A 72,089-nucleotide genomic window follows, 5' to 3' on the forward strand; every position below is an offset into this window, starting at 1 on the left:
AAACCCTTAAAACAATAGATAATTATATAAGTTTGTAAAGATTTATTGCACCACCCTAATTTATGTACCTATTTTGAAAGCTCACAAATACTTAGAATTCATGTTTATAATCTTACAAAGGGCCAAAACATGGTATTCCTAAGGGTCATATGAATGACTAATAGTCAAAGAAATCTTGAGAATTGTAAAAAGGGCACCATGCTCTATTCATCTCTACATATCCACAATTGGCAAAGGAAGAAATCACAACAAATACAATAAAATTTATGCTCCTTTCTGTGAGAGGCTTTTATGGACAATACTTTATTTGCAAGTTAATTTTTTTTTTTTTTTTTTGCAATCTTGAACAAATCACATTTGACATCATTGCAAGACAAAACAATCATCATCTCACAACCAAATAAAAAATTAAACTCCTGAAAGCCCTACCCAAATCACTAGAAAGGCACTAGACCTTCATTCACCTATACATCAAAGGGAATAAGTATAGTATATACAAAGAATAAAGTAAAATTAATGCCCCTTTCTGTAACGACTTTTGCGGATTGAGATTTCTTTGCAAGTTAAAGCTAAAAACAAAATCTACATTCTCAGATAAATTGAATGTAGCAACATGGAAAGATGAAAAACCTGTCATCTCCTGACTAATCAAAACACAACTCTGACAACCCATAGTGAAAATGTGAATCCTAACAAACAAAAAATTTGCTACAATGAAGTAAAATACCTTGCAATAAATGCATCATAAAATTATAGAGAGAAACCCAATTAATCCAAACAAGAAATAAATAAAATTTTGAGTTTCAAAAAAGAAATAGACATTTATGAACACTATAACTCCCTACATTTAAGCCTCTTCTCAAGTCCATAGACGAATGATCAACATTCTAAAGCTCCATTATGTTAGCTAAACTCCCAAATTTGTGACTTGTACTTCTAAATTATGCTCACTCCAAACAAAGTACTTAACATTAAATAAAATTTACACTTTTATTGTTTTTGAAGTATAAAGTGACCAAAACAAAGGGATTGACCCTTACAAACAAAATGCTAGCAACCAACACATTACTATAAAAAACAAGTAGGAGGCATCACTACAACAAAGAACTACACTAACAACCAAGAAACTACTAGCTAGCAGAGAATTAACCAAACTAAATTTACAACTATAGTACTAACCATACTATGATTGTTCAAAGCATAAACTGTTGGCATAAGCAAACCAACCCATCCCAGAAATAACACACTAACATTTACATCTACCATAGTAACATCTATTCTAGTGTTGAAGACTATAGTACTAATCATACTATTAAAGTTTATAATATAAAACTATTGGCATAAACAAGCCAATCCAAGTTTGAGTAACAACTGTAAACCAACAAACCAGATAGCAACAGAAAACAAAAAAACAACTAGGGTCATAAAACCCTTAAAGGCTACCATATTATTTTCCATCTTTTTTCTTTCCTTTCCCGGCTAGAAGCACCCTAGCCCAATCCTCAGCTAGAAACTTATAGAGGAGCTTGTTATCCTCCATGTCCAACCCCGTTTCATCCTTCTCATGCACCAGCAATTGGAGGGTGGTAGCAACAACATGGGTAACCTTCAGTGCAAATTTAGAGGAGTAGAACCCCTCCTCTAAGAATTTGACCCTTTTTTCCAGCTGTGCCTTCTTCTCATTATGTTCCTCCTCTTTCTCTTTGTTTTCTTTTTTATCATTTTTATACACTTCTTTAGTCTTTGTCAATGGCTAGTTCTCATCCTGCAAAACTTGAAGGTTAGTAAAAACATTGGTTTTTTCCTTTATCGGAGAAGAGATGGTGATAGGGGAAGTGTCCACTTTGCTATCGTCCTCATAGAAGGTAATAGGCTGTAGGGTAAAGCTTGCTGACACATGCGTGGTCTTAGTACACGCTTTCATTGTTAATATTTAAGAGTATTTGGTCAATTCATTTGAATTTTCTTCTATAGTTTTTTTCCCCAAAAGCCAATAAAAATAAATAACTAATTTTTTAAAGATATTAGAAAATATGTAAAAGATTATAAGTTATAAAAAAAACATACATGCGTGAAAAATTATCAAATACACCTAAACAGATAAATAAAATCTACCTACACTACAATGGAACTAATAAATAACAACATACACCTAAATAGATAAATAAAATATACCTACACTACAATGGAACTAATAAGATCCAATGAGTGCTAAGTGTTCCATTTATTCTCATGAGAGATAGATTCATGTGTGAATCACACCACTCATGATATATAGGTCAATGAGTTTGACTTGAAAACTACACATTAAAAGTTAAATCCTCAAAGCAACATCACAATAAGAATATAAATTCTAAAATGTTTAGATCTAAATATTATTGAATTTCATGTCTTTCATCCTTCTTATACAAAAAATTCAACAACTTTTCAACATAATAACTTTTATTTTTTATTTAAATTCTTTGCTTATTTCGAAACTAATTATCAGGTTTATGATTCATTGATTGTTTATGCCGAAGAGAGCTAATTCCCCGTTGGGGGCTGCTCTTTGTGGGCACATAATCCATGGTCACACGAAAACGTAACTGAATCGACACAAATACCACTTTTTTCATGGCACTCAGGGTCTCAAGCAGGAGTAAGCAAATTGCAGTCCTTAAATGGCAGAAAATTTCCGCTCCATGTCTCTGTCGAAGATGGCTGAACAACGGTCCAGACACCGTGGAAGAGCTTCTCGAGCGCCATGTTGAAAAACCCCAAAAAAAGAAAGATGACGACGAAGAATTGGCCCGCCAGCGCCTCACGAGCACCAGGCGAGAAGCCCTGGCTCTTTACAGAGAAATACTTCGGGCAACGCGCTTTTTTGTGTGGCCGAACGAAAAGGGCGTTCTGTGGAGGGATATCTTGAGGGAAAATGCGAGGCAGGAGTTTGAGCAGGCGCGATACGAGAAGGATCCCGAGGTTATTACGAGACTGCTCGTTGGAGGTCGGGATGCGGTTACCAAGGCTATCGATAAAGCCGTTGAGAAATATAGAGGGATTGTAGAGAAGCAGAAATCGGGCGATGATACCAGGTCTGTTCAATTCCAATGTGAAGAGAAAAATTTAGTATTTCTATTTGTTACAGCGGTTTATATTATCAATGATTTGATATTTTTTATATTTGACTTAGAGTACAAAACAGAGTTACATTACGAGGAACAATACCCCGTCAGAGTTACATTACGAGGAAGAATACCCCGTCAGTTCAAAATAGTAAACCCTTTACATAAATTACAGTGCATCTTAAAAAGGAGTTTTCCACACCCCTTTAACATTAGAGTTGGTTTCATCATAATTGTTAGTAAACAGATTTGTCTTCCAAAATATAAATAATGACTTAAAACGTCTGAATGAAAGCACAAATGCTACCAACAGGGATTAGTTATCAGTAGATTGATAACCCTCCTCTAAATTGTGAGGTACATTTCTCTTCTAGAAAGATATTCGCTGAATCAAATAACTGGGTATATCTTTAATCAGAAGACATTAAGGCGTATTAACACCCACACATCAACATGAAATGAGTGCGATTACCAGATTTATGGATTGAATATATAGAGAAAGATTAACAGACAGCTTTAAGACTGCTTATCAAACTCTTCACATGACAAAGGAAATGAAAGGAAATAAATATCTTACTTTACCATATGTGAGTGATGGGGACACAACCCAAGAACAGAATGGAAACAATAGAAAAGGGAAATTATATTAACTGAGAAAATAAGCTAGTACAACCAGTACAGGAAAATAAGCTTCAAAACATGCCCTAAGGGCTTACAATAGCATAAATCTGCAGATAATTTCTCCTTATGGTATCTCCTCTCAAACTCCACTCCGAACTGCCTTTTACAATGCCAGAAATCTCCTTAAATAGACCCCGGAGGGTTAAGGACTAGGAGTACATTCTAGAAAGTGCTAGTAGGCATCCACCGACGAAATAGAAGGTTACGGAAGCTGCGTTAGAAGTCGGTGCAAATCTAGAAGAATCCAGAAACGGTAACCGAACTTTCGGGAGGCATAACTTTTGAACCGTAGCTCCGATTGACGAACCGTTTACATTTTCGGAAAGCTCTCGAAGCGCTCTATAGCCCTATGGACCAGCTTCGCTCGTCCCCCATTTTTCGACCCTTTTCGAGGTCATTTAATGCCCCAAACCTGACTTTGAAGCATTCTTAGGAGGTCTCCAAAATCCGAAAAACTGCAATAACTTTCAAACCATGGGGCCTATTGACCTGATTCTTTTTCTGGAATGCTCTAAATCATGATTACATTCATCTGGCCAATTCACACCTTCTAGTTTACCGAAATGATGGCCCAAATACATGCTCCTATTTTTTCAGGATTTTCAAACGCACTGATAGTTGAACTATGAGAGTTGGAACCTTTATTTGAGCCAAATGGGTATCCAAAAATGTAAAGACATGAAACAGAAACTAAGTCTAAGTACATTTTTTTGGGTGACACAGGATTGCCCTTATACCTCTGGATGCTCCTGCATCAGACACCCAGGGTAGATTGAAAAGTGACCCTGTCACTTTATGGATGGTAGAGGAAATCCCAAATGGGAAACCTCAGCTGCTGAAATCCAAGTTGAGTCCTCGATCGGCCGTCCTTTCCATTTGACCAAATACTCTTCATACTGCCTGTTTCTGGTACTCCTACCCACACGATGATCTAGAATGTCTTCTATCTCCTCCTTCTTAGAAGCAGGAATTGGACATGGCTCTAACACCAGCTCCTCATCTGCACCATCATCATGATACTCTGTTAAATCTGCAATGTTGAAAATGGGAGAAATGTGAATACCATCTGGCAGCTCCACCTCATATGCATTTCCTGAGTCATGTTTCTTCAGAACTTTGCAGGGGCCAAATTTCTTCATTTTCAGCTTGTTGTAAGTACCAACTGGAAATCTTTCTTTTCGTAAGTGCACCATGACTAGATCCCCTACTTGGAATTCCTTATGTCTTCTCCTTTGATCAGCCCTAGCTTTATGCTCTTGATTCATCTTGATAATGTGTGCTTGAACCTCCTCATGTAGACGCTTGATGTGTTCAGCAAATTCCTCAGCTTCAGCACTTGTCCTCTCCCCTTGTTCTATCTTCCTCAATTCTGGTGCAGTTCTTGGGCTATTCCCATATACAATTTGAAATGGTGATTTTCTAGTACTCCTATTTACAGAGTTATTATAAGCAAACTCTGCCTGTGGTAGAATCAAATCCCATCTCTTGAGCTTATCTCCAACTAAACATCTCAGCAATTGCCCAGACTTCTATTTACCACTTCTGTTTGGCCATCAGTCTGTGGGTGATGCGTGGAACTGAATTTCAAGTCTGTTCTCAACTTCTTCCACAATGTCCTCCAGAAATACCCCACAAATTTAGTATCTCTGTCAGAAACTATACTCCTTGGAAGACCATGTAGTCTTACCACCTCTTTGAAAAACAAGTCTGCAATATGGACAACATCATGAGTTTTGTGGCATGGAATGAAATGTGCCATTTTGGAGAACCTATCAACCACCACGAATACTGAGTCATTACCCCTTTGTGTCCTTGGCAATCCAAGAACAAAATCCATACTTATGTCCTCCCATGGCCTTGATGGAACAGGCAATGGCTGATATAGGCCAGTATTTTGACTAAACCCCTTGGCAACTTGACAAACCTGGCAACTCTGTACAAACTTTTTCACATCCTGTGTAATTTGAGGCCAAAAATAATGTTTTCTAAGAATGGCAATGGTCTTATCCCGACCAAAATGTCCTGCCATCCCTCCACTGTGTTTCTCCTTAATCAGATTTTCCCTCATGGAACTCCTTGGAATGCACAATTGACTACCTTTGAACAAAATGCCATCCTGAATCAAATAGTCTAACCACTTGGTTCTATCTACAGCAACAGGTTCTTTACAAGCTTTCCATGCTTCAGCAAAATCAGGATCCTCGGGGTACAAATTCTTGAGTTCATCAAACCCAACTACTTCAACCTGCATTGTTGTAAGCAACAACTGTCTCCTACTTAGTGCATCTGCAACCCTGTTAGATTTTCCACTTCTATGCTTCAACACAAATGTATAACTCTGCAAGAATTCTACCCACTTCATATGCCTCTGATTCAATTTACCTTGGCTATTTAGGTACTGTAATGCCTGATGATCAGTATACAAAACAAATTCCTTTGGCAATAAATAATGCCTCCATTTCTTTAAGGCCTGAACTATTGCATAGAACTCTTGATCATAAACAGAATACTTCTTCTTTGCATCATTCAATTTTTCACTAAAATATGCAATAGGCTTACCTTCTTGGCTTAATACAGCCCCAATAGCGCTACCACTAGCATCACAATCCGCTTGGAATACTTTTCTAAAATTTGGAAGTGCCAATACAGGCTGTTCAGTCACCTTCTTCTTCAGCAATTCAAAACTTCTCGCAGCTGCTGCAGTCCATTTGAACTCTTTTCTATCCCCTCTTATTGTATTAGTTAGGGGTGCACATATGCCACTGAAATTCTTAATAAACTTCCTGTAAAAACTAACCAGACCATAAATGATCTTACCTCAGTAGCAGACCTTGGAGTAGGCCATTCCAAGATGGCTTTTACCTTCTCTGGATCCATTTTGAGACCTTCAGGTGATATAACAAATCCCAAATAGACTAACTCCCTTTTTGCAAAGACACACTTCTTTAGATTAATTAACAGTTTCTCTTCCCTTAGCCTTTCAAGGACACTACGAATATGCAGTAAATGTTCTTCCAAAGTCTTGCTGAAAATTAAAATATCATCCAAATAGACAATAACAAATTTTTCCAAGAACTTCTTAAGTACCTCATTCATGAGCCGCATGAAGGTGCTTGGGGCGTTCGTCAATCCAAAGGGCATGACTAACCACTCATAAAGACCCTCCTTGGTCTTGAAGGCTGTTTTCCACTCATCTCCTTCTGGAATCCGTATTTGATGATAGCCACTCTTCAGATCTATCTTTGTGAAGTATTGAGCTCCACTCAAGCAGTTCATAAGATCATCCATCCTTGGTAAAGGAAACCGGTACTTGATGGTTATCCTATTTATAGCTCAAGAATCTGTACACATCCTCCACTCTCCATCCTTCTTTGGTGCAAGTACTGCAGGTACTGCACATGGACTCAGGCTCTCTCGAATCAAGCCCTTCCTCAACAACTCCTGCACCTGTCTATTTAGCTCCTCTGTTTCAGTAGGAGTCATCCTGTGAGCAGCCTTGTTAGGCAAACTAGCTCCTGGAATCAGATCTATCTGATGACTGATTTGCCTTACTGGTGGCAATCCATCTGGAACATTATCAGAGATAATATCTCCAAATTCCCCTAGTAAATTTGAAACTTCAAATGGTATTTCACTACTACCTTCTTTATCTTTCCTAAGAATCAAAGCATAGCACATATGCTGATGTTTCATGCCATCTAAAAACTTCCTTCCATCAACAAGACAAATCCTAGCACTGCTACATACCTTTTCACCTTCCTTTTTCATGGGCTTCAATTTGTGGCGAACTCCATCCTTTGTCAGAGGGTATGTGTTTGCATGTCCATCATGTATTGCATGTCTATCAAACTGCCATGGTCTACCCAACAATAGATGGCAAACATCCATCGAAATAACATCACAGAGAACTTCATCATGGTAACTCCCAATTTTGAATTTTACTAAACATTGTTCACTTACCAGGACCTTATGATCATCTTTTATCCAAGAAATCCGATAGGGTTGGGGATGTTTCTCCCTCTTGAGCTTTAGCTTAGAGACCATCTCTTCTGATACCAGGTTATCAGTGCTACCACCATCAATGATCACGTCACAACATTTATCCTCACACTTGCATCTGGTACGAAACAAAATCCTTTGTTGTCCTGGTTCATTCTCACCACTTAGTAGGACTCTTTCATTTACCAAGGTCTCTCCTCTTTCTGCATCCTCTGAATGTGATGATTGTGCATCCTCATCCACATGAGCAACCCTAGCTTGGCCCTCAGCTCTCCTATCTGTCCTTCCTTGTCGTTGAGGGCATTCAAAGGCACGATGACCTTCTTCATTGCAATGGAAACAGGTACCACGGAAGCCTCCTCTTCCTTGTCCACGTCCTCTACCTCTTCCTCTTTGATTTCCAAAGTCTTGATCATGGGAGTGGTTGAAACCCTCATTCCTCTGGTTTCTGCTAGTACCCACATCTTCATTTTTCTTTTGGGTTTCATTGCGGCCTCTAGATGATCTACCGCTTCCCCTTCCTCCTTGACCGCGCCCTCTTTGTCTTCTTTCAAACCTTTTATTCAGCTTCTCTTCAACTCGTAGGGCAAACTGGTATGCCTCTTCAACGCTGGTCATTCTTACCAGACTTAATTCCTCCTGGATGCTAGGTCGCAACCCACTGATATAACGAGCAACCTTCTCCTTATTTGCTTCTGCATGCCCTGCTCTAATCAAGAGTCGGTAAAACTCCTCTGTATATTTTTGGACTGATCTTCCTGCTTGCTTTAACCCATGCATCTTCTTAAACAGATCAAGCTTGTAGTCCACAGGAATGAACTGCTTTTTCAATTTGTCCACCATGCGATCCCATCTTGTGATCTTCTCCTTTCCTCTTCTAAGTCTTTCCAGTTGAACCTCTTGCCACCAGATTTTGGCATGGCCTTTCAGTTTGGCCTTTGCAAACTTAACCCTATCTGGGTCCCTTATATCCTCATACTCAAAGTATTCTTCCAGTTCATTGATCCAATCGATCAACTCATCTGGTTTCAGATTTCCTGAAAATATACCCACTTCAATTGTAGGTCTTTTCCCAAACTTAGTAATGGCCCTAAAAAGCCTTTCCTCTACAGGATTCAAAACTTCCTCGTCAACTTCCTCTTCTGGTCCCATTACTTCCTCTTCATTGTCATCCTCACTATTGTCACCTGCGGCAACATTTGCTCCTCTACGAAGCTCCTCTTGCAATGCTTGTACCTGCCTCTGGAGGGCTCTAACCTCCTCAGGATCAATAACTCTGGCCCTTCCGCCACGCTCTCTTCGTGGAGGCATCTTCTAACTCGAACCCACAACCACACAGTCCTGGTGCAAACTGCCTCACAGTCGGCGCTCTGTCTACACACTCATGAAAACCCGCTCTGATACCACTTGATGGGGACACAACCCAAGAACAGAATGGAAACAACAGAAAAGGGAAATTATATTAATTGAGAAAATAAGCTAGTACAACCAGGACAGGAAAATAAACTTCAAAACATGCCCTAAGGGCTTACAATAGCATAAATCTGGAGATAATTTCTCCTTATGGTACCTCCTCTCAAATTCCACTCCGAATTGCCTTTTACAATGCCAGAAATCTCCTTAAATAGACCCCGGAGGGTTAAGGACTAGGAGTACATTCTAGAAAGTGCTAGTAGGCATCCACCGACGAAATAGAAGGTTCCGGAAGTTGCGTTAGAAGTCGGTGCAAATCTAGAAGAATCTAGAAACGGTAACCGAACTTCCAGGAGGCATAACTTTTGAACCGTAGCTCCGATTGACGAACCGTTTACATTTTCGGAAAGCTCTCGAAGCGCTCTATAGCCCTATGGACAAGCTTCGCTCGTCCTCCATTTTTGACCCTTTTCGAGGTCATTTAATGCCCCAAACCTGACTTTGAAGCATTCTTAGGAGGTCTCCAAAACCCGAAAAACTGCAATAACTTTCAAACCGTGGGGCCTATTGACCTGATTCTTTTTCTGGAATGCTCTAAATCATGATTACATTCATCTGGCCAATTCACACCTTTTAGTTTACCGAAATGATGGCCCAAATACATGCTCCTATTTTTTCGGGATTTTCAAACGCACTGATAGTTGAACTATGAGAGTTGGAACTTTTATTTGAGCCAAATGGGTATCCAAAAATGTAAAGACATGAAACAAAAACTAAGTCTAAGTACATTTTTTTGGGTGACACAGGATTGCCCTTATACCACTGGATGCTCCTGCATCAGTGAGTAAGTAAACCGACTAATTCACACACACATATATTTGACATGATAATGTGGCACAGTATTCAAAACAGGAAGAAATGGCCACATGACCGATTTCAACTGGAAAAATAAATATCTAGATCTTAAGCTTTGATATATATAAATTCCTCTTAATCTTAAACACAAAACAAAATAACCATACGATCATTTTGCCCGTGCCATTACAATCAAAATGCAGAATATATGAAAAATAAATCCTTTACTCTTCACTCTGTTACATTTAATACAGATCTACTCTGCTCTACCTTCCCTGTAGCCACACGACTGCCGGCAAGAAGAAGAATCCTGTATTTGTCTTCCTGTGGCATATTTGTTCAGTTTACTTCACGGCAATCCCTTTCAGTTTTTAATAACTGATTCTTGTATCTTTTTTATCTTTATTGTCTTTGAAACATTTCCCTTCTTTTCTTTTTTGGAATCTAATATACTTATAAACTATTGATATTAAAGTTTATAAGGATATATTGTAACATATTTGAATGATATTTAAACAAGTGACATTCAAATATGTTAATAAAAATAAAAGTATTCCTTTTACTGGGCGGACTGAAAAATACTTCTGCCAGTAAAATTGGGTCTCTTTGCAGGGGCTATATCTTTTTATTCCCCCTTGGATTGACCTCATTTTCGGATATGTTTTCCCAATCCTAGTTATCTGCACACTTACTGAAGTGTTTGGAAGAATAATGACCAAGTCAAAAGTTACGCATTATTTTGTGAGGGACTAGAAAGGGTAATATGAATATTGTACAATTTCCTATTAACATGCTGAATTTTTTCTGTGAGATATCCGGTGTGGAAGTAGGTCAGCATTTTTATTGGCAAATAGGGGGGTTCCAAGTTCATGTACAGGTACTTATAACTTCCTGGATTGTAATTGCTGTATTATTAAGTTCAGCTACTCTAGCTGTTTAAGACCCACAAATTGTTCCAAACGGAGCTCAAAATTTTGTGGAATATGTTCTTGAATTTGTTCAGGACTTGGCTAGAACTCAGATTGGTGAAGAAGAATATGGTCCTTGGGTTTCTTTTATAGGAACCATGTTTTTATTTATCTTTGTTTCTAATTGGGCAGGTACTCTTTTCCCCGACTATATGACTGTCATGATATCTGACTTGCCCAATACTGTTCATAGTGGCTTTCACATTTTCTTCTCTCAAAACACACTTATATTATATCTTTTATACTTGTATGATTTAGAATAAATTTATAGAGTGATTTCAAATGCTCAGAGCTAGAGCCACAAATTTCTTCATGAAGCCAATGATGACAATCTGATCATGAACTCATCTCTGCATTCTTGAGCAAGTTATATCCCCTTCCATTGATAAAGTATAGAGTAGACCCTTCATATTCAATTGGGAAGGAAGCACATTGATTCTTGAAACTGAGTGAGTGTTGAACCTGAACTGTACAACCTGTGAGCCCGAACTTGGAATCTTGGATTGCACTCTGCATCTGCACTTTCAAACAAGTGAACTTGACCTTCAAACTTGAACTTTGAACTGTGTGATTCTAAGTTCAAGTTCAACACATCCTTGGAACACTGTCACTTCAGAATTATAACTTTATAAAAGCATCACTAGCAATAAAATCAACAAGACATTGACACAATTTAGGAATTCCTTCCAATGGGGCTGATTTTCAAAAGTTTAAAAGTCGGGTGCTGAAAGTATGCTAACAATAATCACAATCATATGTGCGCCAATTGGATGATCAATCTCATTCTCCGCATGTACATCCTCAACAAGGGCGGGTAATAAGTTTTTCCTCCCCTTTTAGATCTGGGCTTGTCAATCTCTGGAGGCTTAGTGATGATCTTCTTGTCCTTATCATCTCTTAGTAGTCCCATCCTCTCTTCATAAAGCTTGTCTCTCCCTTAGGGAATAGTGTGCCTTCTCGATCTTTAATTTGAACACGATTGTAAAATCCTCTATGAGAAGAATCATAAATCTGTTTGTCTCTGGAAATCTCCATGGCAAAAACTATGTCAAGGAAGGTGAGTTCACTGTTGAATTGACTAAGACATCTCCTTTTGCCTTGAGCGACTTCGTCATTCTACTTCTTCCAAATGGTTCAAAGGATTTCATTAGTCAAGATAAGTTAAAAAACATTTACTTCAGCAAAGAAAGCTTTGACATAACCAGCAAGAATTTCATTTCAATCGAAGCCATACTTATAATTCCAACATAAACAGTTACCCAAAAATAAGACCGCAAAGTACAGTCATAGTGACATTCAAATGAGCCAGAAACATTACAAAAATTTCAATTTGTACTAGGTAATCCAAGCAGAATGAATTCCTGACTGACAAGATTTGTTTTTAGTAACAACTACCTAAAACTAACTATTTTGGCCTCCCAGATTTATACTAAATGTGCTTAAATCTAGCAGACTGGGTATTCTCAGACCAATTTTAAATGCCAACATTTATTAATCCAATCAGTTACAACCTCTTGTATTGGTTAGTAGGTAGTACAGTTTTTAACAGTTATTTGATCAAAAGCAGAACCATCTTTCCATTGAATTGTTTTTAATACACCAGACTTAGCAGTCAATCCAACAATAGGGTTTGAACATAAAGCTTTACACAGAACTTAAAAAACTCACTTTTGAGTCTCAAGAGAACCATACCGAATCTTTATCTGCTTCCATTTGATCATTTTACACCAACAAGAATGTCCTGAAAATTATTAATACCTTTACAGGCTCACACTTTAGTAGAATACGGTTAGATCCAAGGGTTTATTTTCCATACCAGATTTTACCATATAGACCATGAATAGCACAAGTTTTTAGAGAATGAGAGATAGCCTCATTGTTTTGAAATAAACGAATAACATTTTTCCATGCCTTTCACATGCTATTGATTACTGCCCATTCAAAGACTTTTGTGTCAAAGTTCCTATTTTGAAAATGCAAAGCATCCAAAATTTTCCTTTCTTAGGTTTAGAGAGGGACAAATTATTTCTAAAACCGACCCTCGAAGGGTCATTCCTATTACATGCTTTTAATAATCCATTTAACTGCCAAAGCTAAGTTGCTGATTTGGGTGCGAATGTGGGTGCAGTACGAGAATCGGGTGCACTAATGCTTAATATTTTAAGGGGTTTTGGATGCATTTGGGTACACACACACACACACACACAAAGAAATGCAAGAAATATACAAAATTAAATCATTTGATAGTACGAAACTTCATCATTGATCAAGACAAATATTAAATGCCAATTGATAGTTGAAATATCCCAAATGGATATTTGCTCTGCTGCTGCTATAATGTTTAGTTATATAAACTATTTTTTCTTGTAGATTTTTCTTTGCTCTTATAGAGCTAGACAAAAGTTGCAAAAGAATGTTGTTTCTTTTTGTATTTTTCAGAATATAGGAATTACAATGAATAAATAATAGTAATTGATAAAATAGGAGTCATAGAAATCATATGTAGCAATACATACTAATCTGGAAATGATTCTAAAACCATACCGATAGAATCTAATTTATTTCAGAATCATACCAATACAGATGTGCTTCAAACAAGGTTTATGCCAGTTGAAAATGGGATTCAGGTGCACTGCTATAAAGAACGCCGGGCTGAACTAGAGTGGCCGCCTTCCCTAAAAATCCACTGCCTCCAAAGTGTGACTGCAATGCTAGAAATCGATGCCCTACCTTGATCAAATTGTATGCATAAGAACTTTCAAATCTAATCTTGTTGAGGGCTACATTCTAACAAATCTGCTCTCAACACTAGGGTTTGTGTCCTAGGTGAGGAATGCTCTTCCATTGCAATGACGTCCAAAATAGGTAGACAAAATGATAAAAAATACTCACTTTTAGGTTATCCTCTCTTTATATCTCCTCTGCAAGGCAAATCGAACCCTAAAGTGGATTTCGTTTGAACTCTATAATATAACATTATTTCCCAAATAAAAGCATCCAAATAGAGATAAATCATTACTTTATTAATGAGAAATAACTCCAAGCATCAAATAAGTTCCAGCAAGTGATAATCAAATAGTAGAGACTGAGCTCTTTCCAACGAGCTATCACACATAGGCAAATTGATCCAAATGGAGCCAAAAAACTCATTATTACTCCAAAATGGCTAAACACTTAGCCTTATTTAAATTATTAAAATGCTAACTTAGGAGAATATTTAAATATAATAAAATATTTTCCAAGTAGCCAAGGAACAATCCAAACACCTCCAAAACATGAAACTGAGTTTGTCACCTGCCTGTGATTGATACTGGACAACCTGGGCCAACTAGCAGTCTCACCTTCAAATCTAGGGATACTCCTAAAAAATAGGGAACACACTCTAATCTTATGAAATTGAGATCAAGGGTAATCTCATAGAACCTCAACTCTAGAAAACATCACAACTTCCTAAAAGGTAGGAAACTCCTAAAATCAAGGATCTACCCCCTAAAATCAAGGAATTGCTCTCAACTGATCTACTACTGCCTAAAATACCAAATCTGGACACTGAAAACCCGGACTAAGTCCCTGATCACCACTGCCAGCCTACGAGACTCCATAATAGGCTAACTCTCATGTTACTGATATACAAAGCTAAAGAGGGGACATGACAGTCCTCCCCTGTCGGAGATGCTTGCCCACAAGCAATTGTAAAGCTAGATGTTGTAAAATAGTTTCGCCCTCCCAAATGGCATCCTCTATAGGGAGACCTCTCTAGCGAATCAAATACTCTCGAATTACCCTGCTTGTCAGCTGGCGTTCCCGCTCTTCCAAAATCTCCTTAGGAACCAATGTTAGCTTACCTTCCTCATCCAATGGAGGTAGAACTGGAGATGGTATAATATGTTGTCCCAATGCTTTTGCAGACATGACATGTGGAACACAATATGAATCCTACTGCTAGATGGTAACTCAATCTCATACGCAACCTCTCCAACATGCCCGATAATCCTGTATGGTCCATAAAAACGAGGCTTGAGCTTCTCAGCATCACCCCCTTTAAGGGTGCTCTGTCGATAAGGCTATAGTCGTAGGTAAACCATATCTCCCACCTCAAATATCCTTTCAATCCTATGTCGATCAGCATAGACCTTTTGCTGATTTTGTGCCTGTTGAAAATTCTTTTTGAGAGATCTCATGATGTCTTGGTTCTCGTGCACCCAATCGTGTGCCAAAGGAACCTTGCTATCACTAACCGCCAGATCAACAAAAGATAGAGCATCGTAACTGTAGAAGGCTTTAAATGGAGTCATAGCAATCGACATATGGTACGTAGTATTATAACAATACTTGCCCAAGTGCAACCAATGCGCCCATGTCCTTTGCTGCCTTGACACATAATTGCATAAATACACTTCAGCCCATTTATTAACAATCTCGGTCTGCCCATCTGTCTGTGGGTGGTAGGTGGTACTAGGTGTTAATTCCGTACCTATGAGTCTGAAAAGTTCTTGCCAAAAAGAACTCATGAACTTGCTATCCTTGTCATGCACTATGGTCTTGGGAAGACCATGTAGCCTAAACATCTCTCTAAAAAAATAACTCTGCTACTTGAGATGCTGTGGAGTCAACTGCAATATGAAAGAAGTGGGTGTATTTAGTTAACCTGTCAGCTACTACATATATGCAGTCTTTCCCTTGTACTCGAGGGAGACTTGTAATGAAATCCATGGAGATTCCTCTCCATTTTTGTTACGGTATGGGTAAGGGCTGCAATAAACCAGCAGGGTGAGTATGCTAAGACTTATTCTGCTGGCAAGTCATACTCTCCTGAACATGACATAGAATGTCATCCTTAAGACCCTTCCGAGAGAATCTCTCCCGAACTACCTGTTAAGTCTTACTATACCTTGGGTGCCCTGTTGAAGGAGTATCATGGTAGGCCTGCAGAATCTGTTCCTTCAATTGAGAACTAGGAACAAGGAAGACTTTGCCTTTGTAATAGATGACATCATCTACTACACTCTACCTATCATCTGAAACCAATCCATCCATGACCTCACATGCATGCTGATCTTTGGAGTACTCAACTAAAAGTTGAGCCTTCCAATATGTTGAAATCTCACTCAATGAACATAGGGTGGCGACTGAGGGTTTCCTGGAAAGTGCATCGCCATTAACGGTATTGTTTTTGCCCTTAATGAACTCAATGTCAAAGTCATAAGCCTGGATCTTGCTCACCCATTTTTGTTGTCTATCATTGAGTTCTGTTTGATCAAGGAAGTATTTCAGACCATTGTGATCCGTTCTTACCACGAATTTACTTCAATAATATATTGTCTGAACTTGGCTAATGCATGCATGATAGCCAATATTTCCTTGTTATATGTGGAATACAGCCTCTCATTATCATGCAACTTTCTACTCTCATAGGCAATGGGGTGCTTGTTCTGCATCAAAACCACTCCTATGCCCATGCCTGAAGCATCACACTCTAGCACAAATGACTGCGAGAAATTGGAAAATGCCAAAACTGGACAAGTACTCATAACCTCCTTGAGTCTATCAAAGACCCCCTGTGCTTGTTCTATCCATTTGAAAGCTTCTTTATTTTTGAGGTCCGTTAGTGGTGCTGCCAACTAAGAGAAACCCCTCACAAATCTCCTGTAATAAGCACACAAACCAAGGAATCCACACAACTCAGTAATGTTCTGAGGGCAGGGTCAGTCACGAATTGCTTGAATTTTCTCCTCATGCACCTTCACTCCATCAGCACTGATCACATTTCTCAAATATAAAACCTCTAAGTCCAAACTCACATTTGGATAACTTAGCAAATAGAGACTGACTCTCCATGATGCTAACTACCCGCTTCACATGTCTGAGATGGTCCTCCCAAGTACGACTATAAGTCAAGATATCAAAGAATACCAACACTGATTTCCTCAACTGCTTGTTGAAGATGTGGTTCATGCATGATTGGAAGGTGACCGGTGCATTGGTAAAGCCAAAAGGCATCACCAAGAACTCATAATGTCCGTAGTGGCAGCGGAAATCAGTCTTGTGTACATCCTTTGATCATACACGAATCTGATGATAACTTGAACAAAGATCAATCTTAGAGAAGTAGATAGCCCCATGAAGCTCATCTAACAACTCATCAATGCGTGGGATTGAATATCTGTTCTTGATTGTCTTTTTGTTCAATGCTCTGTAATCTATACACATTCGGAAGGTCCCATCCTTCTTGACAAGTACCACAGAAGAAGCAAAGGGGCTAGAGCTAGGGCATATAAAGCCCACATCCAACAACTCATGAGCGGTCTTCTCAATCTCATCCTTGTATGCCCTAGGATGACGATATGGGGTGGTGATCATTGGTTTAGCTCCATCCTCCATTTCTATCCCATGCTCAAACCCTCTACCCAGAGGTACACCAAGAGGTATGTCACCAAAAACTCTGTCATGTCGGTCCATTACTGACTGAATATCAACGTGAAATGTTTTGTCATCCTGAGGAGGAGGTATTTTGGACTTCACAGAACAATGTGTAGCCCAAATCATATCAGCATGTCTAATAATAGACTCCATCCTGCGAGAAGTCACCTCCTTAGGTCCATCGTCTGAAGCTGCTCTAAAGATCACCTTCTTCCCACTAGACAGAAACTCTAACTACATGAGGTGGTGATCAATAATATACCTTTCGATACCCTGTAGCCACTGCATACCTAAAATAACATCATAATCCTCCAAGGGTAGAATATAGAAGTCATCTGTCAAAGTAAAATCCCCCATTTGAATACTAAGCTGTGAGATCCTCCTAGTGTAGCCCAAAACTACACCATTTGCAACCTTTCTCCAAAACCCTCAAATATCTTAGATTGCAACCCACATTTCTCAATGAATTTCTGATCAATAAAGTTATGTGTAGCTCTTGTATCGACCAAGCTCATGATTCACTGGCCTATAATGTACCTTTTAGCCAAAAGGTGTGGAATCTGGGATAATCAGATAAGGTAGCCATAGTCACTTTGGCTATCGCCAATGGCTCCGACATGTCCAACTGCAACTGTGATTGCTCCTGATGAGTCTCCTCGGGACTGTCCTTAGTGTTAGTGTCAGGTATCACCTAATCACCATACTCGGATGTCACCTCAATCAAATGAACCTTGCCCTTCCCCATACAACAGTGCCCGGGCTCCCGAGGCTCTTTGCATGAGAAGCATAGTTTCTTCCTCCTTAAATCATTCCATGTCTCTGGGTCCATCCTAGGGGGTCTAGCTGACTAAACATCCCTTAGCTGTGAGGTGTTGGCCTTTTGTGGAGGCCGTGAATCTCTGAATTGCCTTTTATCCGATGGATAAGTAGGAATGGTGTCCAACGTCAATGTCACATCAATAACATCCTTAAGAGTGGCCGGCTGGAAAGCGTGAGCCAATCCCTTAAGCCTGTCCTGCAATCCCTCAATGAATAGCATCACACTACGCTTTTGGGGCATATCAGGTACCATAACTGCAATGTGCTGGAACTCATTAACATATGCCTCTGCATGTCTAGTCTGTCTAAGAGGGCCAACTCCCTATAGTAGAGTTTGATGTCCTTCCAGTAAAACCGGGTAATTAGCCGCTGAGTGAACTTACCATAGGAATGAATCAAGGTGTGATCCTGGGTAACCAAACCATGGTGCCACTAGTCATAGGCAACCCCATCTAAATGCAATACGGCAAACTGTATAGCCTCTCTCCCAAGCATGGGTCGTAAGGATATATAAATGTCTAGCTTGTGTACCCAGGCTTGTGCACTCAAATCACTAGTGCCATCATAAGTAGCCAATGGAATCTTCACAGTAGCTCTACTAAGATCATTGTTCTACTGTGGCCTATTGCCTCTGTCTCCTCCAAACCTGATAGTATCCCTGTGCTGTGAACAATACTGGGGAAGAGGGAAAACATCCCTAACCTCTAGGGGTAGAGCTCTCCACTCAACTGTGGCTACCATGATGGATTCCTGGAATCCCATCTTGGGTGGATCAACCTGTGCTGGCTGCACCAGGTAAAAATTATGGAAGCAAGGGTTTATCTGTAGTAGGTATATGAGGTCGTTCCTGTCTTTGGGAATGAAGGGAGCTCCCAACTGATGCATGGGATCTATGACTTCCAGCAACTGACACAAATTTGCTGCATTCCTGCTTGTCTCTTCACCTATCCAACTCCATCCGCTCCAAATTTCCTTGTAACCTCTCAAGCGTTTGGACTATTATAGGCTGAGTATTGATGAGAGTCCTCATTATTTCTCTTTCATCGTCATCAATGGTGTTCTGTCTGTTTCCTTTCTATTCATCTACCATAGTATTTCCCTGTTTAATTCCAAAACCTTTCTCAAGTTGAGCTTTCCTGCGCATGTAAAATCTATGTATCTCAGCTCTTGGATGCATAGATTTGTAATCAAATCCATAGACTGCAAGGTAATTTTTAGTGGCTAATATTCACTAATTGGCTAATTTCAAAAAATTTTGGCTAGTAATTTGGCTAATAATTTAAGATTTAAGGCAACATAAATCGCCACATTTTTATAAAATTTAGTTCTAAAATGTTTAAAATCGCTAAATAATTTATTTTATTAAAAAAATTAAATTCAAAGATTCGCCAAAATATCCAATACATGATTAGATTTGATTCATTAGAAATTAAAATTAATTCACAAATAATTATCATAATTATTAGTTATTTTAGGAATATATCACTATTATTTTTTTTTCACTATTGATTTAAAATATAACTTAATAATCCTCATATTATTCCATGAGGTAAAAAATGTTCAATTTTGATTTGTAAATTTCCATGGTGATTCATGAACTTCCTATTATTATTGAGATTCGCCAATATTTTCTACAAAAAAATTATGATTCCAAAATAATCACCATTAGCCAATAGAAATAATTTTGTTTTTAAAAAATAATGAAAGATTCGCCAATATTTTATATCTTTTTTTGGAGGGGGTTTCTTAAAGTTTATTCTGATAGGCTGGCAAGATCTAGCTCTGATACTATTGAAATATCCCAAATGGATATTTGCTCTGCTACTGCTATAATGTTTAATTATATAAATTATATTTTCTTGTAGATTTTTCTTTGATCTTATAGAGCTAGACAAAAGTTGTAGAAGAATGTTGTTTCTTTTTGTATTTTTCAGAATATAGGAATTACAATGAATAAATAATAGTAACTGATAAAATAGAAGTGATAGAAATCATATACAACAATACATACTAATCTGGAAATGATTCTAAAACCATACTAACATAATCTGATTTATTTTAGAGTCATACCAATACAAATGTGCTTCAAACAAGGTTGATGCTAGCTGAAAATGGGATCTAGGTGAGCTGCTGTAAAGAATGCCAGGTTGAGCCAAAGTGGCTGCCTTCCCTAAAAATCCACTTCTTGCAAAGTGTGATTGCAATACTAGAAATCAATCCCTTGCTTTGATCAAACTGTATGCATAAGAACCTTCGAATCTGATCTTGTTGAGGGCTATGTCCCAACAAATTTGCTCAGCACTACGGTTTGCGTCCTAGGTGAGGAATGCTCTCCCAGAGCAATGGCGTCCAAAATAGGTCAACAAAATGATAAAAAATACTCACTTTTAGGTTAGCATCTCCTTATATCCCCTCTGCAAGGCAAATCGAATCCTAAAAGAACCCTAAAGTGGATTTCGTTTGAATTTAATAATATAACATTATTTCCCAAATAAAGGCATCCAAATAGAGAGAAATCATTACTTTATTAATGGCAAATAGCTCCTAGCATCAAATAAGTTTGGGCAAGTGATAATCAAATAGTAGAGACTGAGCTCTTTCCAACAAGCTATCACACATAGGTTAGATCGATCCAAATGGAGCCAGAAAACTCCGTATTACTCCATAATGGCCAAACACTTAGCCTTATTTAAATTATTAAAATGCTAACTTAGGAGAATATTAAAATATATTAAAATATTTTCTAAGTAGCCAAGGAACAACCCAAACACCTCCAAAACATGAAATTGAGTTTGTCACCTGCTTGTGACTGATACCAGACAACCTGGGCCAACTGGCAGTCTCATCCTCAAATCTAGGGATACTCCTAAAAAAATAGGTAACACACCCAAATCTCATGAAGTTGAGATCAAGGGTAATCTCATAGAACCTCAACTCTGGAAAACGTCAGAGCCTCCTAAAAGGTAGGAATCTCCTAAAATCAAGGAACTGCCCCCTAAAATCAAGGAACTGCTCTCAACTGATCTATTAATACCTGAAATACCAAATCCGGACACTGAAATCCTTGACTGAGTCTCTGATCACCATTGCCAACTTACGAGACTCCATAATAGGCTAACTCTCATGTCATTGCTATACAGAGCTAAAGAGGGGACATGACAATAGCTCACAAATATTCACATAAACCATATCATAGATGAAATCAAAATGTAGTTGGTGATTGAATATTCATCAATCAAGATTCACTAGTCAGAATCATAAGGATTCTAAAAAAATCCTCTTCATTTGCAGCTGTTGTAAGTTCAAGATCTTATGAACTCAAAGACCTTTCCATTGTACTAGATGCACCATGTGTCGGGATGTAATCATCATCATAATTTGTAGTGAGTCTAGTAAGATCCTCAATAGTTACATCCAAGTTGGCACACTCAAGGGCTACATCTCAAAGCTTTGCCGCGCCATCCTTGTAGTGCTCAATTGACAAAAGTTGCAAGTTAGTATGAATGCAAACCAAGACTTCTGCTTTTTTTGAGCCCATCCGGTTATGCTTCATTGAGTGGACAATGGATTATGTACTCCAATTCCGTTCAACAGTAGAAGAATTTGCAACCTGGATAGTCTTCACAAAATTGAAAATAAATATTCCAAGCAAATTAAAGAATCTAAAGTACTAAATCGTACAATACAAGTGGTAAAGAAAGAAACAAAAAAAACTTACTTGTGAGAGGACCTTGATTGCACGAGGTTGTAGATACTTAAATGGTTGACCACAGAGGTACCACCACGTGATAGCTTCCATGTTGTATTGGTTTGTTATTATTATTGGAGTAAGATCTCTTCCCGAGGCAAACAAGCCAAATTTTGTCCTGACTTTTTTGTGCACTTCTTCATCTGGGAAAATTCTTTGAAAATCTTTCTTGCACCTATTAGCAACTTATTCATTTGCATATGGTGTTACTCTATCTAGCTTATTGAGTACTTCCATGCTATAGTATCTCGGAGATGGGGGATATGCAAAGAGATGCAAATGGGGTGGTCATCTTTTCTCACCGATGATGAATAATTGCTTCCATCTTATTGTATAAGGTTTCACATTCTTTACTTCCACGCTATAGTACCTCAGAGATGGGGGATATGCAAGGAGATGCAAATGGGGTGGTCATCTTTTCTCACCGATGATGAATAATTGCTTCCATCTTATTGTATAAGGTTTCACATTCTTTGGGGTCATTGTCATATGCATGTATTGCAAGTTTTACATTCTCTGCCATTGTGTCTATGCCATCATAGACATCACCCAAACAAGGTTTATCTGTATCAACAAGTCAAAGCATAGTCATGATAAGCTCGGTGAAATCCAGTACAAATTGCACATGAGCCCACCAATTATCATCTAAGATTGACGTCTTGACCAAAGAAACGAGGATTGTCGCGATTCGTCTAATTTAGGCAATTCAGCAATTCAAATTGAGCCTGCTGATTTTTTTAGAGTCGCCGAATCAACTCGATGACTTTTTGCCAGAAATTGCCATGAATCGCCGAGTTAGGCAATTTTTGCCTACATCACCAAGTTATGTGCCTCATGACTAGGCAAAAAAAAAGAATAATTTTTTTTGATAGTTGCATCTCAATTATGATTTATGATTATTTAACAGTTTTATTGTTCGATCAGTGGATATTGGTGTTTTGGAAACACATAAGATATATAGTTACAAATAACTTTGAGAATACCTTCTTTAACCAAACATACCATGAACTCCAACATTCTTATAAGATTAATTAGATCCTTAACCTCTTTCAATCATATGTGATAGTGAAAACCTTTCATTATATTAGATATATGCTATATCGTATTATCAAATCAATAAAAATCAGTCATTAATTTCCAATGAATTCTTGCTCTCGGACTCACCATTTCTCCTCAAATACGAAGTCACTTAACATGAGATCAAAACCAATGGAAAAATAATTCAATGCACTAACAAAATGCAAAGAATTGAAAATTTTCAACATTTAGAAGTAAAGATATCAACCCACTTTGATTCAAAGTTACAATGTTATTATTTACAATTTTACACTTTACTGTTACAGATACATGTTTCATGGAACATTTGATGTCATTGGTTTCATGAATTTTATATTCATTTATATGTAGCTATGTCAAATGATTATGTTTTCTATTTCCTTCAACCACAATTTACATTTTATGTTTGAGATGGATTTATCATATATGTCCTTTGTTTATGTATATTAGCTTCTATATGATGATGTTATAGTGTGTTTAAGTTATATTCAATAAAGGATTTATGAAATAAGTTTCAAATCGCTAAAATCTCTAAATTTCAAGGGTTTTTTTCACTTTGTCGATTCATAGCTGATTCATGAGTCAAGTAGGCCTACCGATTCCAAGCGAATTCTGTTTTGGTTCTTTGGTCTTGACCTTTTGGTTGTGCTCTTTGAATGTGAAACCTTCTATACATCCCATTGGTTGTAAATAACCTTTTGGCTCAATTCCTCTTGCATCTTGAGAAGTCGTCTCATAATAATAGCGCGAGATGCAAATTGGATCTTAACAACCTAAGCAACTTAATAAAATGTCAATAAATATTAAGCAAGTTTATTAAATTAAGCAAACAAATTAAATTTAGTAATTACAATTTACCTTCAACAACTCCAATTTGGAGAATGATTTGTATATTGATTGTGACATTTGGTGTATTGTCACAAATATCTGGATCTCCTTCCCCTCTTGGTATATTTGTTTCACCCTATCTATTTGAGTGCTAATTTTGTTGTATCACCAAGTTGATGGAGTTTATGGTGCATGGTGTCTAAAAATTTGGTCACATTGGCCCTCAACCAAAGCACTTGCACCCCTACAATTATTTGCATTGTCTGTGATCACTTAGACCACATTCTCACTACCCACCATCTCAATGGCCTAAAGGAGTTTTCTAGAAATGCACCATGTATCTTTCATTTCCCTTTCATTATCGACTGCCCTAAAAAACATTGTCTCGTTGGGGGACATTACAATAACATTAATTAGTGGAAATTACAATAACATTAATTAGTGGATATACACTTTGTTTGAAATCACTTGGACGACATTATAACTGCCCACAATCTCTATGGCTTGAATTGGAATTCTGGAAATGAATTGTGTATCTTTATTTCCCTTTCACAATCAACTGCCCTACAAAACATTGCCTCTTTGGGGGACACTACAATAACATGAATCGGTGGACGTTTTTTGGTATCTTTCCATCCATTTGAAACAATAGAAACAGCTGAAGTTTTCCAAGAATCTCTAATTGTTTGAAGAGATCTTTCTATAGAAGTCCTCTCATTTTGTGATATGATGGTACACACCTTTCCATACCCAGGATTTGTAGTTGGTGCATCATTGATGGTCACCACCATCTCCTTCCAATATGATGATCTTACCAAGTTGAAAGGAAGACCATTGGCATAGAGGCAAATCCAATGGCTTGATCAGTAAGCGCTCTTGCCTTCATTTTAGTGCCATGTCCAATGGACCTCTTTTGCAGATAGTAATTTATAATTATTTCTCTTCCATTTTCGATGTAGGCAAGAATGGATATTTGGAGGATACAACTGGTTTAGTGGGTAATTGGGATTTTTTCTTTCCTGATTGACCAGCATAAGAAGTTTGTTTTGATCTTCTAACAAACCAGTCAACCTCTTCTTGTTCTTTTACAAATCTTGCTATTTGTGCAGGAGTTATCCCCATCTTATCTTTGTGTTTGCACATCCCCATCCCTTTACTAGAAAGGCCCATAAAGAGAAGTTTTAGCTTTAAAAAATGAAAAATTCATTAAATTCTCAAAACAATTCTTTAAAAGATTCAAGAATGGGATCAAATGCTTACCACAGATGCTTAGATCTCCTTTGTGGAAGCTATCTGGCACCCCACGAAGGATCGTCGTTGAAAATAATCATTTTCAAAATGCCGAAGTGGAGACCAAGAGAGAAGAGAACAAACTAGCAAACTAAATGAGAGGCACAAACAATGAATGGCCTCTATTAGGGCCGTTTGAGGGTTTAGATGTGAAAATAATATTTAAAAGACACTTTATGCACATGTTTTGACTTTTAAGTGAATTGTTTTTACCCGGATAATGTTTTTTTTGTAAATTTTTCAGCATCCCAGTGTGTGGATGCTCTCAGGTGTGTGCTGATGCTGGCCGAAGCCCACAAAGAGTGTAGCATCTCCTTGAGGACGTGCATCGGCGAACAATGAACATCCATAGGAAGATGCTATGCTCCTTGTGGGCTTCAGCTGGCTTACGCACCAAGATGCTTCTGCTTCTGCACCTGGTACCTTGACCAATAAATCCGACAGTTAAGTGCCAAAGTGACCCTTGAATTTTGAGGTCTTTGATAACCAACCCACCCAAGTTCTTGGGTAAACAACGCCATTTCCAATTAACAACATGTCTCTTGCCCTTGTTGATATCATTTGACCAAAGAAAGTCTTGAAGCATCTTTTGCAATAAAGTAAAATGGCAATTAGCAAAAAACCAAGTGAAAGAGAAGAAGACAACATGAGAAGATAAGGTTTTTTGGACTCATTTGGATCCTCATAGCTGGGGACAGCACAAGTCTTCCATTTATGGTGCCTTTTTCCACTTTTAGAAACAACCATTCCCACATATCTTTTAGCTTAGTGGAGATAGCAATGGGGATGCCTGGATATCTGACAAGTGAGAACTGTATTAGGCCCCAACCATTGCCAATCCTGACAATCTGCTTAACTGGGGAGTCCTTTTTCTAGCTAAGGCATGATCCCGACAGCATCTCCACCTCCTTGACGACATTAATGGGGACACTGAGATGTCCTTGACATATTTGATAGACTCCTAGGAGTCTCCCGACTGTCTTGGGGATGTCTCTCATGACCGAATGGCCAAAAACATTCATAAAGAAAATTATTTGGAACCTTGTACCCAAGGCCAAACCCTAATATGTGACCCTCTTTAACCTCACAAATCCTGTTAAACACCCTCAAATCCTCATTGACCAGGGAGTCCAGCATTATGGTGGGACGAAGAGCTAGACTAGCCAACACAGATTGATGAGGATGCTACACCGCCAGGGCTGGTTGGTATTAGTTTGGAGGAACTTGACCATATGGGTCCAGCAGTTCTAGTGATGAGGAGTTTGGGGATGATTAGAGGCTTCACTTTATTCCAGTTTGTTATTTTGAACATTTGTAATCATCATTGTACTAATTTTAATCATCGTTATGAAATCTTGAATATAATATTTTAATATTAATTTCAAATTCAAATTTTTTATTGTTCAATGTTAAATTGTTAGTATTCACTTCAAAGCTTAGTAGTTTCTAAGGTTTACTAGCTTGCGAAAGTTTTGTATGTAATTATTATATATATGTATATTTTGGTAACTATTTATTCAGGTGCTATAAATATTTCTGCACTGCCTTTCTACTACCATCACACCATACTCATCTTGACATTCCCTTGTGGTTCTCATACTTAGGCCCCTGGTCTCTCAGTCCCCAAAACCCATCCTACCCCTGTTAGTAAACTCTGTGGAAGCATGTCTTTTTCAACTATGGAGTTATACTAGTCCCTGAAAGAGCTTCCTGTTTCTCTCCAGGATTCTCCCCTTTACCAAAAAGAAGCACCCTTATTAGTTATTATATATAAATCAAGATTTCCAAAAATTGGTCTTTTTTCTCTTCATATTCACTTTGACTTGTGCATTTTTGGCTCTTAACATTCAGGTTGACTCTTCAGTTTTCTCTTCTTTTAGTTTGAGCTTTTTATGACCGTGGTACTTTTTGATAGATGTTTGTACGAACTTGGAGTGTTTCTGTGTGCTTTGTGTCTGTATTCTTACATCTTCTTCAATCCTTTCCTTGGCAACATCCCTCAATTTTGACAAGAACCATGGTTTGTCCCTTGCCTGCTCTACATGAAATTCAACTGTGTCACCTTCGCAGGCTCTATTCTCAGCACTCAGTTACACTTGGGTTTAGCAGCTCGGCTAAACAAATTTGTGGGTGTGATGATAACTCCAGCCTCTTTTACTGAATGACAGATAGTGTGGTTTTATGGCACTTTTGACTTTTTAGAATTTCAGCTTTAAATGAGCTTTGTTTGCTACACTCATAATTGCAACAAAAAGCTTTCACAACAATTGAAATGACTTTCTACAGCTACTGAATAATCTTCTACAGCCTCTACAATATTGCTGTGTAAGATATTTTGCAACAACTTTGTAACTGAATTAGATTCAACAGTATCATGTAACTGGTGCAAAAGGAATTTTCACAGTAACTGTGCGGCAGCTATGTAACAGATTTCGCCCCCAATTGTTTCAACACAGTCTGCCATTACCTGATTTTTTCTTTCTTTGCTATGGCACCTTCAATGTAATATCCTCCCCTATTTTTCCCAAATAAAGAAACTTGCAAGCTACTTTATGATATCAATTAATTTTTCTTAATAACTCAACATAGCATTTTTGTCAAACACCTGGCACACATACTTTAATATATAGGAAAATTTGAAACTTCTTATTTGCTAATTAAATATTGATTTTTGCCATGTAAATGTGCTCATACAATTGTTTAACATGCTGCAACAAATATCAGTCTCGTATTCAACAACTACAATGCAAAAGTATTAAAATTTGACAAAAGAAACCTGGAATTAGTTGCTGTAGTAAGCAGCCTTCCAAACCCTCAAATCAGCAAGAATAAACAATAAACTTGTTGCAAATACTGTTAACGCATTGTAGCAAATTCACTATTCATCCGCACTGTAGCAAAACACTATTTATCCGTACTATAGCAAAACACTATATGAAACCCAGTATGTTTGGAAACACCGTTAATCCTCTTGACTGTGTCTTTCAACAGCGAAGAGAATGCTAGCAAAGAGGGATTCCATCCTCCAAGCCCGATAAACAAATATCCAGCAACATAACATTAATCTTCATCCAAGCATACTAAAAAGAAGCTCTTCCATTTTTTTTATAGTGTTCTCACAAGAGCTCAGTCTTTCGTTTTTTCAATGTGGGATAAAACATAACTTCCTTTATATAACTTATGTCTCCAATGTGTTATAAAATAAAGCGGACTCTTTTAATTTAAATATTTCCCACAAACTATAGTCTATGCATTAATAAAGTTAAATATTTAAATTTAACTTTATAAAATAGCTTTATTAATGCATAACAAATCTTATCAATAATAAACAATTCTTCTTGTCGATTTTAAACAATTACCATCGACATACCGTTGCCACTAGATGTCCGACCATGTTCAAGATGACTTACTATAAATAGTAAGTATGCCCAAAGTTGTCTCAAAACCCCTCAAAAAGACTTGCAACTGAAACTATCTAGGCCAAATGGCTTCTAAGTCTCTTTAATGTCCTGGTTAGCCTACGGAATGTGGGGAAATAGGCTAACGACAACATCATGCTATGAATGCTAAAAAAGGGACATTACAGTCCGCCCTTCCCAAAATTGCTTGTCCTCAAGCAATTTCAACTTTGGATGCTGTAATATCTGCGCATTTTCTCAAGTAGCATCCTCCACTGGTAGATTCCTCCACTTGACCAAGTACTCCTTGATGATCCGCCTACGAAGCACCCTCTCCCTGGAGTCAAGTATAGCCTCGGGAATCAAGATAAGCTTTCCCTCATCATCAAGAGGTGGCAATACTACTGAAGGCACCACATTGTGGCCCAATGCCTTCTTAAGGCGTGATGCATGGAATACATTAAGCACTTTACTGTCTGCAGGCAATTCCAACTCATAAGCTACTTCGCCCACTCTCGTGATTACTTTGAATGGTCCATAGTATCGTGGTTTCAATTTCTCTACTCCACTCTTCTTGAGAGAGGACTGTCTATACGGCTGTATCATGAGGTACACTATGTCTCCTACCTCGAAAGACCTCTCAACCTTGTGCTGATCAGCATATTGCTTCTGTTGATTTTGTGCTTTTTGCAAATTTTCCTTCAAGGATCGCATAATGTCCTGACACTCCTGCAAAATATCCTTGGCCTTAGGCACCCTACTGTCCCCAAATAACAAATCCAGAAAATTAGGAGCATCATACTCGTACAGTGCCATGAAAGGGGACATTTAAATAGACATATGGAAAGAGGTATTATAGCAGTACTCCCTTAGATGTAGCCACTTCACCGAAGCCTTCTGCTCTCCTGCAATGTAGTTTTGAAGGTACCCCTCAACCCATTTATTCACTCTCTGTCTGCCCATCAGTTTGGGGGTGGTAACTAGTACTTGGAGTTAGTTTTGTTCCACACAACCTGAACAACTCCCGCCAAAAGTGGCTCATAAACCTACTATCCCTGTCGTTGACTATGCTCAGTGGCATCCCATGTGATCTAAATACCTCTCGAAAGAATAGCTCTACTGTCTGTACTGCTGAATATGTGGACGAAATCGCAAAGAAATGTGCAAATTTCGTCAATCTGTCTACCACAACAAAAATACAATCTCAACCGTGTGCCTTTGGAAGGCCTGTGATAAAATCCATGGAAATGCTATCCCACTTCTTCTCTGGTATAGGTAGGGGTTGTAGTAAACCGCGTGGAAAGGAATGTTCCTATTTGCTCTGCTGACACACTGGGCACTCCCTAACGAACTGTAGCACTTCTGATTTAAGTCCCTTTCAAGTGAAGCGCTCTCTCACCTGTCGATATGTCTTAAAAAATCCTGGATGTCCTGCTAATGGTGAATCATGAAATGCTCTCAAGATCTTTTGCTTCATGGCAGACCCAGGTACCAAATAAATCCTTCCCTTGTAAATGATCAAATCATTTACAACAGTGTATCGACTATCCTGAATAGCTCCTTCAATAACACTAGATGCCCAACTATCCTTGGCATACTCTACCAAGATCAACTCTCTCCAATCATCAATGACTATCCCAATAGCAAGCAAATGAGGCCTTCTGGATAAAGCATCTGCGACAATATTTTTCTTCCCTTTGACATAGACTATGTCAAAATCATAGGCCCGTAACTTACTCACGCATTTCTGTTGCCTGTCATTAAGATCCTTCTGTCCAAGGAAATGTTTCAAGCTGTTATGATCTGTTTTTACTGTGAATCGGCTCCCTGCTAAGTATTGCCTGAACTTAGCTAGCGCGTGCATGATTGCTAGCATTTCTTTGTCATAGATGCTGTAAGTTCTCTCAACACCTCGTAATTTTCTGCTCTCATATGCGATGGGATGTTTGTCCTGCATGAGGACAGCTCCTACGCCCTTTCCCCAGGCATCACACTACAGCTCAAAAGGCCTGGTGAAATCTGGAATAGCTAAAACAAGACATGTACTCATCAGCTCCTTGAACTTGTCAAAACAATCCTAAGCCCTCTCTGACCACTTGAAACTGTCTCTCCGTGTCAAATTTGTAAGTGGTGCTACTATCTGTGAAAATCCCTTCACAAATCTGCGGTAGAACCCGCAAAGCCCAAGAAATCCCTTGAGTTGTGAAGTTTTCTTCGGCGGTGGCCAATCCAGAATGGCCCTGATCTTGTCTGGGTCAACCTGAACACTTCCTGCATTAATAATATGCCCTAGATAGAGCAACTCTGTCATCCTGAACTTGCATTTACTCATCTTGGCATATAATGATTCCCTCTCTAGAATGCTGAGCATTGCATCAATATGCTTCAAATATTCCTCCCAAGTACGGTTGTATATCAGTATATCATAAAAAAAAATCAACACAAACTTCCTCAACTGATCTTTGAACACTCTATTCATACAGGAGTGAAAAGTGGTGGGGGCATTAGTCAACCCAAAGGGCATGACTAAGAACTCAAAATGTCCGTAGTGGCATCTAAAAGCTGTCTTCTCCACATCCACCTCTCTAACCCGTATCTGGTGGTAGCCAGATCTCAAATCAATCTTAGAGAAGTAGCAGGCGCCATGCAATTCATCAATAAGCTCATCAATGCGTGGAATAGGGTATCGGTTCTTGATTGTCTTCTTGTTTAGCTCCCTATAATCAATGCACATCCTCATTGTACCATCCTTCTTCTTCACCAATACTACTGAAGAAGCGAAGGGACTCTTGCTTGGCCGTATGTGCCCCATGCCAATCAACTCCTTAATTGCCTTTTCTATTTCATCCTTATATCTCTTTAGATGGCGGTAAGGTGTGATGATAACTAGCTTGGCCCCTTCCTCTAACTCAATAACATGCTCGATTCCCCTATCCGGGGGTCACCCTGGAGGTATCTCACCAAACACCTTAGTGTGTTTGGTTATTATTTTTTGTACATTAGGTGGATACTCCTGTTTATGCTGCTCTGTCACCTCAGGCATTACTCTGAACTCTGCTGTCCACTGCACCTGGTCGTGTCTGAAGAAACTCTGCATCCACTTGAGTGACACCACTCGAAGTCTCTCATTTGACAGACCTCTGAGCACTATCTTCTTACCATTTGCCTCAAACCTCATTTCCATTTTCTGGAGGTTAAATGTAAACTCTTCCAGAGACTTCATCCAATTCATCCCAAGCACCATATCCTGATCACCAATGTTGACCACAAAGAAATCTCCCACCATGTCATAATCTCCTAAACGAAGTTGCAAGTTGGTGATTTTCTTGGTACAGTCGATTTTCAAGCCATCGGCAACCATCACCTTAAATCCCCTATGCTCCTTTGTATGTAGCCCTCTGCGTGACACAAACTTCTCATCAATGAAGTTATGTGTTGCCCTTGTATCAATGAGTGCCACAAATCTTTGTCCATCCAAAGTACCCCTAACTCTGAAAGTGATGGCCTCCTGTATACTGGACAACTGAGCTATCGTGCTATCTCTGCGTGCTTCCTCATGTGAAGAATTATCATCTTCATCTGATTCTGATGACTTCTCTGAATCTCCCTCCACTGACTCTTCTGCTGAAAAGTACTCCATTTGCTTAGCTTTTGCTTTCAATGGACACTTATGTGACAAATCCCAAGGCTCCTTGCAATGAAAACAAAGCTTCTTCTTCCTGAGATCATTAAGTGTCTCATTGTCCAACCTCTTACTTTCCTCCTTACTCTCTATGAAAAGGTTTACTGTCCTTATCTTTCCTCGAAGGGAAACTCTTTGCCTGGAATTTATTTTTAGAAGCTGAAGAGGAATCCATGTCACGAGCTTTCTTAATGGCTTCTTGCAAAGTGGGAGGGTTGAGAGCTTTAATCCACCCTCTCAACGGATCAGCTAACCCATCCATAAATAGAACCAGTATCCTCCGTTCAGATACATCTGTTACTAACACTGCAAGTTTTTGAAACTCTGAAATGTATGTTTCCAATGATCCCCACTGTTTAAGCGGAGCTAACTCCTTGAAATGGAGTTCTGGATCCTTCCTATCAAATCGTTCAATCAGTCTTTCCGTAAACTCCACATATGAGGTAATGTGTGCATGTCCCATAGTGACCATACTATGATGCCACCACTCGTGTGCTAACCCCTCCAGATGAATTGCTGCATACTTAATAGCTTCTTTCTCAGGCATAGGGTTCAATTGAAAGTATGTGTCAAGCTTTTGAACCCAAGCTCTTGCTGTAGACTTCCCCGAGCCATCATAATATGGTAACTGAAGTTTTCCTACTTTCTTCTGTAGCTCATAGCTCTGGTTCCTATCATGTCCACGTGGCATATGTTTCATCCGCACATCCATATACTCCCTAAAGGTAATTGTAGCAGTAAAATCTGGACCTCCAGCTTCCCAATCTCTCCTCAACTGGTCCTGTATATCAGTGACTTGGGGCTCTGGTACGGGCTACTCTGGAGGTCTAGGAGGAAATGTGGGAATCATGGGCCTTGAACTCACTGTCCTAGTTTGCTGGGGTGCATGACCGAAATTGTTCCCAACTTGTTCGCCTCCATTATGTGTCCCATCTTGATTATTACCATTCTGATTATTTCCTCCACCCACATTAGCATTCAACCCCATTTGACGAGCCATCATCTGCATCATAAGCTCCAATCTCTGACTCTGTTCCTGTGCTCTCTGCTTTGCTAATCGCTGTCCTTGTGCCAAGGTGTCTAATAACTGTAAAAATCTTTCCTCCCCCTAATCTGGACTGGCATTCCCGCCTTTGCCTAATCCTGTATTCCTGTCATCTCAGTCACCCATATTGCTGTCTTGATCAAAGAATACCTCCTTTGTGTCTGTATGATTGGATTCTATGTCCACCTGCATGGATGAACTAGAGTGTTCGTTCTGCAAGTCTGAAATCCTATTTTGTCTTGCTCTGGTATTGCGGAAATTATAAGGCCCCTGTCGCATGCTCAAACATAAATCTTCTGATTTTAGTATTTTGACATTTCGTCAAACACTTTCCCCTCTATCCGACTATTCCAAATTCCCTATAAGACCTCCACAAGATGGCAGGACTTATAGCTCTGATACCACTGTAATATCCTCCCTTATTTTTCCCAAATAACGAAACTTGCAAGATACTTTATGATATCAATTAATTTTTCTTAATAACTCAACATAGCATTTTTGTCAAACACTTGGCACACATACTACAATATATAGGAAAATCTGAAACTTCTTATTTGCTAATTAAATATTGATTTTTGCCATGTAAATGTGCTCATACAATTGTTTAACATGCTGCAACAAATATCAGTCTTGTATTCAACAACTACAATGCAAAAGTATTAAAATTTGACAGAAGAAACCTGGAATTAGTTGCTGTATTATTTTTGCAGATGTAGTTGGCAGCCTTCCAAACCCTCAAATCAGCAAGAATAAACAATAAACTTGTTGCAAATACTGTTCACGCACTGTAGCAAATTCACTATTCATCCGCACTGTAGCAAAGCACTATTCATCCGTACTGTAGCAAAACACTATATGAAACCTAGTATGTTTGGAAACACCATTAATCCTCCTGACTGTGTCTTTCAACAGCGAAGAGAATGCTAGCAAAGAGGGATTCCGTCCTCCAAGCCTGATAAACAAATATCCAGCAATATAACATTAATCTTCATCCAAGCATACTAAAAAGAAGCTCTTCCATTTCTTTTATAGTGTTCTCACAAGAGCTCAGTCCTTCGTTTTTTCAATGTGGGATAAAACATAACTCCCTTTATGTAACTTATGTCTCCAATGTGTTATAAAATAAAGGGGACTATTTTAATTTAAATATTTCTCACAAACTATAGTCTATGTATTAATAAAGTTAAATATTTAAATTTAACTTTATGAAATAACTTTATTAATGCATAACAAATCTTATTAATGATAAACAAGTCTTCTTGTCGATTTTAAACAATTACCATCGACATACCGCTGCCACTGGATGTCCGACCATGTTCAAGATGACTTACTATAAATAGTAAGTATGCCCAAAGTTGCCTCAAAACCGCTCAGAAAGACCTGCAACTGCAAGTATCTAGGCCAAATGGCCTCTAAGTCCCTTTAATGTCCTGGTTAGCCTACAGGACTGTGGGGAAATAGGCTAACGACAACATCATGCTATGAATGCTAAAAAAAGGACATTACATTCAAAGGCTTACTTTCAGCTCAAATATGCCCTTTTTATCAATACGCTATCTTTATAATGTCTTCTTGTACCTGAAGATCACAAATTCGTTTTTGAGTGATGTGGGATTGTGACTCAGCCAAAACTCAGTAATAACTTGACAACTTGGAAAGTACATATTTTCTTGGAAAAACTCAATTACAAAATGTTTCAGACGAGCTTAAAAAATCATGCCAAAGTGTTTTCTATAAAATTTGGTAAGTGAATACAAATGAATTACAAAATGGCATTAAAATGCGAAGCCAAATACAATAGCTAGTCGTTAACTGACAATTATTCATTTGTGATAAGTATCTTTGAAAATAATTACTATTAACTGCATATGTGGGCAAGTAAAAAATTACAAGTTTTTACAATCTCCTCATCTGTATTCTAGTGAAATGTTGGACGGTTGAGATCATCTTTATCACTTTGTGAATGGTTTATCACATCTGATGCAATTTGATAAATCCTGCACTATTGTACAACATTTATTTTTTATGAATTGGGTTTCTTAGTTTCATATTATTATATTCATGCACAACATCCCTTAGCTTTTTCTTTGGAGTTCAAACATGCTACATGTACAGGGTTCCCTTTTAAATAAGTTTTTCTTGTATGACATTTCAGGTATTGATTGGCTGTTCTTGAAGATGGAGTGTCATTCCACATTGCATTATTGATTGTATCTGGACAGAAAATTTGTAAGATATTTCCCTTTTTAAATTGTTATTTGCTTTTCCAATCTGTTATGACACTTACATTATGTTTTATTAATTTCTGTCACATTCTGATTCGACTCTAAATGCTTTTTAAAAATGAACTAGATATCACGTCTGCTTGATGTAATTGTAATCTTTTTCATCTTTAATATTAATATTAATATCTTTCGGTGTTGTGGTCTCTTGTTTCCTTCACAGGGAGATGCAAATTTGTTTATCAGATGATAGTCAATACACATTAGTTATGTATGGTTCTTTGAATGGCTGAGCAAAGGTCAAATGTATTAATTCTGAAGATGTTGACCAGGCAGGACTCATTTTGTATACTCAACATGCACACATTTTTTCTTCAATGTATTTCAAATTTTAGAGGCACATAAGGATGGATTTAGCAAAATAGAACATCACAATAATTTAATGTATAGAGCTCATCTTTTCTACAAGGTGTGTGCATCTTGACCGGACAGCAACATTTGCTGTATTTTTACCATGTATGAAAAGCTATAGAGGAGTACTATTTACATTTGATGCACTCCGTAGATGCTGGGATTTACTAGATTGTCTAAATCAAGCATGATATGATGCCCAGTACAAATTTTAGCTGGCATTTGAATAACTTCATTGACAATTGTTTAGGAAACAGATGAATTTGCGTTGGGAATTTTCCCGTGCCTCTTGGATTTCGTGTCAAAGCCTTGATGAGGGCCAATTGAAACCTTAGGAAGCTTGTAATTTCATCTCCTTTTCTAGAATAAGGTCTTATTTTTGATCTGTTAACTGTGCTCAAGCATTATTAGAAGGCAATTATTTAATTTTGATGCTGTAGTGTAGTTGCAAAGCATCTTGAAGCTCACACTGGATTTTAGTAAGTTCATTTGATGAGATTCTGGCGGCTCCTATGACATGCATTGTTGTAATTATAAAAGTTCTATTTTGCTTGGCCTTCATTTACTCCGGTAGACTAGGTGTTCAATATGTGTGGCTTTGATTACCTTCACCACATCATATATGTATAGATATCTGTAAGCTTTAACACACAATTACTATTAGCCATGCGACAAATACTCCACTAAAAACCAAAATAAAACTATTGAAGACTAAAATTCATGGAAAACTGAAACAAAACTATTCACACAACAAACTAGCTTGTAGAAAAGCACAACCATGGCAAAAGGAGAAGAGAGGACTGTTGGCTTCTGATTTGACATAATTTCAACAACCTTTTGGATAATCCTAAACCTAGGAATTAGCTAGAGACTATGATGGGCATTCTGAAATATAAACCTAAAGGACCAATTGACAAGACTCTGATGTCTTCTCCACTTTGAGTTCTACAAGATTCAAGCGAGTATACCTAGGAATTCACTCTTTACTTCATTAAAACTCAAAACTCAACATGAATTCCAAAATAACAGATGATTTAGCTTTACACCTAACTCTTGGATAGTAAAAGAGATGACAAATGGCTATTTTATCAAATCCTAAAACTCCATGAGTCAAGTATAAGCAGAAATTTTAAAAACTTCAATAACAAAACATTAAAAGGTTGATTTATATGAATTTTTGCATAGTATAAGGTATTCCAACTAGATCAACTTCAGAGATGACCAGTGCCTTATCTATTGGGCTATCAACTCACATGAATTAGACAACTACTTCTGGATATTATCTTAACACTTTGTGAAAAGATTATCAATGTTCATTTTCAGATCTCATACTTATCAAAATCTTCAATGAAAATCATAAAGTTCTTTAAATTCACATTAAGCATTGACATAACGGGTATGTGCAGGATCATGGTGTGCCAAAAAGTGGCGATGTGAAAAAAAAAGAGTTTGAAAACGCCTAAAAGCGCTTCAAAATCCGCTCTAACTTTTTTTTACCTATCCAGGAACCAAACCTGGAAGGTTAAGTCGAGCCTTATCAGGTATCCGTTATCATATCGGATATCCGATTTTAAATCCAATATCCGACTAATAATTAAAATCATATAATAGTATGATATATTATTTAATATTATTCTTATTGATATAAAATAATAATAATAATATTAAATAATATATCATACTATTATATTATAATAATATTATTATTATTTAATATTATTATTATAATAATTATTATACTATAATATAATAATATTATTATAATTATTATTATACTATAATATAATATTATTATTATTCTAATAATTATTATACTATAATATAATAATAATATTATAATTATTATTATACTATAATATAATAATATTATTATTATAATAATTATTATACTATAATATAATAATAATAATATTTTATATTATAATATATAGTAAATTAATATAATAAATATAAAATATAATATAAAAATATATAAAATGTAATATATATGTTATATTATATGAACAATTCGAATATGTCCCTAGGGTCCTAGGACCCCTAGGGACATATGTCGTTGTTTAATGGGTCAAAAAGGGTCATAGGTCACCCTATGACCCCCTTTGACCCATATTACCCATTCGAATATGTCTCTTGGGGTCCAAGGACCCCTAGGGACATATTCGAATGGATATTATGGGTCAAAGGGGGTCATAGGGTTGACCCCTAGGGACATATGTCGTCGTTTAATGGGTCAAAGAGGGTCATAGGTCACCCTATGACCCCCTTTGACCCATAATATCCATTCGAATATGTCCCTAGGGGTCCTAGGACCCCTAGAGACATATGTCGTCGTTTAATGGGTCAAAGGGGGTCATAGGTCACCCTATGACCCCCTTTGACCCATATGTACGATTCGAATATGTCCCTAGGGGTCCTAGGACCCCTAGGGACATGTCGTCGTTTAATGGGTCAAAGAGGGTCATAGGTCACCCTATGACCCCCTTTGACCCATATGAATGATTCGAATATGTCCCTAGGGGTCCGAGGACCCCTAGGGACATATGTCGTCGTTTAATGGGTCAAAGAGGGTCATAGGTCACCCTATGACCCTCTTTGACCCATATGAACGATTCAAATATGTCCCTAGGGGTCTGAGGACCCCTAGGGACATATGTCGTCGTTTAATGGGTCAAAGAGGGTCATAGGTTACCCTATGACCGCATTTGACCCATATTACCCATTCGAATATGTCCCTAGGGGTCCTAGGACCCCTAGGGATATATGTCGTCGTTTAATGGGTCAAAAGGGGTCATAGGTCACCCTATGACCCCTTTTGACCCATATGAACAATTCAAATATGTCCCTAGGGGTCCAAGGACCCCTAGAGAAATATGTCGTCGTTTAATGAGTCAGAGGGGGTCATAGGGTGACCTATGACCCCCTTTGACCCATATTACCCATTCGAATATGTCCCTAGGGGTCCTAGGACCCCTAGAGACATATATCGTCGTTTAATGGGTAAAAGAGGGTCATAGGTCACCCTTGACCCCCTTTGACCCATATGAACGATTGGAATATGTCCCTAGGGGTCTTAGGGGCATATGTCGTCGTTTAATGGGTCAAAGAGGGTCATACGTCACCCTATGACCCCCTTTGACCCATATTACCCATTCGAATATGTCCCTAGAGGTCCTAGGACCCCTAGGGACATATGTCATCGTTTAATGGGTCAAAGAGGGTCATAGGTCACCCTATGACCCCATTTGACCCATATTACCCATTCAAATATGTCCTTTGGGGTCCGAGGACCCCTAGGGACATATGTCGTCGTTTAATGGGTCAAAGTGGGTCATAGGTCACCCTATGACCCCCTTTGACCCATAATACCCATTCGAATATGTCCCTAGGGGTCCTAAGACCCCTAGAGACATATGTCGTCGTTTAATGGGTCAAAGGGGGTCATAGGTCACCCTATGACCCCCTTTGACCCATATTACCCATTCGAATATGTCCCTAGGGGTCCTAGGACCCCTAGCGACATATCTCGTCGTTTAATGGGTCAGAGAGGGTCATAGGTCACCCTATGACCCCCTTTGACCCATATTACCCATTCGAATATGTCCCTATGGGTCCTAGGACCCCTATAGACATATATCATCGTTTAATGGGTCAAAGAGGGTCATAGGTCACCCTATGACCCCCTTTGACCCATATGTACGATTCGAATATGTCCCTAGGGGTCCTAGACCTATGACCCCCTTTGACCCATATGTACGATTCGAATATGTCCCTATGGGTCCTAGGACCCCTAGAGACATATGTCGTCATTTAAAGGGTCAAAGAGGGTCATAGGTTACCCTATGACCCCATTTGACCCATATTACCCATTCGAATATGTCCCTATAGGGGTCCTAGCACCCCTAGGGACATATGTCGTCGTTTAATGCATCAAAGGGGGTCATAGGTCACCCTATGACCCCCTTTTGACTCATATGAACGATTCAAATATGTCCCTAGGTGTCCTAGGACCCCTAGGGACATATGTTGTCGTTTAATGGGTCAAAGGGGGTCATAGGTCACCCTATGACCCCCTTTGACCCATATGAATGATTGGAATATGTCCCTAGGGTCCTAGGACCCCTAGGGACATATGTCGTCGTTTAATGGGTCAAAGAGGGTCATAGGTCACCCTATGACCCCATTTGACCCATATTACCCATTCGAATATGTCCCTTGGGGTCCGAGGACCCCTAGGGACATATGTCGTCGTTTAATGGGTCAAAGAGGGTCATAGGTCACCCTATGACCCCATTTGACCCATATTACCCATTCAAATATGTCCCTAGGGGTCCTAAGACCCCTAGAGACATATATCGTCGTTTAATGCGTCAAGAGGGTCATAGGTCACCCTATGACCCTCTTTGACCGATATGAACGATTCGAATATGTCCCTAGGGGTCCTAGGACCCCCAGAGACATATGTCATCGTTTAATGGGTCAAAGAGGGTCATAGGTTACCCTATGACCCCATTTGACCCATATTACCCATTCGAATATGTCCCTAGGGGTCATAGGACCCTTAGGGACATATGTCGTTGTTTAATGGGTCAAAGAGGGTCATAGGTCATCCTATGACCCCCTTTGACCCATATTACCCATTCGAATATGTCCCTAGGGGTCCGAGGACCCCTAGAGACATATATCATCGTTTAATGGGTCAAGAGGGTCATAGGTCACCCTATGACCCCCTTTGACCCATATGAACGATTCGAATATGTCCCTAGGGGTCCTAGGACCCCTAGAGACATATGTCGTCGTTTAATGGGTCAAAGAGGGTCATAGGTTACCCTATGACCCCATTTTACCCATATTACCCATTCGAATATGTCCCTAGGGGTCCTAGGACCCCTAGGGACATATGTCGTCGTTTAATGGGTCAAAGGGGGTCATAGGTCACCCTATGACCCCCTTTGACCCATATGAACCATTCGAATATGTCCCTAGGGTCCTAGGACCCCTAGGGACATATGTTGTCGTTTAATGGGTCAAAGGGGGTCATAGGTCACCCTATGACCCCCTTTGACTCATATGAACGATTCAAATATGTCCCTAGGGGTCCTAGGGACATATGTCGTCGTTTAATGGGTCAAAGGGGGTCATAGGTCACCCAATGACCCCCAATGACCCATATGAACCATTCGAATATGTCCCTAGGGTCCTAGGACCCCTAGGGACATATGTTTTCGTTTAATGGGTCAAAGAGGGTCATAGGTCACCCTATGACCCCCTTTGACCCATATTACCCATTCGAATATGTCCCTAGGGGTCCTAGGACCCCTAGAGACATATATCGTCGTTTAATGGGTCAAGAGGGTCATAGTTTCCCCTATGACCCCCTTTGACCTATATGAACGATTCAAATATGTCCCTAGGGGTCCTAAGACCCCTAGAGACATATGTCGTCATTTAATGGGTCAAAGAGGGTCATAGGTTACCCTATGACGCCATTTGACCCATATTACCCATTCGAATATGTCCCTAGGGGTCCTAGGACCCCTAGGGACATATGTCATCGTTTAATGGGTGACCTATGACCCCCTTTGACCCATTAAACGCCGATATATGTCCCTAGGGGTCCTAGGACCCCTAGGGACATATTCGAATGGGTAATATGGGTCAAAGGGGGTCATAGGGTGACCTATGACCCCCTTTGACCCATATGAACGATTCGAATATGTCCCTAGGGTCCTAGGACCCCTAGGGACATATGTCGTCGTTTAATGGGTCAAAGAGGGTCATAGGTCACCCTATGACCCCCTTTGACCCATATTACCCATTCGAATATGTCCCTTGGGGTCCGAGGACCCCTAGGGACATATGTTGTCGTTTAATGGGTCAAAGAGGGTCATAGGTCACCCTATGACCCCCTTTGACCCATATTACCCATTCGAATATGTCCCTAGGGGTCCTAGGACCCCTAGAGACATATATCGTCGTTTAATGGGTCAAGAGGGTCATAGGTCACCCTATGACCCCCTTTGACCCATATGAATGATTCGAATATGTCCCTAGGGGTCCTAGGACCTCTAGAGACATATGTCATCGTTTAATGGGTCAAAGAGGGTCATAAGTTCATTTGACCCATATTACCCATTCGAATATGTCCCTAGGGGTCCTAGGACCCCTAGGGACATATGTCGTCGTTTAATGGGTCAAAGGGGGTCATAGGTCACCTTATGACCCCCTTTGACCCATATGAACAATTCGAATACGTCCCTAGGGTCCTAGGACCCCTAGGGACATATGTCATCGTTTAATGGGTCAAAGAGGGTCATAGGTCACCCTATGACCCCCTTTGACCCATATTACCCATTCGAATATGTCTCTTGGGGTCCAAGGACCCCTAGGGACATATGTCATCATTTAATGGGTCAAAGAGGGTCATAGGTCACCCTATGACCCCCTTTGACCCATAATACCGATTCGAATATGTCCCTAGGGGTCCTAGGACCCCTAGAGACATATGTCGTCGTTTAATGGGTCAAAGGGGGTCATAGGTCACCCTATGACCCCCTTTGACCCATATGTACGATTTGAATACGTCCCTAGGGGTCCTAGGACCCCTAGGGACATATGTCGTCGTTTAATGGGTCAAAGAGGGTCATAGGTCACCCTATGACCCCCTTTGACCCATATGAACGATTCGAATATGTCCCTAGGGGTCCGAGGACCCCTAGGGACCTATGACCCTCTTTGACCCATATGAACGATTCGAATATGTCCCTAGGCGTCTGAGGACCCCTAGGCCCCTAGGGACATATGTCGTCGTTTAATGGGTCAAAGAGGGTCATAGGGTAACCTATGACCCCATTTGACCCATATTACCCATTCGAATATGTCCCTAGGGGTCCTAGGACCCGTAGGGACATATGTCGTTGTTTAATGGGTCAAAGGGGGTCATAGGTCACCCTATGACCCCCTTTGACCCATATGAACAATTCGAATATGTCCCTAGGGGTCCAAGGACCCCTAGAGAAATATGTCGTCGTTTAATGAGTCAGAGAGGGTCATAGGTTACCCTATGACCCCCTTTGACCCATATTACCCATTCGAATATGTCGCTAGGGGTCCTAGGACCCCTAGTGACATATATCGTCGTTTAATGGGTCAAAGAGGGTCATAGGTCACCCTATGACCCCCTTTGACCCATATGAACGATTGGAATATGTCCCTAGGGGTCCTAGGACCCCTAGGGACATATGTCGATTTTTAATGGGTCAAAGAGACCTATGACCCCCTTTGACCCATATTACCCATTCAAATATGTCCCTAGAGGTCCTAGGACCCCTAGGGACATGTCGTCGTTTAATGGGTCAAAGGGGGTCATAGGTCACCCTATGACCCCCTTTGACCCATATGAATGATTCGACTATGTCCCTGGGGGTCCTAGGACCCCTAGGGACATATGTCATCATTTAATGGGTCAAAGGGGGTCATAGGTCACCCTATGACCCCCTTTGACCCATATGAACGATTCGACTATGTCCCTAAGGACATATGTCATCGTTTAATGGGTCAAAGAGGGTCATAGGTCACCCTATGACCCCCTTTGACCCATAATACCCATTTGAATATGTCCCTAGGGGTCCTAGGACCCCTAGAGACATATGTCGTCGTTTAATGGGTCAAAGAGGGTCATAGGTCACCCTATGACCCCCTTTGACCGATATGAACGATTCAGCTATGTCCCTGGGGGTCTTAGGGACATATGTCGTCATTTAATGGGTCAAAGGGACCCCTTTTGACCCATTAAAGGACGACATATGTCCCTAGGGCTCCTAAGACCCCTAGAGACATATATCGTCGTTTAATGGGTCAAAGAGGGTTATAGGTCACCCTATGACCCCCTTTGAGTCTTATATATTAATAATATACATATTAATAATATACATACATATATATATATATATATATATATATATATATATATATATATATATATATATATATATATATATTACATTATTATATTTAATGAAAATATTACGTTATTATATAAATATATTAATAACATACATATTAATATAATAATATTTATAATATATATTATATTTAATAAAAATATTACGTTGTTATATAAATATTATATTATTATACATATTAATATAATAATATATAATACATATTACATTTAATGAAAATATTACGTTATTGTATATATTAATAACATACATATTAATATAATAATATATAATACGTATTTTATATATATATATATATATAAATTATGTTATTATATTTAGTAAAAATAATAATAATATATATTATATTTATAGATTGTAATAAGATTAACATAAGATATTATTATATATTACTAGATTATATCTTGTATGTTTACATTACGTTATTATATATATATAATATATTAAAATATGCCTTTACATATTAATATAAGTGAAATAATTTAAAAATAAAAAGCAATAACGTTTAAATCGAATTTACCTCCAAAATTTGAAGATTTTTCGAATTTGACTACAGAGCCATATCGGATATCCGATGTCAAATCGGATATCTGATTTGAAATTGGATATCCGATTTTGAATCGGATATCCGATCAAGCTTGGTATTTGCCAAGCCTGCCCGGTCAACCCCAAAGACTTGTTTATAGAGAGTTTTAGTGATACTCAAACTTCGGGTAGCCGTCTGACAATGTTATTTTGATCGAAATTGAATGAAACGAAATGGGTTTTTTAATATCGCTCTCTAGATTCCATCAATATAATTTCTATCAAATTCTGAGTTCGATAAGTATTTATTAGTTTATTATCAATGAAGATTATTGTAAAGTGCTGATTGACATACTGAATGAAAAATAGCTATAACTTTCAAACAGTATAACATTTTTTAAATCTAAAAGTTGCGTCACATTCTATACTTCGCCTAGTATAAGAAAAAAACAAAAAAAGAAAAATTTGATCAAATTTTCTATTAGTTAGGGTGGTCAAACACGAGACTTTTTTTAATCCGAAAAAGTTTTGGTAGAAAATTCATATTTAATTATTTATTTGGAATAAAAATATCAAAAAATATGCGTCACATCCGGGCATGAGTCTAGTTTTCATATCTATAATTATATTAAAAAAAATTATGATTTGATTTTGATTAAGGTGGTCAGACATACACCTACTTTTTATTTTCGCCCTGAAATTTTCTTAGTACTGCATTAAAATTCAAACTTTTGACCAATCAATTATTTTTTTCTCCTGATAAGGCCTAGTAGTTTAGAAACTACATTCAATTTTCTACAAATTATTTTCTTACAACTTTTTGATATAAAGTCCATAACCACTTCAAAATTATGTTCAAGTTGACATAAACCTGATTTGCTGATTTTTCACTGCCACTTAAGGCCATAGTTTGGTACACCATGATCTTGCACATACCCTAACCCATTAGATTATTAGCAAAAACAAATTGAAATATAATTCAAAACAAATTACAACTGAAATTTAATATACTTTGCCATTAAATCTTTGAGAACAAAATATAGATAAAGAAGAGACAAGATTTAGGATGAACAACTAGCTTTTTGCATCTTGTATTAACTTCTTTGAAATTGTCTATGATTAAATGACCATCCCTATTAGAAAAAACTCTATTAGACAAACCACTATTAGCTTTATATTCAATTTGCATGGGCCGACTCAAAACTTGAACAAAACTTAGTTCAAAACTTTGCAACAAAATTATACAGTCTGCATGGGCCGACTCAAAACTTGAACAATAACTTAGTTCAACCAAATGAATCTCAGACCCTCCTCTAGCCTTGGGAACTCACTTATATGAGTTGCAACAAGCTTTAGGTTTAGAGGAAAAAGGACAGCTGCCCAAAACAAAAGGTTTACATACAAGAAAAAAATGTCATTTGCTTTATTGATGAGGAAACTAAAAACACTTGTGGCATTTTTGCTTGATAATAAAGTAGATTGCTTCTAACTACTTTCAGGTGAGACTTGTTCTGTTTTATCTATTTTTTGTTCTTCCACCATTTGATGAATTATCGTCATTGTTCTGCTCTTGTTAAGGTTGTGGGGCCACCTTTTCTTCTTCTACAGCAGGCAATTGATTATCTTTTTCCTCAACCACCTTTGGTGTTATGTCTCTGACTCCTTGTGTTGGTTGTGGGCTTGTCTCATTTGTCTTTGCTATCTTGGCTTTAGCTTCCTGAGACACTTATGAACTCAATTCTTTTGCTTTCTCGTTAGTCATTTGAACAACTTTGTCAACAAACTTTAGTTCTTGAGTGTATGTTGATTTGTCTTGCAGTTTGTCATCTATTGCTATCTGTGAAGATTCTGTTGTCGATACATACTTGGCCACCCATTTGTCATATGTTGAATCATCAGGCCAGTCATAATTGATGACTTCTTTTTCTTTGGGAATAACATCTTTCCATTCATTCTTGAGATGTTTTGCCTTAGATATAAAAAAGTTTATAAAATCTTTATGCCTCTGTCAAGTCTGATACAACATCTACAAATAAAGCATTGACATCATATTTTATTATACTATTTACTTTGTCATTCATCATAGCCAAAATGTCATCATCCCAGTCTCTAAATGTCTTTATCTCACGTCTCTTCATGAACAATAAGGAAAGAAAGTGATCCTTTTGTTCTAACATCTAGAGATGCATGACCTTATCTGTCTTTGTAGTAACTCCCTTTTTGTATCAAATTCTAATAAGCCCATGACCTGATCATATGTTTTTTCAGCATAATAGTCATTATTCTTTTTATCAACCTTATTAAACATATCTCAGTCATTGCCTCCTCTCTTGCTACCCATTTATTTAGGATTTCTCTCAACTGATTATCACCATCACTAGGGGTTGTAATGATAGAGGACAATTGGGTCACCATGTAATGTAGTCTCTTGGTATCAATATAATATATAGAAAAGAACATTACTTCCCTTATTTTGCGCTCATACCTCTGCCATGTTGCTACCTACACAACCTTGAGCTTAGCTTTCTCCTCATTCAACTCATATGTAGTATAGAATTCTTGATGCTGAGGTGTGCGAGGGATTTCCACAATAGGCCCAGTAGGAGGTGGTGGAGTAGGGGAGGTTGCAATTAGAAGTTGGCTAGGTTCTTCCCCCACCTTTCTCTTACCTTGTTGTTTCTGCAAATTTGTAATAATTTCCTCCATTTCATAAATTCTCCTTCCCCTTTCATCATAAGCTTCTAATACCTTTTCAAATTTAGCATTCAACTCAAGGAACTTATTCTTATCCTTTATTGCTACTTCCACACCAAAATCAGCCATCTCATTATTTATGTGGGCGACCTTTTCACTACCCACATCCCCCACTCTATATACAACCAGACTTCTTGTGCGCTCTGCATTTGAAGCTTCCTGAAGTCTTGACTTATCCCTCTTCTGGATAGACCATATCACTAGGGCCTTGTGATCATTGTTGTATTTGACCCCTTTATGGGCTTCTTTAATAACTTCTTTTGTATTGAACTGTGTTTCTTTTTTCCTCCCTTATAGCATCAAAAACCATTGCATTAACAATGTCCCACTCTGGAAGTATAAACACACCTGAATCTTTTAGCAATTGCCTTCCCTCTTAAGGGGTTGTCTGACTAAAACTCTGTATTAACTCAACTTTAATCTCTTCTTCTATCTTAGAGTCCTATTTATTGGGTTGCTCTGCCTTTGCCTTTTTGCACTTTGCCTCAAAATTGGATATATTACATCTCCATAAAATTGGATAAAAGCCCTAGATTTTGCAAAGCATCATCATCCTAAAATCTGTTTTGGCAACTTGTTTTATAACATGATCTAAAGCCTTAGATTTTGCAAAGTCCTTGCGTGCTAGAAGGCTGCTGGGAAGGTGGAGAATGGATGGACGATAGTAAAAGAAAAAAAAAAAGTCAAGCCCTCAAATCCTTCGTTTGATGTCTTTACGTTCTCAAAAGACGAGACCAAAAGGTAAATCTTGAGGCTTGCTTTTTGTATTTGGTTTGTCCTTTCAAAACTTGATGCTAGCCTGTTCTTTTGAGGCTATCCCTTTTTGTATGGCTCTCTTGGCCTTTTTGGCCCATTGTTTCTTTGCAATTTGACATGGTTCAAGATTTAATGTCTATTTCTTTTGTAACCATGGGGTTTCATGCACTCGTTTCAAAACCTATTTTTGGTGGCAGAAGTGTACTGTAATATTTGTGAGGCCACCCTGGTCACCTAATTCTGGTAGGTGACCTGTTTCACCTTTGATTTGTTGTATCTTTAGTTTGGGCTACATTGAATATATTTTGATTTGTAAAGGGTTTCAAGCACCCTTCAAAACTTGTTTTCCTTAATAAAAAACATGATCCATCTCTTTCCCTTTGAAGTCTTCAACATTTAGGGCTGAGAGTGGCATTGGAGGTTCTTCAAGCATTTCCTCCTCTACTTCTGATGTTGTTATTAAAACATCACTTTGACCCCCTATTTGTTTCAATTGCTCCCTCAAGGAGTCTTCATTGTCAAAATGGATAGGGGTTTGGGATGGAGAATACTCTTCTACTTTTGATGAGGATCCTTCCTCCAATTTTTCTCTTTTTGCAGGTGGCACCGAGGGTGGGCTCTTTGAATATTGTCTTTTATAAACTGACACAGGATGTGCCCCCACATTCTTGGCAACTACATACCCGACCTTCCTCTGGAGGGTATACTACCGTGGACTGATAACAATCGTATTTGCCATTCTCCTTTAAGCCTCTTTTGCTCGATTTGTGTATGCTTTTATCAATGCTTCCTTCTTTTCGTTTAAGGTTTGCATGATCCCAGTAAAATGTGTCATAGTTTATTCAACTTATCCCCACAAAGCATAATATCAACCAAAGGGTCATACTTTCTATCTAACATATTAAGAAACTCCAAAACCCTACTATAAATCCTCCATTTTTCTTTCTTTACTTCCTGTTCTTGTAGAGAAAAATCATTTATAATGACATCTTCAGGAAAGTAAATATTTGTTCATAGGATTTGGCTTTGGTTATTTCTTTGAACATTTCATAAAATCCTTCTAAATCAATGAAACACGAATGAGATTGGGCCATTTGATACTTATCAAGAAACTTACCCAAATGTCTCCATCCTCCTTTGATTAGCACAAACATTGTGAATAATTGTAAAACATGGAAAGATTGTTCCCCTAGATCTTCCCACCAATTCACCCTCTTTAAGTCCTCCAACCTACCATAAGAACTCAACAATTTTTACTTTCAAAGGCACTTGGTATGGCAGGACATGAGGTTTCCCTTGGAAACCATACACTTTGAAAACAATAGAAATAAAATATGGGATAATGTCTCCCCACTTGTGACTAACCTTCAAACCCTTAGCATGATCCTTAGGCCTGATCAACTCTAGTAAGGGTTGGGGAATTCGAGGGTTGTCTCCACTTAACAACATCCTCATCTTTGATGCACAATACCTATCAAAACAAACCAAATTGACATTTGTGACTTCCCAAGTCATGTATGCACTCCAGAGCTGAACTAGTGGCTTCTCTCCATCCTTTTCTTGCTCTAGTTTAATGTCTTTAGCAAAGACAAAAACACCCTTGTATAGGCACATATACATCATAGGGGAATACCAACAGAAGGGTTTATCAACTTTACCCTTGCTGATGCCAATTAGCCCATTGTGTATCTCTTTAGCTAAATGAGATGCAAAATAAAAAATGGAGCTCATTCCATACTATAGAGTTTGAGCCATCATAAAAATTAAAGATCCTAGGATGTTATCCTGCTCATTCATGCCAAAAATTTTGTAAAGGGAAATATAGAGGGCATGTGCCCTAGGGTTGAAATATTTCTTTAATAGGGGCTTTAGAGTGGAAAGAGTTACAAGTGTTAGATGCCCTACCTTTGCAAAATGTCCTTGCAGTGGTCCCCCTTGAAGGTACATTTTCTAAGCATCATACCTTGACTGCAAATCATCCAAATCAATCTTTTCATGCAGAGAAAGGTTAGGGTTTATCATAAAAACCTCTATGATCACCTCATCAGTCACCTTAAACAGGTTGTCTCTAGTATGGTTCTTCACCATCCACAACACATGGTCATACCTCTTCATCAGTATTGTCAACAAATCATCGTCCATGAAAACACCAGGCACTACAACTTCTCAATGTCAAACTCCCAAACATTTCTTAGTGGTGTATCACATTTCATTTGCAAATACTACTCCCTAAACAACTCCAAACCACCCATTGATGTATGTGCATCTCTCAACTAGTTTCCCTTGTCACAGAAACCCTCATCAATTCTTAGTCTAGGGTTTTTGGGGACCAATTCTGTTCTTTTCGCTATTTTAGTGGTAGAAAGGGGCAAGTATTTGAGGAAATCATCATGTACACTCTTATGTTGATAATCTGTCTTTCCAAAAAAATATCTTTGGGGAGGCATCTTATCAATTCAAAAAATATTTGAAAATGAAAAGTTTTCACAGCAATGTCAGGGCACTTACTCATAAATCTTCTGATCTTAGCAAGACAATTTTCTCACAACAAATGGAGGCTGAAAATTCGAGCTCTATTTAGTCTTCTTTTCTTTGTAATAGGTTATGGAGTGAATTACAAACTCTATGCAAAATTTGTTTGTACGAGGTCGCCTTGAAACACCATTTATGCTCTAACAGTTGAATTGTGCACATTATGCGAATAATTTGAAAATTGGTCGTTGATCTTGGAAAAATATAATGGCAATTTTTCAAACTTGATGCTGCGTCACTTTTTACTTAGTGGGACACATGTCAAGTTCTCGTATTGACACTTTGGTTAAAACCCAAACACTTTCATCTTGCGAGATCATGACAATCGTCGATCCATTTTGCATCGGACGATCAGGAAACATCCATGTCTTCTTAACATTCTTCTTAGGAAATGGGCCCACTGAGACACATGTCATTACCTTGCATTCTCACTTTGGTTAAAAATCTTGCAATTTGATTTCATAAGAATGCGAGCACCGTAGATCCTTTGATATTGGACGGTTAAGATCTCTGCACACTGATGTAGTAATAGGCTGGCCCATAAGGACACTTGGCGATCCCTCTCATTTTCACTTTCCTTAAACTTCAAACACCTTTATTTTGTGAGGGTGCCAGAATCATTGATCTTCTTTTGATCTGACGGTTAGGAGGAGATATCAATTTTGTTATACATAATACTTAGAGTGAATACATACATGCCATCTGATACTTTATCCGGACATCATCCCTTGTGCAACTTGTAAAACACACTGGACTCACAACTCCACATGTCACTCCCTTACATTCTTGCTTTAGTTAAACATCCTTCATGTTTCCTTTGCAAGAATACGACCACTGTGGATCTTCATTTGAATTTGTAGCTGAGAAATGTGTTCATTTTTTGGATTGGTTAATGTAATACAGGCCCACTAGGACACTTGTTAGCTTCTTGTATTGTTTCACTTTTAAATAGCTTTCATCTTCACTATGTGACAACACGAGGATCATTGATCTTTTTCATCAACGGTTGTGAACATTACATATTACTCCATCCTTTAGGGACCCATGTGGACATGTGTCGGTCCCTCGCATTCTTGTTTTTCTTAAATATCGATCATTTCTATTTTGTGAGGATGTGACAACCCTTGATCTTCATCTGAATCAACGACCAAGAAATAACCAGTAGAGAAAACCTCGTTTGACTTGAGAACTAGTCATGGTATAACAATTGACATATGATAATAGGGCATTTGAAAAAGTCTTTTATGGACCCACACTGTACATGTGTCAAACCCTCACTATGTCGCATTAGTTAAAGTTTGAACATCTTTATTTTGCGAGAAAATGAGAATCGTTAATCTTGGCAAGATCTGAGAGTTGTTGTTAAACTTTCGATTTCTACGTTTCTTTGGTCCCACAAGACATGTGTCACTCTCTCACATTCTCACTTTGGTTAAAAACATTGCATCTTTGAATCACAAGAATGTGATAATTGTAGATCTTCAAGAAGATCAATGGTTACAAAAACAACTCACCACTTGGGTTAAAAGAAAGCAATTTATATGGGACGCAAGCTAACCAGGATGAAACCATGGGTTGAGCAGAGACATGATTTAGAAAAAATAACCCTATTCTACAAAAATTTCAAAATTAACAAAGAAAAAACTGTACCAAAGAAATATTAAAGTAATACTAGGGTTTTTCAAGGTGTTTCATGCTTGTATTTAGAGTTTAATTCAAATTTCCCACCTTGGCCAAAGGATATAACCGTTAATATTTCAAAAATATTGTAGAATCATTTTGAAATAATGGGGCACAAATACAAGGGCTAACATGGACAATGAAGGGAAAAATTTGCAAATATTGGACAATCCAAAAGGAAAGAAAAACAATCTAAGGATTGAAGTGCAAGGAAGCGATGAGGATATATATGTGAAAGCTACATGAAAGGTGAAGCTACTACTATGCTAAAATAACTGAATCCTTAAGGAGACCCATATTAGTGTATAGTTGAGGGATGTGTAAAGAAAGGGTAAAAATCATGTTTATGGGCACATAACTCAGATAGAAAATGCAGGGAAAAACCAACAAAATAATATTCAATGAACTACTTTATGTAAGATTGTCAACGATGAAAAAAGCAGGAGAAAATAGGGAAATACCATAAAGAACACTAGGTTGGGAGGAGAGAGGAAAATAAAGGAAGTGGGAGAAAATGTGCTCTGAAAGGCAAGAACCCAAAGAAATCCCTAAAGTGGCATGAAGCCGCTACAATGAATGCCATGATTGGAGCCTACTATACTCTTGTTGGGATTATAATTTTCTATTTATCCTAGCCAACCATTTACCTTATTTCCTAAATCAATGTGCAAATACAATTTCTCAGGAGTTGCCTCCTCTAGAGCGCATCAATGAAAGAAAATAGGGTGAGAAAAAACTTCCTACACCAATCTAATAAGGAGGGAGAATGCATCTTGGCAATTCTTAATAATTACATTATGTATCAAATAACTTAAATAAATATGCAAATAATAAATTAAACGCTGACACCAAATATTGAGGGGAAAACCCTTGTAGAGGAAAATAAAACACTTAAAGGATTCAAATCAATTTAATATTTTTAAGGGGTATTTACAATACAATCTTAAAGTTCTACTAGCAACTTTGTTGTTGAAATGATTCTAGTAGCATAATGACACTTTTCGAAAACCTCTAAAATGTTATACAAATCACTCCAATATGTCTCATATTTATATATCTCCATGATGGATGCCTAGGTTTGCCACATGACATCATCATACAATTTGCATGCAAGGAAAACATAACTCTTAACAAGCTTCCACTCACTTGACACACATAGAAGAAACCTTGGCATGCTTCTAAATAGGCCCACTAGACTTACAATGTGCTTGCCACCTACTCGATTTCCTCTAATGAGCCTTAGACTACCATTTGAGCTATAATAGTGATATTATAATATGTCGTAATGGTTGTTATAGTCTTGATAATACATGTCACCAAAGTAGCTTATAATGTGGTTCATAAAAGGGGCATCTATTTCCACAAAACTAGTCTACATGACATCCTTGTCACCTATCATGTTGGATTTATAGTAAAATAATTATTAACTAATAAATCAAGCTAGGATATTTGAAGGTTGAGATGCCTTAATCACAACAATCAAAAGAATGTAAATATATTATAAATGATCATGAGGCAAATAGTGTGAGAAAAGAAGTAGAGCTACATTCCTCATTAAATAAATCATTAATAGACCAAGAGGAAAAGTTATTGAGAAACAATTAGCAACCTTGTATGAAGTATTACCATGAGACAGAGTATGCTTTCTAGGTACATAGTCGTACCATAGAATGAAAAAGATTGCTTAAGATTACTAGATGCATCAAATGATTAAAATGTTGAATTAGTCTAGGTCAATATCACTGGCTACAAAAGAGACATCACAAACTACAGTGAGCTTGCAAAGAGAGGGGAACATGTATTAATTATAAAGTTCTGAACAATGAAATTGTATAAGGGTGTGTGGATGGGGGTAAAGATAAAAGATACAAGAAACAATCATATGCCAAACTCCAATCAAGATAAAATATTGAAGCATCAATGAAGGTTGATCCAGTATATAGAAAATCCTAATGAAGTAGGATTAACTCATCAGTCAAAATTATAGGTTTTCTAGGAAAATAGAAATAAAACTTTAGGGTAAGAGTACCACTTATACCAATTCATCACACCAAAACTACATATTTAAAATAACTAACCTAAAAGGTGAGATGAAACTGATAGTTTAGACTATTGTAGTTAAATTAGGTAGAATTTAAAGATGGGGAATTGGATTTGAAGATGTTGTGAATTAATTCCCATTAATGCCTTAATTAAGAATTGATTATACAAGTGTCTTAGAATTTGTACATTAACTATGCATAACTCTATTTTATCTTTGTATTGATGACGTTGGTCTTTGTGAATACAAAACAATTTTAATGTGTGGATGAGAAATATAAAATGAGAGAAAAACAAGTAACATGTCCAATGAATTGAAATTTGTTCACCTTATTTTTGTGTGTTTGATAGTTGGTAAGGACTGGTAGTGTTTAAGAACGAATTTGGCAAATCTATCAAATTTTGATGAAACATGTCCCCTTTAGTTAGAACCTTAAACTAGTTATTTAAAAAGCTTTGATAAATGAATGTTGACAATGAGTAATCATTAATGTGGATCAATGATTATGTGATGGTGATGTAGTGCTCTTATGATGCTATGTTAAATGCATTATACGTGATTTTTAATAATCCTTAGACACTCCTAGATGATATTATTTTTGAATTGATGAACACATTTATGTACATATAATAATACTCTAATGTAGGGAAGTAGGGTTTACTAGCTTCTTGCAAACTAGATAGCTAGGCATATTTCCACTTCAATTCTGTTTCACAAGGATCAACCTTAAATCTTATTGAAAGTGAGCACAAAGTGGGTCTAAGAGTCCTTGTTGGAGGGATGAAAGTGACATTGGAGCTACGTAAAATGGATGTTGGATCTAGGGATAAAGGTAAAAAATGAAGGTTTTGAGATGTACAATGTTAGAGAAGAAAAATTTATAAACAATAGAAACAAATCTAGAAATGAGAGGAAGAAAGTAACATGTTGCTTGAATCTAGGCTAGAATCAAACAAACTACTTTTCTTAGAGATGCCTAGACATAAGAGAAACAAATATAGACAAAACTAGCAAATCTAGGATTAGGATATTAAGATGTTTCACCAAAATTTTCTTTAAAAATGTAAAGGACTATTTCACTCAGGGTGATTTGGACCTCATATTTATCATAGTCTAATATGTAAGCCTCTTTCTCCTTTTTCTAATTCCAAATCCACTTATTTGTATTTTTTCACCTACCAAGAAAGAGATGAAACTTGTTAGGTTGATAGGGGTTTGCCAAAGTCAAATCTCTAGATTGGAATTAACCATGAAATTGAAATGAAAGCAGGCTATAATGTGGCAAAAAATAGATCTAAAAATTGCTTGAATTGAATGATTATCACATCACATGTCTTCTTTGTATTGAAGTTTTCATGAAGATGTTGATGTTGACTCGTAGAGTAAAATTTAATGAAAGTTTGACCATGGATACTATCATGAATGCTTTAGATCTAAACTTTACTTTGTGTTATAAATGTCTTGATGATGCTTTATCAATTACTCAATTGAATCACCCAGGAAGGGATTGAAATTGCATTGCATGATGTTTCAATTAAGTGACCTAAGCTTTCTTTTATACCCCCACCTAGAAAATATATTGAATATTTGAAGTCAATAACATATTGAAGGGTTTCCTGATCCTACAATGTAGTTAGTAATTTGAATTTGAGTCCCTTTTGTAGAGGCAAGGTCATTTTGGGGGAAGTGGCTATGCAACCGACCAAATCAAGCTGATTGCATAATTATTAAATGAATTAAAAACATAAGAACTATTTTTAAAAAATATTTTATTGAATTAATATTTATTTAACAATTATGTAATCAGGTTGATTTTTTCGACTGCATAGCCACTTCCATCATGTGGGGCCTTGTTCTGGGACAAGGTCATCTTGGGGGACCTTGTCCTAGGTCAAGCTCATCTTGGGGGACCCTATACCAGTTCAAGGTCACGCCAAGCTACCCTACTCTGGGGCAAGAATATTTGAGCTAACAAAGATCTATAGACTCATGTAGGGTCAAGGATTAGAGGCACCACATTTAGTAGAGGTCTTTGTTTTTGAGCTAGTGCAAGCATAGTCAAGTAGGATTGAGCATGGGTGGTTAGAAACACTAAAATACGACCAGGGAAAGTACACAATTATATAGGGATACAATTGACAATGACACAAATATACCTTTAAAATTTATACAAGCATTTGCTAAGTCAAGGTCTCGATCCATGATTACAAAACTGAATTAGATCAAGTTAGTATGAGAGGCTAGGCACATTAAAATAAGGCCAAGGAAATAAAATAATTTTCTAGGGATATAATTGACAAAACTACATATAACCTTTCAAATTTACTCAAACATGTGCCAAAGTCATTTTAATCCATGATTACAAAATTGAACTAGGTCAAGTTAGTGCTACTAAATTTGATCTAGGGAGATGGAAATGAGATTGAAGGATCAAGAACAAATTTCAAGAATTACTGATAGTGGGATCAATGATAAAAAAAATATACAATTAGTAAAGTAGTCATTATATTTAAGAGATTGTAAGTCAACCCCAAACCGTAGTGGAAAAAATACACTGATATGAAATTTTCACCATTATTAAAAGTTTGAGATAGATAGACGAATATTATTTTAATAACATCCATGAGAATAATATAAGCCATGGAACACATTAAAAAACCAAGAAGTGTATCATTGCTACAAAAGAAATAATAAGAAGGTCCTAGCTTGCATCTTTATTCTTTTCCCTCTTTTGATTTTCATTCTCCTAAGATGAATTTTGATAAACACTAACCTCTTTGAATAAGTTTAGCAACAACCTCCCTTGCAAGTTTCCGTATTGCTTCTCTTAGCATCTTCATAAGTAGAATTCAATGATATGAATACCATTCAATTTCAAAAACACATGATATGTAGAAAATACATATTCTCTTTTTCCATCTTCCTTGTAGCATATTCTCTGTTTCCATCTTCCTTGTAGAACCTTCCATGTACTTGTCTAACATTGAAGCTAATACAAACATATCATTTATTGAACTATAGTAATTTTCATCTTCATTTGATTTTTGCATGTATTTATGCTTTTCATCACATTCATGCATGCAATCTCATTGAATCATATAGTACTAGCTTTTCCTCGTAACTTATTTTCAAGCATGTTTATTTCTTCCTCTATGGTAGTTTTAACCTCTCACTTACTTGTTGAACATTCATGATAAGTTGATACTTTAAATACTCACCCATAAATAATTATGTTTCATGTATGTCCTCTTTTGTCTATTTAACTCTCTTCTTATTAAAACTTTTTTCCATATGTTTATCTTTTTATTTACTTTTTTATTCATATAACAAATGTGACAATTTATAAGTATTAACTCTCTTCTATAAAAGAGTTCTATTTTCCACTAGATTTTTTTGAGGTGATTTAGACTTTGATATTAAATATTAAAGCCGCCTCAATAGAATCCACATTTTTAAAATTTGCCTCTACTACCATTGAACCTAACTTCACATCCATAGAATACCATTGACATTGCAAATAACCCAAACAATACATTATTAGCCTTCTAGTCTCACAAAACATCATATTTAAGCCTATTGTTGCCCACATTTTTTGAACTCTTTTCATTATTGATGAAGGGTGCTCCCTTAATGCCACAAAAAATAATAGAAATAGAGAACACTAAAAATTGAGAGAACAAAATACGAGCTTCTTATTATTATCGCAAATGCGATATTACAAAATTACATTATGCCAACCCACATAGGTGACGTCCTTACAATTGTCTACAAGATTGAGCTGTGACTATCACCAAGAACTACCTAAAATAACCTACATGCCTTCCTTATATAGGCACTTTTAACTGCCCGAGAAGGTTCTAAACACTAAGCCCTAACCCTTAAGGCCGACCAACCTCATATCACAATATTTCATTACATTTTATTATGTAAGATCAACTTAAGACAATTTACAAATTATATTTTCACATGGGTCCGCTTCTGGAGACCATAACTAGAAAACCCTTGACCTAATGTGCTATGATAACCCATTTTAAAATCCTGGGCTAGTGATCTACAAAAAATAAGTGTGCATGTATTTAATAGCCATGATCTCACCTCGTTTTGGAGCCATTTAGGCCTTCATTGTTAGACCTAAAGTTTGTATAGTCAAAATTCATACTGAAAATATGTAATAACTGAACTGATACATATGATATAACAACAAAATTCAACTGGTAGGCTAATATGTCAAAGATGAACCTCCAGATATGAGATTAGAACAAACTGAGCACATAATTGCAACTTACTAAAATTAACAAACTTCCTCAAATAAAAACTATGTATAGGAATAACCCCTATTAAAAACACAAAGACTAGAAATAGAAATATTTTTGGGTGATGCAAGATTTTCCTTACACCCAGGATGCTCCTGCATCAATTATGTTAGTAAATCAAGTCCTAAATATTTGTATGTTAGTGGAATTAATTTTAGTATATAACTTATATATTTTTTATCATTTTGGTTAGAAGAAGATCAAAATCTAAATTTTAGCAATGTTAACTTCCATTCTCAAATCTTTATTAAAGAGAATTAATGATTGCAAAAAATCCTCCTTATGCTTTGACTACTCATTGTAGTCAACAAAAGATCATTTATACATAGAAGTTTGAGAACATAGCTAGTTACTTAAATGTGATATTCCCATGATTTATCTATCCATCCCTCGTAGCTTGTGAATATATAGACTAAACATAATGGGCAATAATAACAAGCTATTTTAACACTTATATCGTAATTAAAACACTAATCATATTGTATGAATTTTGATCGATACCTTAATCTATTCACAAGTATATGAATCGCAACTCCATTTTTTTTTCTTTTATTCCAATTTACTTGTTAATTTTTTTTAGGCATAGTGTCAAATATTTAGATTTTAGAGACCAACTCTAATTTAAGAAGGCCTTAGACATAAGATAAAAATATAGGATTATAACTCTTTCTTGCCTGTTTACTCCAATTGTTTGTCCTTCAATTATTTTAGAGGCAAACTCAAAAGTCTTTAACATAAGATGAAAATACTAGAATTGCAGCTCTTTCTCTGCTATTTAAAATTTTGAAGTAACAATATCACATGCTAAACTTTGAAGATAGACCCTAAGGGAGATGACCCAGTAAGTGTTTGGGCAAACTTCAGGCACCTAGAAGTCCTAATTCGTATGGCTGATTTTTTCAGTGAGCCTTTGTAAGCGAGTCGATAGCTTAAAGATAACCTTTCAGCTTTCCTCCATTTACATATCTCTCTATAGAACTTGTAGACTGCGACGAGGTCTAAAAGTGTCATTTTAAAATATTTTCCTATAACCTATTATTTCAGCCCCCGATAGTCACTCACCAAAAAAAAAGTACTTTTTGTGAAAGCTAAAAAATGATCAACTATTAGGGCCCATTTGGTGGCGGGAATTAGATTGGAATAGACATTTGTAAATTCTTAGAATTTTGAATCCTTTGTTCAATGCACCAAATCATAATTGAGAATAGGAATATGTATTCCCATGTAGGCCCCAAAATGAGCATTTTCTATTTTACCTAAATAGGTGTTATTGAAATTGGAATTTGTATTCCAATTTCAAATTTTCCATATTTGATGAACATTTTAAGTCCATGCATAGGCAGGGATAGCCTCAAAGTTATAGAAATTGGTTTGCTGAAGAAATTAGGAAAATGGCCAATTTTGAAATCTTCCATAATTAGGGCTTTTGGCTTCACAATTTTTCCAGAGCAAGTCCAACACAAAATGATTGCCATAGGTTCAAGGTTCGATTCCTCAAAGCTATTGAAGTTTGTAGTGCTTATCTCTGTTGAATCAACATATGACTGTGAGGTGAAAAGAAAGAGAAACACAAACACCAACATCCACAAATGACCTTCATTGAGTCAAACAAGATCTGCATGTTGTGCAGAGGCGTCAATCAATACGCTTCCCAATCATCCACATAGCTTGCGACATTATTGCCAACCAAAATGTGGTGGAGTATTTTGAGGACATGATGAGACTATTTGTGAGAAGGTGAAATGTACCAAATTAATATTAAATAGTCCAACTTCACACCCATAGCTTCTGGAGAACCCATCAGTATTTGAAGGATGTCTTTCAAAACCCATAGAGGAATTTGATTTTGAAATAAAAGTATATCATCCATTAAACCTTCCCTTATGGGGCTTCATACATTGACATCAAAAAACTCCATTGTACCTCCATGGCAATCCTTTATTTTGGTTTTCATATAAATGAAAACTAATTTAACCCCATCTTAGATAATTGAGAAGAAATTCATAAATGAAGCATGCATCCTTGACTATTATCTACGCTAATTCTATAAAACTAAATGGAATATTTTCACCATAGAACTTCCTAATCTTGTTTTCCTTCTACACAAGGTCCCCTTCAACAAATCAATCTTGTTGCCCTTCCACACAAGGTCCCCTTCAACAAATCACTTGACATAATCCCGTGGGATATTCTTCTAGATCTTGATTTGCATCCTTCGGACACCTGAGCTGCTTTGCCAAAACCTCTGTTGTATAATGTCCCACTTGAAGATCCTTGGAACACAAGGATAAAACATGCACTAATAATTTGTTTTTCTTAAGATAAGTTACTTAACAACATAAAGTAACCAAATGCAATAATGAAACATCTAAACAAGGTAATATGAATAAGGAACATGGCTAAACTCACATGTTCACCTACACCAACAGAAGTCTTACAAACACCATTAGAGTAATTAGATATTTTCTAATTAACTCTAGTCTACTTAAGCTAAACTTTAGGCATCTAATAATTAATTCTTTTATTAATTATTATTATGCAACCTAGGTTATACCTTTTTAGTGTTTCAACCTCCTTTATAACCTACAATCTTTGATTGTAAACATTCATTGAGATTAATTCATTGTTGATAACAACAATCTCTTTTTTCTCATCAAGGATGTCTCATCTATGGATCTAGCAATTCCTACCTCCATAGCTTTTGCTTCTTTCTTTCTGTGACAAGTGTTTGCATTTAGGTGATTCTTGGGAGCTGTGGGGTTGATCTTTCATCAACTTCAACACGGTATTAGAGCTCCATATCTTCATGCCCCTGTTCTGTTCGTGATAGATTTGGCCACCAGTTTTTAATCCGGCACTAACCCTTTGTCTGACATTGTATTTCTAGGGCTGGATTTTTTTTTTTTGGCAGGGGTATTTTTTATGGCATTTTTTGGCATTGACAACCGTTTGACTATCAAATTTGGGCTCGTCACTTGCTGACATCAATGCCACATCAACACTACATCATCATTCCTGTTACCACCTCAGGCTCTGTTTGGACCTACCTTTGTGTTTTTGCTCATATCTTGAGCATATAGGCTCCATTTTTTGAAAATGAGATATCACCAAAAAGTTGGTTCTGAGCCTGTCATAGTGATATAGTTAGTTTTTAGTTTTGTTTCTTTTTAAAGACTTTTTATGTTATCAAAGTTAGGTGTACAATTTTGCATTCTAAGAGGCATATATTGAGCATATGATCTTTGATTTGAGAATTCTTTATATCATTGGAAATGTATTTTTGAGCTCTTTCTAGTGATGCTAGTTGTTTTTCTAGATTTTTCTCCAAGCAAAATCTGTTCAATTTTTTGCATTTTTGCATTCTGGTAGATATCTTGGTTGTTTTAGGTCTAAGGATCAATTTTTTTGCTTTAGATGATTCGTCATGACTTGTACTATCTATTGTATTAGTCTTATGTCTCTTTTAATCTATTTAGAAATCATTTGTATGCTTTCTTGCAAACACACTAAGATAAAGTGCCAAATTACATCTATGTTTTCATTTAAGTTTTTTGCCTTATTTTTCTTTCTAATTCAAGTAGTATCATCTAAGAGCACTCATGTAGATTACTATATTCTTAAGATTCACCATATCTTGTGTTTTATTGTACATGCACTACTTGTGATTAGATTGCAATGGGGGGTTGATGTTTTTTCTTTGTTTTCCATCTTCCTTTGTCCAGTGAGTGTCCCTCCCGTGACATTAGCCTCACGACATGTCTAAGATTGATCACCTTAGTAGACACATATGTACTATTTTGTGCATTTTGATCATGGTTCCTTGACATGTAGTTCTTTTGGCCTACTTTTCTAGTTTCCTGTCACCTCACCCTTGCCTGCAATAGGGGGGTTCTTCTATTGTTTCTCATGCTTCCTTGGTTCATTTGATCAACTCTTTAGGATTTGGTGTTTCATGCCATATGTATCTTTGAGTTCAGTTCTTTGTCTTTGTGTGCCTCCCGATTTGATGCAAATTACAATCTTCTCTACTTGGCCAGGTTCTATTTCAGTGGAGGTTCTTCAGATCAATAGTTACTTTTGACAGTTCTTTGCAACTTCTACATACTTCAATGATGTTCTTCATGATCATCTTTTGTTTCTATCTTCTGTGACATTCCCTAGTTTGGAGGCTTCTTTAGTCCTTCGCTTCTCTTTTGGAGTAGGAGTTTTCCCATGTGGTTTTCTCTATTTCTCCTCTTTTTAGAGATTTGGTTGTGCTTGGGTACCTCATCAAACTTTGTTTGTCGGGACCCATTTCTACTTTCAATAATAGTTTCTAGGTTTTTAGCTACTCCCTAAGTTTATCTTAAGGGGGGGTGTTAGATTAATTAGATATTTTCTAATTAACTCTAGTCTACTTAAGCTAAACTTTAGGCATCTAATAATTAATTATTTTATTAATTAGTATTAAGCAACCTAGGTTATACATGTTTAGGGTTTTGATCTCCTTTATAAGGATGATCTCTTATTGTAAAAATTCATTTAGATTAATTTATTATTGATAATAAAAATCTCTTTTTTTCTCATCAAGAATGTCTCATCTATGGATCTGACAATTCCTACCTCCATACCTTTTGCTTCTCTCTTTTTGTGACAAAATTTTGCATGTAGGTGATTCTTGAGAGTTGTGGGGTTGATCTTTCATCAACTTCAACAAACATTTCCAAAGATCTCCAAGCACTAACCATAACTTACAAACCAAAGATCACACAAATCATGAAAATACACAAGGAGAGATGTTTTTTTAAGCCCCAAAGAACAAGTTCCTAGCATGGTTAAACAGACAAGTCAATTTCCATTAATCATAACATAATCAAGAATTACAAGCAAAGACCAATAATGTTCATGCATAAGACGAGGGATCAAAGTTACAATCACTCATCTACTGGACACCATGCTAAAAGATAAATGGCAAATCTTGAAATTTGGCTATGTCTGAAATCCCAAAGCCTTGAATTTTGGCTAAGTCTGAATTTCTAAAGCCCTAAAATTTCCTAGAATCTTTATCTTAACTCGGAGAGGTTTGGAACCTATCTGAAATGAATCGTCACATATATTAAAATATATCTTAAGTATAAGGAACTAAATATATGTCAACTTATACTTAAACAATATATTTTATGCACCTTATAAGTGGTCTATTTCAAATTAGGAAGGTGTGGAACCTAATAGGGTGTCCAAAACCAACTTCTAAACTTTCCTTAGCCAAGACAAAATGCCCACTATTTCTTGTGTGAGAAAACTCTACCTTAGAGTTTTGTGTGAGGATTTGCATTCTTACATGTGAGGATTTGTATATCTATGCATGATGATTTTCATTCCTACACATGAGGCTATGCATTGCTAGGTGTGAGGCTTCATTTCTCCACATGCAAGGCTTCACATCGTTATGTGCGAGGCTTATTTTCTTTGTGTGAGGAATTAAATGATCGCACAATGGAGTACATGCCTATGCAAGGAATTAGATGCTTGCATGAGGGAGAATGTATGTTTGTGCAAGACAATACATTCTTACGCAAGAAACTACCCTTCCCATGTGAGAAATGTTGACAATGCATCAACAAGGCAAGAAAAAAATGCATAAAAACATGAAACCTCCACACTGAGGAGTACCAGATCCATGTAAATTGATGAATGATCACTCGAGAGCATTAAGGAGGTCAAATAACACAACCTCTAATCCATAGCATCAAATGCAATAATGTGGAAAGCAACATCGTAATGAACATACATGTGCATAAATCAACTATCACAAGAAGGAAAACACAAGAAAAGAAGCCACCAAACTAAAAACAACAGTGCTTGTTTCCTTCCAAATATAATGGTATCATGAGACCTCAAAGGCCCTAATCACCCCTCAAGAATGAACCTCAAATTTCCAACAAGATAGTTGGAGTTGTGTCATGAGATCATTCTTACCAAAACCACTAATAATATCATAAGAACAATTATATCCAACATGCTAATCTACCAATAACATCACTAATCCAAGGTAATGGTAAGAAACATCATCTATCAATATGATACAACATCATGATAAAGGAATGCATCAGGTAAACATACTAAACATCATATACAACATGATATCAATGCATCCAAGTTAAACCATAAATCACAAGAGAACATACTCCAGATACACCAAAGCACCAAGTGAATATCCAACATTGGCCTCAAATTGAAATAGACCATTTCTATACACTGGTTCCCAATAGTGGTATAGGTAGCTATGCCTCCCAACCACTCGGTATCCATAGGCCCACTCCCATTATGCTCATGGAGATAATGACCCGACCACAATCACATAAAATAATCACCCATGGCTAACACACATGCCAATCAAGAACATGATACTGACATCTATATGATCATGATGACAATGCAATACATTAGGTCACTAGTCAGATTCACTATGGATAACTATGTAGGGACTCTAGTGGAGTGTAAGTCACTTGGCATCAGAAAGCCCAAGCTATATATGGTGCATAATGAATCCCTTCAAAAACCATCACACTAGTGCAGACTAAATCCCTCAAGAAACCATCACACCATGTCCTCAGATGAACCATATAGGCCACACCCTTGGATGAATTGCTTAGGTGTTAACCTATATGATATGTAGTTTTAATACCCATTTAGTAATTTAGTTATCACTTGTTAGAACTTCTTCATGCTACCTTGTTGGAATACATACCAGGTATACAAGAGAAACCACTCCACACATCTACCCTACATACTAATGCTCATCACATGATAAGTACCCACAGACAATGAAAATTCCCAATCCAACCCCCAAATGAACAATCCCTCAACTAACCTATATCCAAGAGTTTAGGTCTCACAAGAACCCGTCAAACAAACATGCACGTGCTCGTGTGTGGCCACCACCAACTACAGGAAACAACCAAAAGAACCAATGCAAGGGTTGGATATGATAAATGCAACATCAAAACAAGTACAATCTTACTCAACTGGTCCATGTATGAGAGTATGAATTTGACATGAATCCTAATGAGACAACAAAACACCAAACATCATGAACTCACTCAACTGACCTAAATTCAAGAGTATGAATTCTACGTGAATCCCAATGATGCTAAGAGAAACTATTGTTAGATTGGATGTAGTGAAATAACTTGCACAATATAAGAAGTAATATGAAATATTATATAAATACTTGATAATATATGAGAGTTATAGGCCACTTTGAGGGGGCAACTGCCAAATATCTCTAATGAGAACACACTTCATAATATGATGATGAAATAAGACTCACAACCTCCTATATATACCTTATTATGCTTAGGTTGAATAGATACAACCCTTGATAACACCAAGGCCGACCTACCTACCTAAATTATAATATAATAATAATAACATGACTTAATTAAGGATCAAGATAGCCACAAGTTGACTATTCATAACCCTATATACAATAATATTAAGGGCGTAGCATGCCCCGTCTCTTGAAAGAAGCATTGTCCTCAATGCTAACCTAGTGTAGATTCTTTTAAATGAACTTCTCATCCTCCCATGTGGCCTTTTCAACTAGTAAATTCTTCCATTGGATGAGATATTGAGTCAGGGTTTTTTTCCTCAGCTTCTTTGTGCATGTTTGAAGAATGCACTCTGGTTCCAAAATTATTCTTCCTTCTTCATCAAGTTCTAGTAGTACTGTTTGAGTAGGAATATTCTGCCCAATTACTTTGGTTGGTGTTTTTCAACTATTGAACAACAAAAGCTCAATACCAAGATAATAATACTCACAAATTAGGACTAGCTACTTCCCATTATCAATTGTGTATGCATATTATTTGGATCCAACTTCAACTAAACCAAGAATGGTTTTCTACTCTTTAGGCTCTACAGAACCAAGGTGGGTATACCTAGGGGATGATTCAAATGAATGCTGTTGTATAAGGATTGTATTAGTTTCTTTCTAATTCTCATCTTTTATCCCTTACATACATACATACATACATACATACATCCATACATACATATATGTAAGAATTTGCCTAAGGGCAAAATTCACCCAAGAACTAAGAACTCAAACACAAGCACGTAGTAGACCAAAAATGGATATGATCAATTAATCAGAGTATGTCCAAATACATTGCTCTGTTCAGAATGTGATGTTGAAACACACTAGGAGTGCCTGTATATAAAGGCCTCTCAAGAAGCACGTAGAATGTCTCTAGAAACAACCAAAAGATAAGACAACTAAGCACCTTATCCAACATTCTAGATGAATGGATAAGAATGAAAAAAAGTCATATGTGTGTAGAAGATTCCTGTGTTGTAGACAATATGTGCTTAAAAGAGGTGCGGACCCCTGTGATGTCATCAAGACAACTCACAAAGGTGCCCAAACTCCTAAGTGTCTCACAAATAAAAATAATGCAAAATAATAAAATAATGCATAAACCTAAGTAAACATAAGTAAGTGTAATAAGTAAATAATTATTTACACCAACACCCCCCCTTAAGCACAACTTAGGGGAATGCCCTTAAGCTTACAAACTAGGATGAAGATGCATAATGGGTCCCGACTACTAGGCCATATTAGGTACCCATGTACATAATGAAGATGTAAATCTCTCATAAAGCGAGGAAAGAGGGAAAACCTCATGGGAAACACCCCCCCCCCTAAAAGAGAGATAAAAGGGATGCATGGATGGATGGAGTAATCAAGACCCCCCCATTATGAGATACATCCCCCCAAAAAAGGAGAAGAGGGAGATAAGGTAGTCCCCCCCCACCGTAAAAGTAGTGTGTCGATCAGTGAAGAATGCTCTGATGTAGAAGTTGATCCATGACCTTTGGATGATGTTCCTCCCCTTTGGAAGAAACAAAGGAAAGGGTACCTATGAAATGTGTCTCTTGAATGGAGAAGGAATATCTATGATGACTGGTATCTCTAAAACCTGTTCAAAAGTCCCTGTGTCAATACTGATGATGGCTTCCTCCAAAACTGTTGAAGAGAAGAGCAGATCATACAAGGAAGGATGTAGAACCTATTCTAGGAAACCAACAGTCTTCCCAAATGATGAAGAGACCTCCTGTAGATGCTGTACATAAAAATCCACAATCATGCCAATCTGGAAGGATTGATCATGTAGAGCATGGAGTTGAGGGTCAGAGTGGGCCCTCGCAACAACTGTAGAAGACTCCTCAGCAAAGAGAAGCAAGAAATCATCATAAAAGTCTCCCATATCTGTTGTGTGTGACTCCAAGAATAGAGCTGAAATGTCTAGCAAGAAATCATCACCTGGAAGACCATGAGTACCTTGCAGTGCTGAAGTACATGAATCTGTCACTGCAAAAAAGGATGAAGTATCCGCCTCAAATAGAAGACAAATGTCATCAAGAATATCTCCCACATCTTCAATGTGAGACTCCATGAACAACTGTGCAATGTCTGAGAGGAAGTCTTCACATGAAGGTAGAGTAGGGAGACATAAAGTATCCTGCTGAATTGAATCCAAAGCATCTGTGGCTGGAACATGATCAGTAGGAGCAATAGGAGTTGGAGGTATGATCTCATTTGAGGTTGAAGAAACCATAGCTAGAGTGACTGGAGGTAGAAAGTCCTTTGGAGATGGAGGATCACATGGATCTCCATATGCTTCCCAAATAGACCACCAAATATCACAAGGAAAATGTGCCAATCTAAGAGGACCAAAAGATTCCCTACTCATACTTTTACATAAAAATTGATTAAGCCTGATAATATATGTCCAATCAAAATGTGGTGACATTGAATAGAGATAAGGAAGCAATCCTGGATGTTCTCTTAGATGGTCAATTATCAAAGTCCTCCATTTGTAATAGTTCCTTGTTGTCAACTGTGGTCTAATATCAAATTGACAAATTTGACAAGACTCCATGAGATCAATCAAAGAACCCCCAAAGAATCAAAGAACCTCACCCTGAAAAAGATGATGTTGGCACTTGAAAGCCACTTGCCAATTTAGAGCCAATTTTTGAAAGTAGTATTTATATCTACAAAACCTATAATGTGATTGCAAATCTAGAAAGTAGACAAAAAAATATGCACTTTCAAAAAAAATGGAACGTGATTTGGAGTCCAAATGAGCCCATACCAAGCGTTTTAAGTGGCAAAATTTGAGATTTTGGAGCTGCAGAAAAATTCAAAAATAGAGATCTCAAACCACCTGCACCAATGTGTAGATCACAAAATCCTACCCCAAAACAAAAAACATTGCTCGCAAAAAGGAGTCCGTATGAGGAAGATATCGTTGTTTGAAAATTTTTGCTGCTATTATTTTTTCTGAATTGCCGCTGCGCCTCCAAAAAACACATGGCTCTAGATTTTGCCTCAAATGTCCGATTTGGATGAAACAAAATCTGATCTGGGGGTTTTTGAACCTTCTGAATGTGATGCAAATATCATATTTGTACCAACAAGCTTTAATCTTCACCTGCAAAAAATCTCTCCTATGGCCCTATGGCCAATTTTTTTTTGAAAAATAATGCAAATCCGAAAAGAATAGCAGAGATACAGATGAAAAAAAATGAATCTGAGAATTAAATGTACAGATCTGAAATGATCATACCAATTTTGCAAATCGTTCCTTTAGGTGTCGGTTTGCAAAAAAAAAAAAATTGCCTCACAATCGACTTTGGCCTAGGGTAGGCAGCTTTGTAGCCGATTTTCACCAAATCAACATTTCAAATGCAATGGTGAGGTCGAATCTGATGCTGGACACTCCCAATTTTTGTAGCACTCTGGATTCGGGCTGAGGTGATGAAGCAAGCGTGGTCTCAAATGGCTATGTGATGAGAAAGTCTCCAAGTTGCTCTTATAACATGTAAGAATTTGCCTAAGGGAAAAATTCACCCAGGAACTAAGAACTCAAACACAAGCACACAGTAGACCAAAATGGATATGATCAGTTAATCAAAGTATGTCCAAATACATTGCTTTGTTCAGAATGTGATGTTGAAACACACTAGGAGTGCCTATATATAAAGGCCTCTCAAGAAGCACCTAGAATGTATCTAGAAACAACCAGAAGATAAGACAACTAAGCACCTTATCCAGCATTCTAGATGAATGGGTAAGAATGACAAAGTGTCATATGTGTGTAGAAGATTCCTGTGTTGTAGACAACATGTGCTTAGAAGAGGTGCAAACCCCTGTGATGTCATCAAGACAACTCACAAAGGTGCACAAAATCCTAAGTGTCTCACAAATAAAAATAATGCAAAATAATAAAATAATGCATAAACCTAAGTAAACTTAAGTGTAATAAGTAAATACTTATTTACACCAACTATATATATATATATATATATATATATATATATATATATATATATATATATATATATATATACATATACATATACATATACATATACATATACATATACATATACATATACATATACATACATACATACATACATACATATATACATACATACATACATACATACATACATACATACATAGTTTATCCATCCCCTGACCTTTTAAGATGATATACATCCCTTATAAACATATTTGGTCACAATTCTTCTCAGATTTGCAAATATTTCCAACAAAGTAGCTAACTAAGGCTAAGAGATTATATGCAAATAAGTGATGACCACCTTTGAAACTCTTCAAAATAGTAAAATAAAGTTGATTTTGACTTTAAGCTTGGTGCCTATTCATAATCTATCTATCTGTAGACTAGATTAATTGGATCAATGCCTCTTCCATTGGGATTCAGAGTCTACTTCAATTTATATATCTAATTGATTGGATTGTAATCAATACTATCAGCAATTCTTATTGGACTTCATTCTTATAGACATCCTTCCTATTATCATAGAAACTCTATCAAATTCACTAAAGCATTTACTTAATTCATTAAATCAATAGCAATAATGAATTGACATACAATCTAAGTCAATTGCATTCCACTGGACAAGATTTGCTCACATAATATCAAAATAACTAGGTAAAAAAAATGGAGACAAAATTCAGCAAGAACAAATATGGGGACGATTCAATTTTGTATTAATCTCCTTTGAAGATTTTGTGTACAATTGTAGTAAAACTTAGAATGACTCTAGAAAAGACATTAGACCCCTGTAACATTGATATATTCCCAAGTATTTGCAGAGAAAATACATTATAAGTTTTGCACCCATAAACTAGACTGAACTATACTCAATATAAACTAAAATTGTATTAGAAATCAGAGCACTCTCTAGCCTTGGAATCTCACTTATATAGTGTGAGATGCAACAAGCTTTAGGCATAGAGAATTGACAACTATCCTATAGACAAAATATTTTTTACAAGTGTTTGCTATCGTAAAAGACAAAAAGGCGTGTAATAGAAATACTTCTACACCAAAATATTCTTTTGAGCGAAACACTTTTCTCTTACACCTCCAAAATTGTGAAATCAATGATTTGCTACCATGTTATTCTGATTCTTTAGAATACATGGCTATTAGGCTTGAGAGTGATGTGTCTTGTTCTATTAGCTACAAGCTTACCTTGACTCAGAGGTTCTCATTGTCTTCATCATAGATTGTTAAAGTAACAGTTACCTTCGCATCTTCTTCTACCCCATCATCTTCTACCATCTGTTCTACAGACATAAATTTCTCTTTCCACTCGTTGAAAGAAGTGTCATCAGGGCAATCAAAGTTTAGGATTTCCCTCTATATTTTTATTACAAAATTTCCATCTACTTCTATTTCAATGAGATCCTTCCTAATAATATTGTAAAATAACTGCACTTTGACTAACTCTTCATTGGTCATTACCCATAGTAGATGACCTTTTTCATTTACAACATTATTCATTCTTTGGAAAAATATTTAATCTAATTCCTTTTTCCATTCTTCCTTTTCTTTTATTCTATCAACTTTTTTGAGAGCACTAAGAAAAAGCTTGAACTTCTCAGTTATATACTTGGAGAAACAAATTGTTATTCTTTTTTGAATAGAAACCCGTTTGTTATCAAAATCCTCTAGCTTATTAAGTAGATCAAAAATCTTTTCTATTTGGTGACATGGCAACTGAATGACAGATATGCACATAGCAGTAATGTCATTATTTTTTTCACTCCACTTATGTACAATGGGTATCAATTTACCTTTATCTCCTTTTATTTCATCCCAAATAGCTAGAATTCTTGCCAATTGATCATAAAATGTTGGCCACTCAATTCTATCTATTAAGTACATTACAACTTGATTTATTTTTTCTTCATATTGATTATTCAATTCTACATGTATTGCACATAATTTATTATTTTCTTCTTCAAATTCCTCTGCAGTGTAGAATTCAAGCCTCTATGTGGTGTCTGGTATTTCAACAATGGGAGTTGATTTAAATGGCTCAAATGGTGGCCGAGGATATACAATTCTTGGCCTGTTGGATTCTCCCATATTTCTAGGGCCTCATATGCCTTCAATACTTCTTCAAATTTGGCATTGAGTTCTAAGAACCTATCTTGTTCTTTTCCAGACACCACATTCCCAAATTTTAACATTTCTGAAGTCATTCCAAAAATTTATTA

General features: G+C 37.1%; 1 protein-coding gene across 1 annotated transcript; it reads left to right on the plus strand.

The window, feature by feature from the left end:
* The first annotated feature begins 2,488 nt into the window (after positions 1-2,488).
* Positions 2,489-36,290, plus strand: LOC149580383 (uncharacterized). Its single transcript, XM_089790506.1, has 3 exons — positions 2,489-3,074; positions 35,462-35,535; positions 35,752-36,290. Exons 1-2 carry the CDS (start codon positions 2,614-2,616, stop codon positions 35,466-35,468), a joined length of 468 nt encoding a protein of 155 aa, XP_089646632.1. The 5' UTR covers positions 2,489-2,613; the 3' UTR covers positions 35,469-35,535; positions 35,752-36,290.
* Positions 36,291-72,089: the final 35,799 nt, after the last annotated feature.

The sequence above is a fragment of the Cupressus sempervirens genome, chromosome 1, assembly GCF_028749045.1.
Source record: "Cupressus sempervirens isolate cs-2001-9-10 chromosome 1, ASM2874904v1, whole genome shotgun sequence".
Classification (NCBI taxonomy): Eukaryota; Viridiplantae; Streptophyta; class Pinopsida; order Cupressales; family Cupressaceae; genus Cupressus; species Cupressus sempervirens.

Coding starts and splice junctions, on each gene's coding strand:
- LOC149580383 (XM_089790506.1), top strand. CDS start 2,614: ATGGCACTCAGGGTCTCAAGCAGGAGTAAGCAAATTGCAGTCCTTAAA.